Below are 72,089 nucleotides of genomic sequence, written 5' to 3'. Positions count from 1 at the left end.
TCCAGAAGCTCCAGTGCACGGCGGACGGCTAAAGCGTGTGGAGAATGTCAAGAGAGGGCGGGGTAGACCGAATTTGACATGGGAGGAGTCCGCTAAGAGAGACATGAAGGATTGGGGTATCACCAAAGAGATAGCTATGGACAGGGGTGCGTGGAAGCTTGCTATCCATGTGCCAGAGCCATGAGCTGGTTGCGAGATCTTATGGGTTTCACCTCTAGCCTACCCCAACTTGTTTGGGACTAAAGGCTTTGTTGTTATTGTTGTTGTTATTGTTGTTGTTGTTGTTGTTGTATATATGATTATTGGATCGCCACATATGCATTTCTTTATGCTTAGTTTTGTGCAATATTTGGTGACCATGGTTTCCAAATATTTCACACAACTGTGAATTAGCACAAGCTTTACCATTATTTTTTCTCAGCAAACACTCTTATACCAAATTTGTAGTACCTCCCTTATCAGGTCCCTTTTTCCATTAAGATGTGGGATTTATGTTGTATACCTTGACTGACTTTTTCAATTAACATATGCTGCTCACGTGCCTATTAAAATTGTTTTTCTACTCATACGTGAAAGACCCTGTGCGTACTAACTACCAACCTATTGCATCACGGTCAACAGTAAGAAGCTTCGTTGTATGATTGCTGACACAAGCATTCTGCTTGGCAAAGAAGCTTGTCCATATATGTATTAATTGAGTCTGTTTATTATTTATACTCTTATAGGTATGTATTATTATGCAGTCTACAAAAATATAATATCTACATCTGGATATTTTGTATGTTTGCGATATTATATTACTATACAAAGTTATACAATGGATCGTGAGACAATTGATCGATCATTTATACATGAGTTGGTGGCCCCACGCTCATAACCGATCAAAATTTGTATGCTGGATCAGTCTGGGAAATTAACTGAGCTCATGATATCTAAAAGTTTCAAAAGTACACCAGGCACATGAAATTAGACCACAAAGGGAGTAAAAGTTTGGATCGAAACCGCAAGATGTCTGCTTTGTCATGTGTACTGAGCCAATTGTTTCTTGCGGGTGATATCGGTAAGTGCATAAAGCAAAGCTCATACCATGGGCAGGCTGATTGTTTGTGCATTATGTTAAATCGGTATGCGATATGTTACACACCATGCATGTTCTTTATATATGTATAATATCACCACTGGAACAAGCGTTTAGATCAAGGGCCACCTGACCGTTCGACTTTACTAAGCCTGTGGATTGCTTAAACATGACATTAGACCATTGAACGAAATTGAAGTTTAGATCGTGGATCAACAATCAATTGTATGTAAATTAGATATGTTTAGAATTACGGTTCAAATACCCAATGATCATACTTCCTCCGTCCCAAAATAAGTGTCTCAACTTTGTACTAAGGTTGAGACACTTATTTTGAGACAGAGGGAGTATTTGTTAAATACCCCTAATTAAATCTGTGAGAAAGTTTATTTTTTAGCGAATACGCAAAGCTTGCGTATCTATTCATTGGTAGAAGAATAAAGAATGAGTATAAAGCGAGGGTACAACACATGCACAAACGCAAGATGGCGTGAACATGGTGTCCAGAACAGAGAGACAAGGGTTGCTTGGCCCGAACAAGCACACAACACAACTAAACTCCCTAACATGATAAGCAATTTGAACCAACATGACATCCCACATCCACAAGTCCATCACCGTGGATGCCACAAGCATAAAAGATGACGCCTTCAGAAAGGATAACAATGTTGTTGTGCCGTCATCGTCCGGTCTAAAGAATCAGACCTAGGGTTTTCCCTGGTGCTCGAAGAGGGGCGCAAAGAGGCTATAGAAACCCCTCCAAGAAGCGGATGACACTTGCTAATGTCGCTGCTGCCAGCACTAGCAAGCCAAGCAAGGATTTCCCCCTGGCTTATGTCTGTACAATCCCATAGCCACGGATCAGAAATCGGGAGTCGAAGCCCAACACACGAAGGGGAGTCACACCGGACATGCGAGCCTTGACATGACGGGAGGCGGGGCAACGAGGTTGCCGGGGTTTGGGGGGCGACGGGGGCCGATGCAGGGGACGCGACGGCGACCGACGACGCTGGCAAGGTAGTAACTGGATGGGACGCAACTCCGGACCACCGGTGCCGAGGCCGTCAGTGACCGGCAAGCCATAAAGGTTGGAGGAGACGTAGCCTCTAGAGCGTCATGGCTGGCGGGGCGCCGGAAGACACACCAACAACCATGGACCCGGAAAACGCAGGTCCAAGGTCGTCGGGTCTGGAGCCGCACCGGCAATAGTCCCACCACAAGGGCACAAGCGCCCGCCGAACGCCAGACCCGACGCGCGTAAGGGCTGGCCGCCGCTGGGGAGGCACCACCGGAGACACATCAAAAGCCACAACCTTTGGAGCCATGGCCATGGATCGGGGGAAGAACGGCTGATGCTGTAGCGCCACCAAGAGCGGGCAAACCGGCCGAGGAGCTCCGCCACCAACCACCCGGGATCCAGTGCCGGCAGGAGTAAGGAACACCGGCGAGTGGAAGGACTTTGCTGGGATCCTGCCGTCAGATCTGACGCGGGGCTTGGGGGAGGAAGGGCCTCGCCGGTAGGCGCAGGCAGCACTGGTGGCCAAGTGGAGCGGGCAAGGGGCAGTGAAGCAGATTGGCGGAGGAGGCACGCCGGTGCAGGGCATGACTGCCGGCGAGGGACGAGACCAGCAGTCGAGGCAAGGTGAGGCGCCCCGCCACCACCGTCCTAGGAGCCGGCGCGGGCTTCGCCGGCCACCCCTCTGGTGGCGGCGAGGTGGCAGGAGGGGATTGGGAAGGGGCTGTGGCGGCACGGTTGGGTTGGGTGGGGGTCGTTTCGACTGCAAACGCGCACGAATAACTTCCTTTATTTTTGCTCAGGTGTGAAAGTTTATATTATGCACTAGTTAAATGCCCGTGCGTTGCTACGGGCGATAGATGATTCAAATACAATGTCCATATTACATAATTATTATGTTATAAGCAATGTCATGAGCAAACAGTGAATAATTATTTTATATCTTAATTTTGTCGACTATCCAGTGATTGAAGCACAAATTTCACTTAGCAAACGTATTATCGTATGACAATCAAGTTAAGCAATTTCTATGAGCAATTATTGCACAATTATTTGAAATCGCAGTTGGTTCAGTTTCTCTCAGTAACACACAATACCAAGCTTTGTGTTAAACATGAATGACTCCCCATGACGGAGGTGACCTGCACAAAATAAACCTCTCATAATTAAAAATTTGGAAATATCTAGTTTAATTCAAAAATATATGTACACATAATTACTGAAAGTATAAGTGACAGATGTCTCACCTATGATGTAAGTACCTCCCTATAGACGATGTTCCTCGTGTAATTACCAACAGGACAGTTGGAGCTCTTGTTCTTGCGGTAATCTGAGCTATTCCTGCTGCTATCGTCGGAGATCTTTTTCTTATTGTTGGAGCTTTTGCTTTTGCTGTAATTTGAGCTATTTCTTCTACTATCGTCTGAGACATTTTTCTCATTGTCTGTAGCCGGGGCGGTAAGGATCTTGATGTTCTTTCTAGCAGTGGATCTAGATAGCGCGACATACAACTGCCCATGAGAGAACACTGGCTCGGGCAAGTATATACCCGCGTTCGGGATAGTCTGCCCCTGTGCCTTGTTGACCGTCATGGCAAAGCTGAGCCTAATAGGAAACTGCTTCCTCTTGAACTGGAAAGGGAACATCTCGTCATCACTGGGACAAAGGGGGAGCCTTGGCAAGAAGATCCTCTTTCCAGCATGTTGCCCTAGCACAATTTCTGCATCGATGACATTCCTCTGGAATCCTCGAACCACCAGCCTCGTGCCATTGCAAAGTCCATTCGCGGGGTCAATATTTCTGAGCAATATAATAGGGCAGTTTATCTTGAGCTTCAACACATGTGGAGGCAACCCATTAGGGGTCAAAGTGTTAAGGAACTTAGATGGATAATAGTTATGAGGGTCATCGACTGCTGAATCAAAGCTATGATACACCATCTCATCTTCGTGGAATCGGTTGATCATCTTTATATTTATCCTATCCACACAATCATTTCGCGTCGATAAGATTGCTCTGGAGGTGATGTAGTTTGGATCAGACATATTAGCACCGAGACTGGGAAAAACATTATCTATCAGTGTATCAAGATCAGTGCCCTTCCCAGTACAGGGCACACATATCTCGTCCAGAAGGCGGACACAACCATCATTATTGGTCTCCTCCTTGCCATCACCAATGCGCAACAAGTATTCAGCAAACCACGGGTCGCTATGTGCCCTCATATTGCGTACCAACTTTAGGTGGCGCATGCAATCCCAAAGGTAAGACCTACGCAGTGAAAAATCAATTATCTGAGCCCTTGACCCCTTACGGACAACAGGGAGGACTTGCCTGAAATCTCCACCGAATACAACTGTCTTTCCACCGAATGGTCGGTCTGGTCGGCTCATTATATCGCGCATACTATTGTCTAGCGCCTCCACTGCCTGCCTCTTTGTCATCGAAGCCTCATCCCATATAATGAGGGAAGCTGACTGTAAGAGCTTGGCAGTTCCACTCTGTTTAGTGAAGCTACAAAACCCACCATCGTCAATGCTTAGCGGTATCTTGAACTGTGAATGAGCTGTTCTCCCTCCGGGCATTATGGTAGCTGCAACGCCGGACGTAGCTGTTGCTACTGCAATCTTTTTTTGTCCACGGACTTTTGAAAGAAGTGCCCTATATAGATAAGTCTTCCCGGTGCCTCCAGGCCCATCCACAAAGAATATGCCACCCTCATCACTGTCAACAACATACATAATTTCATCGTAGGCTTTCCTCTGATCTGAATTAAGTGATCTGATAGATTTGTGTCCTCAACATTGAGCTCAATGGTGGATTCCTCGAAGATCTCCCTTGGCATGCCGGAAGCAGTGTCATATTCTTCATTGATACCAGGAAGAGGGAATGACTCTATGTCCTTTCCCATTGATTGTAGCATATTCCTGATATCTATCAGAACCATTTGCTCAACGCAACTTTGGATGGATTGTTGCGGCGATAGTCTTCTGACATTGCCTCCAGGTGCTTCTCCCAGAGTCCACGCACATTACTTGGCTCACAGAATATCAATATTGTTGCAAAGAGCCTTCGTAGAGATGATGGCATCTCGTATAACGTAGATTCAGTAAGGGACTCATCAAGTGTGTTGTCTCCTTTGATCAATCCCCTTCTCTCTGCAGCTTCACGAAATGTTGGTAGGATCTCACCATTAACTGTCCTTAGGTCCTCATAGGATGTGGCGCCAGTGACATGGTTTAAGAGGACCCGTAGGTAATAGCGTTCACCCTCCGCGGGATGAGCTGCCACAATTCTTCCAACTTGTCCACCCGTATCTCATTCCCTTCTTCTCCAGTATTTATTTTTCTTACTTTTCTGCCAGGTATACCACTCAGGGAAGTCCCTATACAAGATAGACCGAGCCTCCTCATGTAACCTATTTGCCTCAAAGTACTCTGTAAGCATTGACTTCTCAGCACCTTCCTGGTTAACCACTCGTTCGATATCTTGGCCCTTTCTGAATGACACCATGTGCATGTTGGGCAGATGGAGTTGCAACTGCACCACAGGTGGTGAGTTCTTGCTCAATTCAAAGCCATATATCCTCCATAATGCTTCCGGAGGAGTCACCCACCTAGCGTCCCTATACTGTTTGATCTCATATATACCTCCATTTTTGTTAGCCTTGTCAGACTCACTCAGAGAAATAGATGCTCGATCATGACCCTTGTATATGTACTTGAACAGGTATTTAATAGCCTTTATGCTTCCACATGCCTCAACATTGATGTGACAATTGAAGTAACGCAGGAGGTGCGGGTTGTATGGGACGACCCACCTATTATCCAGCCATTCCTTTCGGACCATCGCTTTAGAACCGTCATCACGTCGCCTGTATAACGGGTAGGAATCCTTGCCCTGCAACGTAGCCGCATTAAAAGGTCGAGGATAGTGATTCTTGCAAGCAGGACGGCCTTTTCTGCATGGGCAGTGACGATTCAAAGCACCACAAGGTCCATGCATCATATGCTTCACGACCATCTTGTACAATTCTGGGTACTTCTTCTTGTTTGGGAGCTCGGCTGAGATAAGACGGTCATATTGCTCGGGGCATGTGAGCTTGTACCGCCCCTCCATGATGAGAAGGAAGTGTGCATGAGGCAGACCCCTCTTCTGGAATTCCACCACATAAACATAAGCCCTCACCTTGCCCAGGATGTCCTTCTGAAGCAACTTATTCTTGAGTTCCTCCAACTTTGCCCTAAAAACACGAACAACGAGATCGGGACGATCCTGAGGTGTCTGACCGGGGTAGAGTTCCTGCCTAATCTCATCCCAGTTTGGGTTGCATGTCATTGTGAGGAAGACATCCGGCTTGCCATACTTTCGAACTAAGGCCATGGCATCCATGTAGCGACGCCTCTTGTCCCGTGGACCACCGATAAAAGATGTAGATAACACTTTTCCAATAGCATCTGCCCTACCCTCACCAACATGTAAGCTGTCCACCAAGCCCTTGTATAGGTCCGCCCTTATCGTATCTTGATGGCCCCATATATAGTCCAACCGGGAGTTCTCTATCTTGATGTATGTGTCTACCGCAAACTGTTGGAAAAGACGCTTACCATAGAGGATTGGGTTGAATATCCCAGGACACATCTGAAATTTGTAGCAGTAGTAGTCCTGCACAGACACACATAGTCTCCCTCCGGAACCTGCATAGAAAATTGAAAAAATATGGTGTTGTAAACTGGAGAGTATAGTGCGAACTATGAACTGCGCATGTAATAACTAAGCGCAACACTAACCTGAATTATCATCCTCGTCCTCATCATCTTTATCACCAGGATTAGAGGACTCATCACTATGACCACGAGCTAGACGGGCTGCACGAGCTGCCATCATAGTTTCATAGGACACACCTTCCTTCGGGATATCAGTATGCCACCCAAGTTCGCCTCTAGGGAAGAATAGAGGGTACGACAACGCATCATAGCATCCATGATAGGACTTAATTCCATATATATCTCTATTCTTCCCATGCAGGATGACACTATTACCGAACTGTCTTCGACGTTCACTGCCCTCCACCCACACAGCTGCTACTTCTGAAGTGGTCGGCACATTATATCTTCTCTGATCCATCCTTTGGTCAAGGTTAAGTGTTATGTGATAGTCATCCACATCATCAACATGCCCCATACTACGGAGGTGTTCAGAGTATGGGTTGCCACGAAGTATGTCGACCAGTTGTGTGATTACTTCTTTGTCTTTCTGGCACTGCTCTTTGCGACAACTGCGATACCTATGCTCTAAACTGGGATCATCATCATAGAAGTAGAGCTCCAGATGACTACGATCCAAACCATCTTGTTTGCCAAATGACCGTATGTTGTGGTACATTTGGCCATGGGAACGGAATGTGTAGATAGGATGCTTTACTGTGTTAGTGGTATCACTATCAAGGTGATAATATAGTGAGGTGAATGAGAAATGGCTATTGAAAAACCTGATGTTGTCACGAAAATGCCTAGCAGCAGGGTCGTCACTCGTCCATAGCTTCATGAGCTCAGGAGGCGTATCCGGGTTGGCTAGTTTGATCTTCCCCTTACGGCAGCAAAACCCCATGGTCTCATGCTCAAACTTCTTTGCATAGCAGTGCTTGCTGTCTTCCACTAGCTTCAGCTTGTGTGTGTCTGTTGGGATTTTGCTATACACCATGTCATAGGGATCTGGAATGCTTGCAACTGAGGCAGACTCGTTGTCAGACTCGTCCATTTCAACATCGTCATCGGTGTCATCCTCTGAAATGATAGTGAACATATGAGTACTAAAATCATGCACATGATGTGCACGCTACAACGTGGAACATGTCTAAAGTACCAATCCCAGCAAACATGTAGCCTTCCTCGTCTTCCTCGTCTTCCTCCAAGATGACGCCCTCTTCACCACCTATTTGTATAGTTATATATGAGCCCCATGCCTCAAATAGGTTGTGCAATGTTTTTTGTTCTAAAATTCTAAAAAAACTTACCATAATCATTGCCTTGTGAGTGTGTTGGGTGTTTTTGGGCAGTCTCGTGCGTTGGAGATGTGTTTTCTATTAATATACAACATAAAGTTATGGTCATTACAACTATCAATGAATTCCATTAGAGAATTATAATAACAAAGGAAGAACATTACCATTATTAACAATGATCGATTGGGTTTGGTGTTCTGAACCATTTACGCCTTCCAAATTCATCGACGAGGTTTCATCCATCGATGCAGTCTCATTCTTCTTAGTACTTTCATAGAATGCTTCGTTTCGACGACACATCAATGCGTGTCGTTCTCCATGTGTTATATGTTTTCTCCGTGATATTTCACTCACATCCATATCATGGGTCTCCCCATCTGACATCTGGTCCGAAGCAGACTGAATATAAACAGGGGTTCCGCTGACTTCAGGAATAGACCAATCACATGTGGGTATGGAGCCATCACGAACAATCTTAGGGATATACAATGGGTTCTCCATGGCTATGGAATCCTTGCTCAGAGTATTGCGCGCTGATGCACGCAATGCCATCTTTGTGTGCTTTTGATTGGGAGTCATATTGGCATAACGTGCCCTATCCTTCGCACATATTGATTCAAGTTTCTCTAATGAAATCACATGACAACGCTAAAGTAAGAGTTGTGGTTGACATGGAAATATGATGATCAATCTGTGTTAAATGATATTACTGACACATTCTCTAATGAAATCACATGATAACCTAAAGTAAGAGTTGTGGTTGACATGGAATTATGATGATTAATCTGTGTTAAATGATATTACTGACATATTTGTCCAGTGTTAGGCAACCTTTACCTGACGATGATTTCCTTGCTTCACGCTGTCTTTTTAGAAGTTCACCTTTTTTCTTGCTATCCATCAATGCATATCGTTCCCTATCCCGTAGCCTCTTCCGCTCTTTGGAATCTATGGGTTGTGGTTGAATCATCGATGATGTGGGCCCATCATTACTGCAATTGTTGATGGCAATAATATCTAGAAATGAAAAAAAGCACATATTTAGTACAATACAGAATGAATTATTAACAAAGTTGCTTCCATTTTAACCACTAATTAGTGGCCTTCATACCAGTCATGAGGTTTTTTTGCCCCTGGGATGGCAAATCAATTGATGCTCTTTGGTATGTGTCATTTCTATTTAACCACTCACTATCTTCATTAGGCACCACATTTTCCTTGTTCAATGCAATGTCCCCTTGTTAAACAAATTATCAGATGTATTAGCTAAAGTAGAGAACCAGCAAATGATATAACTGCGAATAATAAGCTGACACTCGATGGTGAAGCACACCTTGACCAATTGTCGTTATCTGCACTTGGGAGAGCACAGATGGACTTGCCCCCACTTTTGCCTCTTCAAAACCAACTAATGGTCGAGCTCTTTTTTGTTGATAGGCTTCACGGCGCTTCCGTAGTAATTCATCTTTTTTCTGTTTATCCATTTGCGCATATCGCTCCCTAGCACGTTGCCTCTTGCGTTCTTTCATATCTGTAGGTTGCCCTCCATTACTAATGTCGACAACACCTAAAAAGCACACAATTTAGCTAGTTGATGTGCATCAGATGGTACATTTACACATATCCAATCAATATTACTTGCGTTGACGGAGTTGGACAGGTCTTTAAAGGGAGTGCGTTCACTGGAACGTTTAGGAGACTCCATCTGCAAAGAAAATCTCTACTACTTAAAAAACGAGCAACGTTCCCATTTCGCTCGCTCCCTTCGTCTAACCTCCACATCCCCTCCCCACGTAATGACTCCCTCCCTCCAGGTTTTTTTTTCTTAGTACACATAATTAAAAGAGCCTTTATTAACATTAACTTGCCTCCCTAATCCCCTCCTTAATCTGTGTTCTTTCCATGATTGGTACAAGGAAACCGCCGCCTCCGTGCATGCTGCCCCGTGCTCGCCCTCGTCTCACCGTCCGTCGTCTGCGACCGCACCGCGCTGCCCACCTACAACAACACCGCACCGACGCCCTGCCATCCGCCGGGGGTGACTGCATCGCGCCTCTTCGCCTACAACAACGCCGCGCTCGGCATCGCCACGTCCTCCCGTCCGTCGCCGGCGGCTGCACCTCGCCTCATTGACTACGACAACGCCACGCCCGGCAGGCCTACACCTTGCCCCGGGAACGGCACGACGGATAAGCTCCGCCTGCACCAAGTATGTGTGTCGCCCAACTGTCTCCCACGGCCATGTCGGCGAGCTTCTCCATAGTCGCGCCTCCCCTGCTCGTACATCGCCCCGACCAGCACGTCCAGCCGCCTCTCCCTATCTAGCACGCGCTGCCCACTGCCGTCGGCTCCTCATGTCCAACCTGTGCTTGGGCTCGAGCACATACGCCCACGTATATCTCCATAGATCACGTGTGCCTAATTGCATCATGTTATTCTTATTTCTTGCAGTTTTATATTCTCGGATCTCGCATCACGAATAAATCTTCAGAAATTCATCGATCAACCTTTTGTTAATTTTGGTAATCTGCTACCAACAAGTGTTTTCATGTTGAGTGCATAGTGCCCCTGGGTTAAGGGATCCATGAACCTGTGCAACTTACTACTGATCTACGTGAATAAAAAAGATACAATAATTTGCCAAATGCAGTGGCTTGCAATTTCATTGATAAACCTGCACCACTTGTTGGACTTATTGGTCTCACGATCCATATACTCTATCCGTCCCATTTAACAAGATGGCTAAATGTATGAATGGATGCGCGGACGTAGTACAATGAAAGCTGCCAGTTCAAACTCCTAATAGTAGATTCTGTAGGCAGTGTTGCTGGTGTTTTGGTTCTATATAAGCCTAGAACCTCAAACGGCCATAAGTTTTGTGCTAATACTGAAGATATTGTTGCACATGCTAATACTGAAGATATTGTGTGTACTGAAGTTTTACCATAGCTCCTCGCCTGTGTTTTGTTACTGAAAAAAATCTCTGTACGCTTGAACTGTTGTTGCATGAGCCAGAAGTTTGATTATGAGCTGAAATCTACCATTTGTGGTGAGACTTGAGAGATGCTTATATGTTCCTAATTCACAGTAGTATCCTTCGAAAGTATTTGTTTGTTTGTTTGTTTGTTTTCTCGCATGTACAGAATTGCCTGCATGCTCTTTTTGCCAGAAAATGTGCTTCAGAATTATGTGTTTGCCCGGCTATGCAAAATTAGGCAGTGAACCATTTTATGTTCGGCATAGATGATTTACTTGCACATGAGTTAAACAGTTAGGGGCATCTCGGACTATGCAGAACACAGCTGCACAAGAGAGTGTTAGCGTAAAATCCTATGAATAATCCACCTTGTCCATACAACAGTTTATATTATAGCTGTTAGTGCGAAGATATTGTGATGAATTTTCTGAAACGTACAAGAGTTTCAGAAAATAGTTCTTGTACGTTTCAGAAACTCTTGTACGTTTCTGAAAATTCTGAAGCACATTCATCACAATATCTTCGCACTAACAGCTATAATATAAACTGTTGTATGGACAAGGTGGATTATTCATAGGATTTTACGCTAACACTCTCTTGTGCAGCTGTGTTCTGCATAGTCCGAGATGCCCCTAACTGTTTAACTCATGTGCAAGTAAATCATCTATGCCGAACATAAAATGGTTCACTGCCTAATTTTGCATAGCCGGGCAAACACATAATTCTGAAGCACATTTTCTGGCAAAAAGAGCATGCAGGCAATTCTGTACATGCAAGAAAACAAACAAACAAACAAACAAATACTTTCGAAGGATACTACTGTGAATTAGGAACATATAAGCATCTCTCAAGTCTCACCACAAATGGTAGATTTCAGCTCATAATCAAACTTCTGGCTCATGCAACAACAGTTCAAGCGTACAGAGATTTTTTTTCAGTAACAAAACACAGGCGAGGAGCTATGGTAAAACTTCAGTACACACAATATCTTCAGTATTAGCATGTGCAACAATATCTTCAGTATTAGCACAAAACTTATGGCCGTTTGAGGTTCTAGGCTTATATAGAACCAAAACACCAGCAACACTGCCTACAGAATCTACTATTAGGAGTTTGAACTGGCAGCTTTCATTGTACTACGTCCGCGCATCCATTCATACATTTAGCCATCTTGTTAAATGGGACGGATAGAGTATATGGATCGTGAGACCAATAAGTCCAACAAGTGGTGCAGGTTTATCAATGAAATTGCAAGCCACTGCATTTGGCAAATTATTGTATCTTTTTTATTCACGTAGATCAGTAGTAAGTTGCACAGGTTCATGGATCCCTTAACCCAGGGGCACTATGCACTCAACATGAAAACACTTGTTGGTAGCAGATTACCAAAATTAACAAAAGGTTGATCGATGAATTTCTGAAGATTTATTCGTGATGCGAGATCCGAGAATATAAAACTGCAAGAAATAAGAATAACATGATGTAATTAGGCACACGTGATCTATGGAGATATACGTGGGCGTATGTGCTCGAGCCTAAGCACAGGTTGGACATGAGGAGCCGACGGCAGTGGGCAGCGCGTGCTAGATAGGGAGAGGCGGCTGGACGTGCTGGTCGGGGCGATGTACGAGCAGGGGAGGCGCGACTATGGAGAAGCTCGCCGACATGGCCGTGGGAGACAGTTGGGCGACACACATACCTGGTGCAGGCGGAGCTTATCCGTCGTGCCGTTCCCGCGGCAAGGTGTAGGCCTGCCGGGCGTGGCGTTGTCGTAGTCAATGAGGCGAGGTGCAGCCGCCGGCGACGGATGGGAGGACGTGGCGATGCCGAGCGCGGCGTTGTTGTAGGCGAAGAGGCGCGATGCAGTCGCCCCCGGCGGACGGCAGGGCGTCGGTGCGGTGTTGTTGTAGGTGGGCAGCGCGGTGCGGTCGCAGACGACGGACGGTGAGACGAGGGCGAGCACGGGGCAACATGCACGGAGGCGGCGGTTTCCTTGTACCAATCATGGAAAGAACACAGATTAAGGAGGGGATTAGGGAGGCAAGTTAATGTTAATAAAGGCTCTTTTAATTATGTGTACTAAGAAAAAAAACCTGGAGGGAGGGAGTCATTACGTGGGGAGGGGATGTGGAGGTTAGACGAAGGGAGCGAGCGAAATGGGAACGTTGCTCGTTTTTTTAGTAGAGATAGAGATTTAAGTAGTAGAGATATACTCCCTCTGTCCCAAAATACACTAGTGTCAAAAACATTCTTATATTATGGGACCGAGGGATTATTTATGAGTATCGGTCATGTTGTTAGCTTGTAGCGCCCCGGGACTAGCACTATACAGATCTAGCCAAGTCTGCTAGCCTCCTCATAGAATTAATCCCAAGACCATTAAAACTACACATGATTAACACATCATAGCGTGCCCGTCATGGGGAAGATATGGTATCACAACACAGTTTACAAATATTCCACGTACAACAACAATAATACATATACAGTACCTCATACAACCAAAATCACACATACAAAGGAAATGAATAAGTAAGAATAAAGATTGCCTTAAGAAGGCCGAAATGAAAGGAAATGCATCCATAACTCTATCGAGACCGCTGTCTAAAGGGCAACCAAGCTAAAGTTGTCCATCATTGGGTACTCAACAAGTCTCATCACCAAAGGTACTAGAACTAACAATACTTATAGGTCTGGTAGTGGTAAGTGGCAAGGTTGCACCAAGCGATTAAGAAATATACTACATTAATGTCTATTAGATTCGGGATGACAAAGCATACATGAAAGGGGTCATAAACTAGTCATCTATTCACCTGCCTAAGCATTCATAACACTACCTTGTCCTCTCCTTTGGAAAGGATACCCTCGACGAAGAGACAATCAAGGCACTCACATGTTGGCAAGTTCTAGTTAAGTTAATTAAGGTTATCTATGGAGCAGCATCATGCTCCAACTCGTCTATAACCATGGACACGGATTTTCGAAAAGATTTAACTCTGCAAGGGTGCTCCAACTTCCTGTTATAGGTATCGCACACATGAGCCTACCCAACCGGCGAACCAAAAGGTTAGTCACAACAAGACCCTCTAACTAACCACAAACAAATCCAGGCGGCCACCCTGTGAGTCGACACCTGAATCGAGAGCTGGACGTGTCTCTGAATTGGACTCTACCATCAGATGAGGTCGGAAGTGATAGTGGTTGAGTCTCAGGTTGCCACCCCTATATCCCCAATTGCGGACCAATAAGGAGCTCCACCCCAGTGGCCCAAGTTATATAGAAAAATTCACGGGGCTCGGAACCCCGACAAAGAAAACGCAAGGATGTAAATGGAAAATCGGTTCAGGTCACCCAGATATGTTTAAAGCTAGTTGGGTAAGTCAATGGGAACCCCATAGAACCCCCACACATCGGTTGGCGTGTGTAGCGCCCCGAGACCGATGTGCCAGGTGTCCTCCAGTTATTCGCTGTTGTTGCCTTGTCATATTGCATTTTTGCTTGTGTCTGTTTGCATTCTCATAATCATCATGTGCATTGTCATATTCATGCATGTTGTGTTGTTGCATGCTCCATGTGTGGCTCTTGCACCATCACTCCTCTTTCCTTCCCTTTCTTCCATTTTTGTAAGTGCCATTTTCCCTTCTCTTTTGATGTTCATATCTTCTTCAATATTCTAACACCATGTACCTAGCCTCTCTGTCAAATTTCTTCTTAATTGGAATTGTTTTGGTTAAGGTTTAAAATGGTTCAAGTTTGAATTTAATTCAAACTTGAATTATTTTTACTTCCTTTAAAAATCTCCAAACCAATTTTATTAAATAGAGCACATTTTCAGGATAATGAGTATATTTTTATATTTCTCTAGCTCCTCTCCTTTTTCCCCTGCTCTTTCCTTTTTCTATTTCTATCTGAAGAAATAGAAAAGACAGAAAGCAGTAGTGAGTAGAGCAGCAGCCCACTAGTGCCAGTCCTTCCCTGGGCTTCCTCTCGCCGAACAGGCCCAACCTTGGCCTCTCTATAGCCTAAGACCGGTCGGCCCATCCATCACCGAGGCATAGCCTTTGTGCCCTCCTAACCCTAGCCGCCAGGGAGCCCGTTCCCTCGATCCCCTCTCTTTCCCTTGCGCCGCCAGAGCCCCGCTCGATCCCCTCGCGCACCCCATCTCCCTCGAACCCCTCCTCCTCTTTCTTTCCTCCCAGCGCCGCACAGGGAGAGCACCTCCCACTCCGCCGCCTCGCTCCCTTTCCCCGTGCCTCTCCCGTGCGCGCCGCCTACCCCGCCGGCGACCAAAGCCCCCGCTCGCCTGCCCGTCCCTCCAGTTCCCTCGTCGCCCCGCCTCTGTTCGGCTCCCTCGCCGGAGGCCGCTACCGCGACCCTGACGGACACCGGTTCCCGAGTGCCTCGCCCTCAAGGTCCCGACCTCCGCGCCGCCGTCCTCCATGGCCGCTGCCGGCTAAGCTCGAAGCTCCGCTGCTACACCTCGTCACCGGAGTGTCGCCCCTCTGCCTCCCCTGCAGCTGCTCTCCGGCAGCTCGTCCAACCTCCTCTGCTCCGCCCTGCGCATCCTCGCCGTCCAACCACGCCGCCGGACTGCTACCTTGCCTCCCCGACCCAAACTAGCTCAGCCCCGGCCATCTTCGGCGCCTCACCGGCCGGATCTGACTCCGGTGGCCCGTCCCCGTCAGGATGACCTCCACCGCAGGCCAACCACCAAGCCGCAGGGGCAACGCCACTGCTACCTTGTTTTTTTCCGCTTCATTCACCTCCGCGTTAGCCCTGCTCTACCGCTGATCACCACCATCGCCTCTTTGTTGCTGCTCAACCGAGGCCCTTGTGATGCTTCATTTCATAATAGCAAGACCATCAAGATCGAGACTGCCCGAACTATGTCATCTCGCTGGTTTGTCAAGCGCCGTTTCCAAGGATTACGCCAAGTACACAAGTAGGCGAGGACGCCAAGACCTCCGAGACCGACTTCATGGCGCCAAGTACCAATATGAACGCGAATGACTACAACCGAATTGTACAACTACACGACGTCCGCCAAGTTCGACGACGCTCGCCACCCGAACGACTACCGCCGACGCGTACCTCTCCGTCGCCGTGGGTTACGTCAAGTTCAATGGTGAACCCCGAAGTCTTCAAATCCGTCAAGTCCAACAACGATTGTGTACTACTATCGGCGACCTTGAACGACTATGAGACGAAACCCTCTACTTCCCCTCCAAAACGTGTACCACTACGCCGCCCTAACGTCTAGGGAACATGTACCACGACCATCGCTGAAGACCCCGTGGACGTCAAGTTCCATGTCGTGACCCCGAACATCTACGGACATGAAACACTACTTCCCTCGGCGTCCCGAGAACGTCTACTTCCCCTAAATCACATCGAACTCGAACCCCTCCGATAACGCACGCTTCGAAGGTATAACCCCGAGACGACCGCCCGTGAACGAATGCATGTGTGATGTATGATATGCTCGTGCTTGCTCCGTGCTCGAATTGTCGGTGCACGTTGCCCCCCTTTTGCCTTGCCACCGACATGTGGGAACCCGGTAATCGGGAGCACCCCACCATCTTTTTGCCCGCTCCCTCCACCCTTCCTTTACACTGGTATCTCCGTGATCTACCGAAACCGATATGTTGCCGTGGCATCATTTTCGGGTTCGTCGCCATGGCACCTTTCCTTTCCACCATGGTGACAAATGCTTCTCAATGCTCTTGTCAACTTTTAATAAACCTTGCATAAACTTGTTCATGTCATTCTCATCATGATAACAACAATTAAAATGTTTAAATTGTTGTTGCTAAATTACTAATGCATATGGGGATTTACCGGATTCGTTATTTGTTATATCTGGCCCCATTTAAATTGTTTAGATGGTGTAATTTTGTTTTGTTTCAACTCTTAACATGCTTAACAACATTTAATTTTGTTGGGTACATAACCGAGAGAGAACTAAATAATTGATGTGGTGTTTCGTCAATATGCAACGAAGTTGCATATTGAGCTCCACTTAATTTGTAGGATTGCTTGTGCATTTTGGCATGCCATGCTTCATTAAACCGGACATGCATCATACTTGGTTGTGCATGATGTCATGTTTATGTGATGGTTGTTTACTATGTTGTTTGCTTCTTTTCGGTGATGCTTCTTCGGCTTAGTTCCGTTAACGTCGCGTTTGTGAGGACCCGTTCGTCTACGTCCGTTTGTCTTCTTCATGGACTCGTTCTTCTTCCTTGCGGGATTTCAGGCAAGATGACCATACCCTCGAAATCACTTCTATCTTTGCTTGCTTAGTTGCTCGCTCTTTTGCTATGCCTATGCTGCGATACCTACCACTTGCTTATCATGCCTCCCATATTGTTAAACCAAGCCTCTAACCCACCTTATCCTAGCAAACCGTTGTTTGGCTATGTTACCGCTTTGCTCAGCCCCTCTTATAGCGTTGTTAGTTGCAGGTGAAGATTGAAGTTTGTTCCTTGTTGGAACATGGAGATGTTATTCCTTGTTGGAACATGTTTACTTTTTGGGATATCACAATATCTTTTATTTAATTAATGCATCTATATACTTGGTAAAGGGTGGAAGGCTCGGCCTTATGCCTGGTGTTTTGTTCCACTCTTGCCGCCCTAGTTTCCGTCATATCGGTGTTATGTTCCCGGATTTTGCGTTCCTTACGCGGTTGGGTTATAATGGGAACCCCTTGACAGTTCGCCTTGAATAAAACTCCTCCAGCAAGGCCCAACCTTGGTTTTACCATTTGCCACCTAGCCTTTTTTCCCTTGGGTTAGGCCAGCCCAAGGGTCATCTTTATTTTAACCCCCCCGGGCCAGTGCTTGTCTAAGTGTTGGTCCGAAACAAAGCCACTTGCGGCGCCACCTCGAGGAAACTTGAGGGCTGGTTTTAGCTGTACGTAGTGTTCATCCGGTGTTGCCCTGAGAACGAGATATGTGCAGCTCCCACCAGGATGTCGGCGCATCGGGCGGGCTTGCTGGACTTGTTTTACCATTATCGAGGATGTCTTGTAACCGGGATTCCGAGCCTGATCGGGCCTTCCCGCTAGAAGGAATATCCTTCGTTGACCGTGAGAGCTTGTGATGGGCTAAGTTGGGACACCCCTGCAGGGTTTTGAACTTTCGAAATTCGTGCCCGCGGTTATGGGCATATGGGAATTTGTTAATGTCCGGTTGTAGAAAACTTGAAGTTGATCTTAATTAAAATACATCAACCGGGTGTGTAACCGTGATGGTCTCTTCTCGGTGGAGTCCGGGAAGTGAACACGGTGTTGGAGTTATGCTTGACGTAGGTTGTTCTAGGATCACTTCTTGATCATAGTTTTATCGATCGTGCCTTGCCTTCTCTTCTCGCTCTCATTTGCGTATGTTTAGCCACCATATATGCTAGTCGCTTGCTGCAACTCCACCTCATACCTTTACCTTTACCCATAAGCTTAAATAGTCTTGATCGCGAGGGTGTGAGATTGCTGAGTTCCCGTGAATCACAGATACTTCCAAAACCAGCTTGCATGTGCCGTTGAACCGTGCAGATGACGCAACCAAGCTCAAGGAGGAGCTCAATGAAGATCTTGTCCTTCGTGTTGTTTCGTTTCTAGTTGATCAGTAGTGGAGCCCAGTCGGGATGATCGGGGATCTGTGTAGCATTTGGGGTAGTCTTCTTTTATTTTGGCTCCGTAGTCGGGCCTTGATTGTAACTGGTTGATGTAATGCTTTATTCATGTAATTTTGTGAAGTGGCGATTGTAAGCCAACTATGTATCTCTTGCCCTTATGTATTACATGGGTTGTGTGAAGATTACCTCACTTGCGACATTGCTTCCAATGTGGTTATGCCTCTAAGTCGTGCTTCGACACGTGGGAGATATAGCCGCATTGAGGGCGTTACATCGTGCTAAACATGGTACATAATAATCAGAGCTCGGTACTTAGGGCGACTAAAATGGAACAAAACAACAAGGCATAAGGCTCAACGTTCCACCCTTCGTCTGGTGCACTACCATATCATCATATCATATAAATCATATAACTTAACATAATAGCATGATATCCCATATAACAGTAACCAAGGTAACCACATGGCAGTAGACGGACTCTGCAAACCATGTGCATGATACTAAGAAAGGGCTGAGCAAGCGGTAACATAGCCATCACAAGGTTTGCTAGGAGGTGGAAGTCATGGTTGTATAGTGGCAACAACATAGGTTGAAGTATCTGGAAGGTAATGAGACAAAATGATAGCATCACAAATGTAGCAAGCAAAGCTAGTAATAGTATCAAGGGTGATGATCATCCTTGTCTGAATGCCCCTCGGCTTGGTGAGAAGGCGGATTCCCGAAGTGCCCTTGCTCGAAGCTCACATCATCTCTGAGCCCTATCCGCGGAAGTAAACTATCTATCTAATCAATTTTAACAGGGTACACAATTTATACATAGCATTTACTAAAATATCCCATGACAATTAATTAGTTACTTAAGGTTTTGCCCTGAACATCATTTTGAAGTGGTTTACAGGAGAAGAAAATGGCATGGTTGCATTCTACACATTTTATGGTCCAAAACCATATATAAAGTTTTGCGATTTGAGTTACGGCTAATTATTTATAGCATGGTCAAGTTTATGCATTTTTCTGTAATTTATTAATAGTGTAGAATATAATAAACAACACATGGGCCTAAACAGGCGCTACTGGGCCGCGAGACTAAGCGTGAGATAATATGCAGCGCTCTTGGGCGACAAAAAAGCAGCAGGTGCTATTGGGCCACAGCCCACAGGGAAGAGAGAGGGTGCTAGGGGAGGTGCTCACCTCGTGGGTTTTGCGGCCCATGTCGGTGATGCGGCCCAAGGGGCTCACACAACTACCGTCGGCCGGCACCGAAGCCAAACTGTGTATGGACACCACAATCACGCACCGAACAACTGCACTCACCTTTTAGAACAAATACCATTCCAACAACGACCCAACATGATATACGAATGAAAAAAAAACTGCCAAAACATAATTAAAACCCAAGCTAACATAGATAAAACCAAAATGAAACAACCGACCGTAGTAACCTACTAGAGAAAAAGTGTTAATTCTATTTAGTGAAGAACGGTGTGGAAAGCACATGTTAGCCTCTAGTGAACATGTATATTCTATGGGATTTTCTAAGCTATTTGCAATAGCTAGCCTTTTTGATAGGCTCGTAGAAAACGACGTACTCATTTCTTTCTTCATCAATCGTGGCGTGCAAATTAGATGTTAGGCTTGCTTTTAACACCTATCATGGAAAGATTGAATTAGCACCAATCATGTAACAAATTGTAATGGGCTTCAAATAGGGCCATGTTAGGCCTGCTTTTAACTTGACCTAAAAGCTTTAGGTACTGTAAATCTAAGTTGTCGGTGCAACAAACCTCTGTATGTTGCCCAGACTATACACAGGCACCAGGGAAAAATTACTACAGCAACAAGCATCCAGGACAAGACCAAGCCAGAGACATAGCTCTTTGAAGAATCAAAGGGTAGATCAAGAAGACCAAGACAAAGCCAAGGGAACAAGTGTAACGCCCTCGATGCGGCTATATCTCCTACGTGTCGAAGCACGACTTAGAGGCATAACCGCATTGAAAGCTATGTCGCAAGTAAGGTAATCTTCACAACAACCCATGTAAATAAATAAAGGGGAAAAAGATACATAGTTGGCTTACACTCGCCACGTCACACAAATACATGAATAACATTACATTCATCCAATACACTCATGGTCCGACTACGATACCAAAATAAAGATCAACCCCCACATGCGACAAAGTCCCCGATCGCCCCAACTAGGCACCACTACTGATCATCTGGGAAAGACACATAGTAACAGCGAGAGTCTTCATCGAACTCCCACTTGAGCTCGGTCATGTCATCTGGAACTGTATCATCGGTCCCTGCATCTGGTTTGGAAGTAATCTGTGAGTCACGGGGACTCAGCAATCTCACACCCTCGCGATCAAGACTATTTAAGCTTATAGGTAAGGTAAAAGTATGATGGTGGAGCTGCAACAAGCGACTAGCATATATGGTGGCTAACCTATTCGCACAAGAGAGCGAGAAGAGGAGGCAAAAGCACGGTCGAACATCTATGATCAAGAAGTGATCCTAGAACAACCTACGTCAAGCATTACTCCAACACCGTGTTCACTTCCCGGACTCCGCCGAGAAGAGACCATCACGGTTACACACGCGGTTGGTGCATTTTAAATTAAGTTAAGTTTCATGTTATCTACAACCGGACATTAACAAATTCCCATCTGCCCATAACCGCGGGCACGACTTTTGAAAGTTCAAATCCCTACAGGGGAGTCCCAACTTAGCCCATCACAAGCTCTCACGGTCAACGAAGGATATTCCTTCTCCCAAGACAATCCGATCAGACTCGGCATCCCGGTTACAAGACATCCTCGACAATGGTAAAACAAGTCCAGCAACACCGCCCGAATGTGCTGACAAATCCCGATAGGAGCTACACATATCTTGTTCTCAGGGCACACTCAGATGAGACATCCTACGAGTAAAACCAACCCTCAAGTTGCCCCGAGGTAGCCCCGCAGTCTACTCGGTTGGACCAACACTGAGAGGAGCACTGGCCCAGGGGGGTTTAATAAAGATGACCCTCGGGCTCCGGAAACCCAAGGGAAAAAGAGGCTAGGTGGCAAATGGTAAAACCAAGGTTGGGCATTGCTGGAGGAGTTTTATTCAAGGCGAACTGTCAAGGGGTTCCCATTATAACCCAACCGTGTAAGGAACGCAAAATCCGGGAACATAACACCGATATGACGGAAACTAGGGCGGCAAGAGTGGAACAAAACACTAGGCATAAGGCCGAACCTTCCACCCTTTACCAAGTATATAGGTGCATTAAGATAAACAAGATAATATTGTGATACCCCAATAATAAACATGTTCCAAAAAGGAACGATCTCCAATCTTCACCTGCAACTAGCAACGCTATAAGAGGGGCTGAGCAAAGCGGTAACATAGCCAAACAACGGTTTGCTAGGACATGGTGGGTTAGAGGTTGACATGGCAATTTGGGAGGCATGATAAGCAAGTGGTAGGTATCATAGCATAGGCATAGCAAAAGAGCGAGCATCTAGCAAGCAAAGATAGAAGTGATTTCGAGGGTATGGTCATCTTGCCTGCAAAGTACTCAGAGTTGCCTAGATCCTCATAAGCGAACTCAACGGGCTCCTCGTTCACGAACTCATCTCTCGGCTCTACCCAAGCAAGAACAACAAGCAAAAGAAACACAATCAACCACGTGCAATGCTCAAGCAACATGATGCAAACATGGTATGATATGCGGGATGTGATATGTGATGCATATGCATGATTTGCAAAGGAATGAAAGAACCTGGCCTCAACATGGAAATCCAAGAGTGCCACTGGAAAGGTGAGGTGATTCCGGTTGAAATCGATATAAAGATCACCGGAATCAGATGCACGGATTGGAAATGGCAAGCAAAACAAATATGACACCGGTCTGCGATAAACAACAAGTAACCATCTAAATGCATCAATAAAAACATTCTACAGCACTCAAACATGACAACAAAATACATGGCAGGGATCCACTCATGATGATTGAAAAAAGATGAACACTGAGCTACGGCTAATTCATCCATTAACAGGTTCAAACAAGCATGGCAAAAGTGCAAATGATAACAGGTTTCAGACTTAGCGAAATTAACACAAGTCTGGAATTTATCATCAGGAAGCAAACTTTAGAGCATGAAAACTACATTCTACAGGAACTTAACATGGCAAATCAAGGCATAACATGAAGCTATTCAAAGCACTTAACAAAAGTTCATTAGTGACCTTGAGCCAAAAGGGATCGGAAAATACAATTGCAAGCATGTGAACATGGCAAAAACATAAATAGATTCAGACTTGGTGAAAAACTGGAGCATGCAAAACAGTTAACGAGTAGGCATGTTTACGAGCTCGATGCACTCACTACGGAGCATGGCATGACAAACTAAGCATAGACCCGTCAATAAGACATGGCATAGGAGCTATACATGGCAAGAACAACATCATAGCATGCACGGATCAATAGCAACATCCTCGGAAAATCGCTAAACATGTCAACAATCTGCCAGGATCATTTTATAGCAAAAGTAGAGCTCGATTGACTCAAGCTAGGGTGCTCCATACATCCAAACAAAGACATGTATGGATAGAGCACCACAATGTTAACAAAACATCCTTACTGATCATCCTCAAAAGAGGCACGGATCACTAGGAAACAATATGAACATATGGCATAAAAATAAATACAGGACAAGGACTTAGAATAATCCTAAGTCCCTGAAATTAGTATCAACGATTACGCTACTTTGCAAGCTTGTGCTAGTCACCACAAATATCACACAAATAAATGGCAAGCACCTCTGTAAAGATAACATGACATGTAACAAAACACATGTAGAGCTCAGGATCATAGCATGCAGACATAAATCATGGCAAAAATGACAAAATGCCATTTGCTGAAACAGATCTGAAATATTCCTCACATAGCCCTCTTCCAACAGAATTTTGGGCATCAACATGAGCTCAAATGAAAATTATGCAATGAGATGAAATGATGTACTCGTCGAGGCGAACATTTTGATATGCTACACGCACGAATCGGAGCTACGGATGCAGAGTTATGGCATGCGGAAAAATGCTAAAAGTTCTAGGGTTTCGGGGCAAAAGTCAACCGAGGTAGTTCCCAGATCTGGATCCAGATCGTGGCTTAACGTGAACCGAGGATCACCGGCCAGAGTTCGTGCTCGCCGGAGTAACTGTAACCGGACTTGGAGTGGGGCGGCGCCGTGGAGGTCGGGGACGACCGGAGAAGATGAGGCGGTGAGGGCGCGGGCAGAGCCGCCAGAATGACGAGGTGGCCGCGGGCTCGGTCGCCGGTGGAGGGACTTGCCGGCGTGGGCGGAGGTCGGCGCCGGTGGCGGAGGCGTCACCCAGAGAGAGTAGAGGCGGTGGCGCTCGGCGGCTTCTAGGCGGAGCGGGCGACGAGGAGACGAAGGCGCGGGCGGCGCGGGCCGAGCGGGCCCTCGCGGTGCAGCGAAGTGGGCGCGGGGCGGCGGCCAACCGCGTTGCGACACATGGCGGCGGCGGGTCAGGTCGGATGTGTCCGGCCTGGCGGACTTCGTCGGGCGGCGCGAGGAGGGGGAAGGAGCTAGGGTTTGGGGGTGTAGGGATCCTGGATTTTTGTGGAGTGATCTATTTATAGAGGTAGAGGGAGCTAGGAAGCTCAGAATGAGGTGCGATTTGCGGCCATGAGATCGTGATCGAACACTCTAGATGATGGAGAGGGTTTAGGTGGGTTTTGGGCTAGTTTGGAAGGGTGTTGGGCTGCAACAAACACGAGGCCTTTTCGGTCCCTCGGTTAACCGTTGGAGTATCAAACGAAGTCCAAATGGCACGAAACTTGACAGGCGGTCTACCGGTAGTAAACCAAGGCTGCATGACAAGTCTGGTCCAATCCGGAAATGTTTAAAACCCGCACACGAAAAGAGGTAGAAAGGACCACCGGAGGACATAGGAGCGTCGGAATGCAAAACGGACAACGGGGAAAATGCTCGGATGCATGAGACGAACACGTATGCAAATGCAATGCACATGATGACATGATATGAGATGCATGACAAAGACAAAACACACGGAGACAAAAACCCGACAACGAAGAAAAAAAATAACTTAGTGCCGGAAACGGGAAGAGTTGGAGTATAGATAAGGTAAATTACATCCGGGGTGTTACAACAAGACTTCACCAAGGAAAAAACCTCCCCTGCCGGGCAGGCGAGCCCGGTCAGGTCGAAGCCCCATTAAGAGCGAGTCACAAGATTTCCTCGATAGGCCTGCCGAGGTCCCTAGGGGCGAATCTCCTCGCCAAGACTCCACCGCTCCACCACACCGCGATGCAAGTCACTTATCAGTGTGGTGTCGAGCCCCTAATTGATTAAGTGGCTGCCATTTGGCACGTGGCAGCCATTTGGAAAGAAGATTCACCCTGCATGACACCCGTCCAGAGGCATGTCATGCAGGCAGACAAGAGGGTGGTTGAGCAGCGTGGCAGCCTTGCTGGGCTACATCCTCAGCATGACACCTAGCAGTGCATTTAATGCACTTTGGCCTAACTGCCAGAGTTAGGTACGATAGCACTGTTGGCTATCTAATCAGTGGATAATGACTGATCTGCCACTGTGGTAACCCCTTAGCCTATAAATGGAGGGCCATGGCAACCTAAAATAGGATTCGGACCCCTGTACACTCTTACGCGCGCAGCTGCTCTCCCCGAGGCAACCTTGCCGAGCTTGAGCGTTGCGTGTTCGTCACGGTCCTCCATCCAATCCACTAAAGCAGGAGTAGGGTTTTATGCTTCGCAGCGGCCCAAACATGGGTAAAAATCTCCCCGCTTCACCGCTATCGTGCTGCTCCACGACCTCCGCTCTTTGTGCAACGTGCATTCCCCCTTGCCGAACCACAAGGGGCCGATGGACCCATAGGTGATCGTGTTCTGCCACAACATAAGTGATTAAAACTTGCACAATTAGATGTGCTCACATGATCGACGGTCAGATGCTTTGCCTTTTTGTGATATTTTAGTGTGTCTATCTTTTTTTCTGTGTAATCTGTCATATACTTTTAGTTTACAAAAGATGTATTGTGAAAACTATGGAGTGCTTCAATGAGTTAAGTCTAAAATATAACCTCTGTACAGTTTAGCAGCAGAAACTGCAGATATCTTTCCTTCTAAATGCTACAAATTAACATGAACTTGGTCTATGAAAACACTCAAGTAACTAATCTTACATAAATCTCATCGATTCATTCTGTAGTAAATGATAATCTAGAAACTGAGGCAACCAACTGGGTTTCTGAATCCTAGTGTAGATTTCACTCGATAAATACGAGCCACTGGCCTTCCTTTCACCATTTTTTAATATTTCTTATCTGTTTTACTGCATTGTAAGTAAATGGCCACCTTATGAGCATTCCCACAGGATACCGACATCAAGGCAAACTTGCAACCGCCGGTGCAAGTCGGCGATGAAGGGAAAACTGGGCAGCCAAAGACAACTGATGAACCTTTAGGAGATTCTTGTTCATTTTTAGTAGCAGATGATGATAGTAAAAAGGTCTCCCATGAAGACATTGAACTATTAAGATCCAAAGATGTCTAGATTCTCTATGATTTCTGTGGGGACAATGCTGGTAACTGGAGCTTCGGCTATTAGTAAATAACTAAACATTTTTTGTTGTTGCAGGTCCAGAATTTAATAGAATGATGCCTACAGTTTTATATGAATAGAGGAGAAGTTGTTAGGACTCTTTCTACTCGAGCAAGGATAGAAACTGGTTTTACTACATTAGGTTAGGTTTTCATGTTGAGTTTGTCCTGCAACTCATTTGGCAGCAATGCCCATTTCTCTATTACTTATCACACGGATAATAACAAAAAATAAAAGAGACAAAGAGACACGGATTTTTACGTGGAAACCCTTGCGGGAGAAAACCATAGACGCATGAAGGTGCAATCACTATGAGAAGGAGTATTACAAGCACGAGACGACAGACCGTCTGAGATGCGACTACATGGGGTATATATGAGGGCAATACATGAGAGTCCTTGGAGGACAAGTAAAAGATTTGTACTCGTACGCGTCGGTACAAACGCAAAGGCCCACACTATATGTACTACGTCTAGTCCAATACGGTAGAATTTGGATCACAATATAACAATCTCCACCTTGAGCCAAATTCCCTCCAGTAGTCGAAGAAAGTAGACAACTCCATCCAAATCAGCATAAACACCTTGTGCGTCAAAGTCCATAGGACTAGTGAGAAATACTAACTAAGCCTAAGCAAAGCTCAAACTTATTGGTCGGAACTGGCTTTGTCATCATATCAACAGGATTATCATGAGTACTTATCTTGCATACATTCAAATTGCCTTCAGCAACACCATCTCGAATATAATGAAATCTGACAACAATGTGCTTTGTCCTCTCATGATACATTGGATTCTTTGTAAGATATATGGCACTTTGACTGTCAGAAAATATGGTAGGGCAAGATGAATCTCCACAAAGCTCAGTGTACAAACCTCTCAACCAGATAGCTTCTTTGCATGCCTCAGAAATAGCCATATACTCGGCATCAGTAGTGGAACAAGCCACAATAGACTGCAAAGTTTCTCTCCAACTCACAGCACAACCAACAATGGTGAAAACATAACCTGTGAGCGATCTTCTCTTATCCAAATCACCAGAAAAATCAGAATCAACAAAACCAACAAGTCCATCTCTAGTTTTCCCAAACTGTAAATAAGCATTGGAGGTACCTCGTAGGTATCTGAAAATCCATTGAACTGCTTTCCAATGCTTATTTCCGGGATTAGCCATGTATCTACTGACAACGCTCAATGCATATGATAAATCAGGACGAGAGCAAACCATGGCATACATAAGTGAACCAACTACACTTGAATAGGGAACTCTAGACATGTACTCCATATTTGCATTTGACTTAGGACATAAAGCTGATGATAATTTGAAGTGTGCAGCTAACGGAGTACTCATCGGCTTGGCATTATGCATATTAAAACGACAAAGAACTTTATCAATATATCACTTCTGACTTAGATATACTTTTCCAGATGGTCTATCTCTGGATATTACCATGCCAAGTATTTTCTTTGATGGACCCAAATCCTTCATCTCAAATTCATTACTCAATTGCTTCTTTAGTTCATTAATCTCTGACATACACTTTGCAGCAATTAGCATATCATCAACATAAAGGAGCAAATAAATAGTTGAACCATTGACAGTTTTCAAATAAACACAACTATCATAATTAGACCTTTTGAAACCTTAAGAGAGCATAAAGGTGTCAAATCTCTTGTACCACTGTCTAGGGGGTGGCTTCAATCCATAAAGAGATTTCTTTAACTTACAGACAAGCTTTTCTTTTCCAGGAATAACAAAACCTTCAGGTTGTTCCATATAAATATCCTCTTCTAATTCTCCATGTAAGAATGCAGTTTTAACATCCAATTGCTCAAGCTCTAAATCATTCATGGCAACAATACTGAGTAAAGTGCGAATAGAGCCTGCTTTATATCTTGTCTCATCATTAGGAGAAACACCTTCTTTCTTCTTGAAAACCCACTTGCAACGAATAGGTTTCTTCTCTCTAGGTAATTTTACTAAATCCCAAGTGCCATTCTTTTCAAGTGATTCCATCTCATCATGCATAGCAGTTATCCACTTATTACTATCAGCAGAAATAATAGCCTCGGAATATGAAGAAGGCTCAACATTACCTTCAATTTCTTATGTAACAGATAAAGCAAAAGAAACAATATTGCACTCTTCAATTAACCTGCCAGGTTTATTAATACCCCGTCAAACTCTGTCACGTGCGAGATTCCAACTGGGTGGAACAATAGGCTGATTTGGAGTGGGGGTGACATTATCATCATTAACAACGGGTTCATCATGTGCATCAACAATTTCATTACCAGATGTATCACCTAAATCAATAACATGCTCCACCTGAACAGTAGGCTCCTGAACAATAGGCTGTTGTTCACTCTCAACGGGAACATTAGTAGATGAAACATCATGTAACATAGCAAATTCATTAAAGATAACATTTCCGCTAATAACGACCTTCTGGGTTTCAGGATTCCATAATTTAAAACCTTTAACACCAGACTTATAACCAAGGAAGATGCACTTAACATCCCTAGGCTCCAACTTTTCATTATCAACATGAGCATAAGCAGTGCAACCAAAAACTCTCAACTATGAATAATCAGCAGGTGAACTAAACCATACCTCAATTGGAGTTTTCTTATTAAGATCAATAGATGATGAACGATTAATGAGATAACAAGTAGTGGAAACAGCCTCAGCCCAAAAACACCTATGCAAACCTGCATTGGACAACATGCAACGGGCTCCGGAAATAATGGTCCTATTTGATGAAGCTATGTACCTAGGGTAGGGTCATGGATCTGTCCAACATACCCTCCCCAAGGACATCTCTACAAAGAATCAGAAGCAGTCGAAGAGAAACCATCATCCACTCGACCATGAAGATGTGCTCACTCGACCACCAGAAGATGAGAAACCCTCCACTCTGCAACGGTCAGGACTTGAACCATAGCTTTATGGGCATTTACAACACTTTACTACAGACGTTACCAGTAACGCCCCTCCTTTATGAGCATTGAACCTTGTGTAACGGAGGAGAGCTGGGGTCCTGGCGCACTCTATATAAGCCACCCCCCTCCTCTGGGACAAGGGTTCACACTTTCTGTAATTTGCACACATATATTCAGTCGACCGCCTCTGGGCTCCGAGATGTAGGGCTGTTACTTCCTCCGAGAAGGGCCTGAACTCGTAAACTCGTGTGTACAACTCCTCCATAGCTAGGATCTTGCCTCTACATTCCTACCCCCTATTCTACTGTCAGTCTTAGAACCACGACAGTTGGCGCCCACCGTGGGGCCGGTGTCTTAGCGACTTGTTGGAGAAGTTGCAATTTTTCCGTCCCCTTCATCATGTTCTAGGCGGAGGTTTGGCTGAGGGCCGCGAGATCCATCTCGGCGCGCTCGTGTTTGTCGCCGACGACTCCGCTTGGCTTCAGGAGACACCACTTGCGCCGACGCCCTCCCCGCCCACGGGGCGAAGCACTTCTGCGCGTGCGTCCGTGGCGTCCTCCTGCGGCAACCGTCGACCCAGTACCAGTCGACTCCAGCAGCTTTCCCCCTCCCTGCGACCCGCCGGAGCAAACGCACCGGTCGGTCCAGGCATCAGCAGTGGGTGAAGCATGCGGTGGCCCGCCAGTCGGCCACCCCTCAAGTCGCGGCGATCGAGCCCGGCGAAACTCTCTACGACCTGTTCGATCTATCGACTGGCTCCGTAGAGACCGCATCCGAGTGCGACAGTAGCGACCCGGCGGCGGAAGTTTTGATGTTCAATGGACCACGCAGCCCTCCTGGCTTCAACCGCAAAGACGGTGGCGACAGGAACGGCGATCCGTCGCGCGTTCACGAGGAGTACCGCCCCGAACCCCTTTCCTCGCAGCAGAGGGAGGAACTTCACCGCCGGAACATGGATGCATTGCATACTCCTATAGTTGGAGAAACCCCTGAGGCCTAGGCCTTGGAGCAGGCGCGCCTGGCCAACCTGGCTGAGCGCACTCGACTAGAGAACCTCCAGCGCGCACTCGACGATCGCGCTCGACAACGTGCTCCTGAGTCCAGTCGACGCCATCTTTTTCCACCTCCGACTCAGGTATACCGAACACCGATCCAGAATCTAGCAGCTACTGCCGGGATAGCAGAGTCTATCCAACCTTCCCAATCAGAAGCTGGCCGAGATCTGGTGCAGATCAGAGCCTTGCTCTGGGCAGCAGGAGAGCAGAATACGGCCGTGTCTCAGTCACGGAATAGGATCCATAGCTGATCCGTGGTCGCAGACACAGTTCAGTCGGCCCATAGCCCGAGATCACCCCCGAGGTGTGAGGGACGTGGGGATCGGCGTGGTCAGTACAGAAATCGAGAGCAGTATGATCGCCGTGCCGATCGCGATGATCGCCGTCGAGTGCCCACGCCTCCTCCAAGGAGTGGGTCATACGTGCCTCGGTCACATGAAGACAGACGCCCTCACAGTGTCGGAAGAGGTATTCCAGTCGACCCCAGGGAGCCAGGCTTTGATGCGAGATCTATTCTCGTGCAGGGCTTGGTCGACAGAAACAGAGCTCACCGAGAGGGCCATGACAGAGATCCGCAAACTAGCAACAGGGTGCATGTCTCTGGTCCAGAGTGCTTCAGCAGAGCTATTAGAGCTGCGGTGATTCCCCCCAACTTCAGGTTGGCATCTGGAGTTAGTAAGTTCACCGGAGAGTCCAAGCCTGGCACTTGGCTTGAAGACTACCGAGTGGCTGTCCAGATTGGTGGCGGCAATGATGAAGTGGCCATGAAACACCTTCCTCTGATGTTGGAGGGCTCGGCTAGAGCATGGCCGAATCAGTTAGCGCTTGGAGCATCTATACTTGGGAAGATCTCGCCCGAGTGTTTGTCAGAACATTCGAGGGCACTTGCAAACGGCCGGCAGGTTTGACAGAATTATAGTGTTGTGTTCAGAAACCGAATGAAAGTTTGAGGGATTATATCCAGAGATGGATCACCCTACACCACACGGTAGAAGATGTGTCAGATCATCAGGCAATTTGTGCCTTTAAGGAAGGCGTCAGGTATCGGGAGTTGAATATGAAATTCGCCCGGACAGGAAATATGACTCTGGCTCGGATGATGGAAATTGCCACCAAGTATGCCAATGGTGAAGAAGAAGAGCGACTCCGGAGTGGCAAGCACAAAGCAGTCGCCCACGAAGCCGGAGGAGGAAACTCTGGTCGGAAACAGAAGTGCAAGGCTGAGCCAGCTACTCCGGGTGAAGCCTTGGTTGTGGTTCAAGGAAAGTTCAAGGGGAAGCCCAAAGGGTCATGGAACCCCAAGAAAGTAAAATATCAAGATGGAAATGACGTGTTGGATCTACCGTGCCATATCCACACCAAAAAAGATGAAGAAGGTAATTTCATTTACCCGAAGCACACCACTCGGCAGTGTCGGCTCCTAATCCAGCAGTTCTGAGAGAAACAGCCCAAGGAAAAGGAGAAGGAAGCAGACAAGGCTGAGGATGAGGGAGAGGATGATGATGGTTATCCCCGCGTGAATTCCACTCTGATGATTTTTGCTGACGTTGAGAGCAAAATTCGATTGAAAGTCATCAACAGGGAAGTGAACATGGTCGCTCCAGTGACACCCAGCTACTTAAAGTGGTCGCAAACTGCCATTACATTTGACCAGTCTGATCATCCAGCGCACATTGCCACCCCCTGGGAGGCAAGCACTGGTGGTCGACCCGGTGGTCGAAGGCACTCGACTGATAAAGGTTTTGATGGACGGTGGTAGTGGCCTGAACATACTGTATGCAGAAACATTGAAAGAATGGGCATTCCGATGTCCAGATTCAGCGAAAGCCATATGAGTTTCCATGGGGTCATTCCAGGCAAGAAGGCTGCATCCCTCGGTCAGATTGCACTCGACGTGGTTTTCGGTGATTCCAAAACTTACCGCAAAGAAAAGTTGACGTTTGAAGTTGTGGATTTCCAGAGTGCTTATCATGCAATTCTAGGCAGGCCAGCTTATGCACGATTTATGGCTCGACCATGTTACATGTACCTCAAACTGAAGATGCTTGGTCCCAGAGGAGTGATCACTATCTTTGGTAACCGGAAGAAGGCGGAAGAATGCTTCCAGAAGGGCTCAAAGATCGCCGATGCCCAGATGGCCGTGGTAGAATTGCAAGAATACCAGAAAAACGCAGATCCGAGTGACTTGCTGCGAGCCAAGAAGCCAGCCACAGATTTAGCATTCCAGTCGTCTGGTGAAACGAAGTCGATTCACATTCACCCGACGGATCCCAATGCAGCTCCGACTCACATTTCAACCACACTCGACTCCAAATAGGAAGAAGAGCTCATCCAGTTCCTCCGTGAGAACTGGGACATCTTTGCATGGAAGCCTTCTGACATGCCGGGTGTTCCCAGGGGACTGGCTGAGCATCATTTGTGAGTCGACCCGAAGGTGAAACCAGTCAAAGAGCATCTTCGACGGTCCGCCGCCCAGAAAAGAAAGGCAATCGTTGAAGAGGTGGCTCGGCTTTTGGCAGCTGAGTTTATCCGAGAGATTTATCACTCCGAGTGGTTAGCCAATGTTGTCATGGTCCCAAAGAAAGACGACTCACTTCGCACGTGTATTGATTTCAAGCATATCAATTGGGCCTGCCTGAAAGATCACTTCCCTCTCCCTCGCATCGATCAGATAGTCGACTCGACTGCAGGGTGCGAGCGTTTGTCCTTTTTGGACACCTACTTTGGGTACCACAAGATCCGTCTGTACGGACCCGACGAAATAAAGACAGCTTTTATCACCCTGTTTGGGTTCTTCTGTTATGTCACAATGCCATTCGGTTTGAAGAACACCGGAGCCACATTCATGCGGATGATTCAGAAGTGCCTGCTCACTCAGATTAGTCGGAATGTGGAAGCATACATGGATGACATTGTGGTCAAGTCACGTAAAGGTTCCGACCTACTGACTGACCTTGCTAAAACCTTTGCCAACCTTAGAAGGTATGATATCAAGCTCAATTCATCAAAGTGCACGTTTAGAGTTCCAGGCGGAAAGTTACTCGGTTTTCTTGTTTCCGAACGAGGAATCGATGCTAACCCAGAGAAAGTAGGCGCTATACTCTGAATGAAACACCCTGTGCGTGTGCATGATGTCCAGAAGCTTACTGGTTGCTTGGCCGCCCTAAGTCGATTCATTGCTCGCCTCGGTGAAAAGGCGCTGCCTCTTTACCGACTGATGAAGAAATTAGACAAGTTCGAGTGGACCCGAGAAGCTGATGCAGCGTTTGCAGAGCTAAAAGCCCTGCTTTCCACCCAGCTGGTGCTTGATGCTCCAATCAGCAAAGAGCCTCTACTGCTTTATATAGCATCCACTGGACAAGTCGTCAGTACAATACTTACGGTCAAGCGGGAAGAAGAAGGAAAAGCTTATAAGGTTCAACGCCCAGTTTATTATATTTCTGAAGTCCTGACCCCGTCAAAGCAGAGATATCCTCATTATCAGAAGCTTGTCTATGGGATTTACATGACCACGAAGAAGGTTGCACACTATTTCTCGGATCACTCTGTTACAATCGTCAGCGACGCTCCATTGTCAGAGATTCTGCACAACAGAGATGCAACTGGTCGAGTGGCCAAATGGGCGATTGAACTCCTTCCCTTGGATATCAAGTTTGAGGCAAAGAAAGCTATCAAGTCCCAAGCAATAGCAGATTTCCTCGCCGAGTGGATCGAACAGCAATTGCCAACTCAAGTTCACTCTGAGCACTGGACCATGTTCTTTGATGGTTCCAAGATGTTGAACGGTTCTGGTGCTGGAGTAGTTCTGGTATCCCGCCGAGGAGACAGGCTCAGATATGTCCTCCAGATTCACTTTGATTCCACCAACAATGAAGCAGAATATGAAGCACTCCTGTATGGGTTGCGCATGGCCATCTCACTCGGCGTCTGTCGCCTCATGGTCTATGGCGACTCAGATTTGGTAGTTAATCAAGTGATGAAGGAGTGGGACGTCAGAAGCCCAGCCATGACTGGTTACTGCAACACGGTGAGAAAGCTTGAGAAGAAGTTTGAGGGGTTAGAACTCCACCACATACCCCGACTGAAAAATCAAGAAGCCGACGATTTGGCAAAGATAGGTTCCAAGAGAGAAGCCATTCCCGCAATGTGTTTTTGGAGCATATTCACTCGCCGACAATTCAGGAAGATCCTTTTACCGAAGAGCCCCCGCAACCTAAGAGCGCCACAGATCTGACTAAAGTCGAGGTCCCAGCCGTGGTCGACTTGATCATGGAGGTTCTGGCCATTACTCCCGACTGGACGGTGCCCTACATTGCATACATCCTCAGGAAAGAACTCCCAGAGGATGAAGAAGAGGCTCGACAGATCGTCCGTCGATCCAAGGCCTTTACTGTGATAAGAGGGCAGCTGTTGAGGGAAAGCGTGACTAGAGTCGGTCAGAAATGCATAACACCAGAAGAAGGTCGAATGATCCTCAATGACATCCACTCGGGGACCTGTGGCCATCATGCGTCCTCTCAGGCCATCGTGGCTAAAGCATACCGAGCTGGATTCTATTGGCCACGAGAAAATGAAAATGGCGAAAGATATAGTCGACAGATGTGAAGGCTGCCAGTTTTACTCCGACATGTCTCACAAGCCAGCATCAGCCCTGAAGACCATCCCCCTCATCTGGCCCTTTGCTGTTTGGGGACTGGATATGGTTGGACCACTGAGAACTGGCAGGAGCGGCTTCACTCATGTGCTCGTTGCAGTCGACAAGTTTACCAAATGGATCGAAGCTAAACCTATCAAGAACCTTGATGCTAGCACCGCTGTCAGTTTTATCAGAGAATTGACATTCAGATATGGAGTCCCACACAACATCATCACGGACAATGGATCGAACTTCGATTCCGATGAGTTCAGAGCTTTCTGCGCCTCTCAGGGCACTCGAGTCGACTATGCTTCTGTCGCTCACCCGAAGTCGAACGGAGAAGCAGAAAGAGCCAATGGCCTAATTCTCAAAGGACTGAAACCCTGACTGATGCGTCATCTCAAACACGCGGCACACGCTTGGGTTGATGAACTTCCGTCAGTTCTGTGGGGTTTAAGGACAACTCCTAATCGGTCGACCGGACGAACTCCTTTCTCCTTAGTCTATGGAGCCGAAGCTGTTCTGCCAAGTGACCTGCTCCACAATGCACCCCGAGTTGAGCTCTTCTCCGAAGAGGAAGCAGAGCAGGCCCGGAAAGATTCAGTCGATCTCTTAGAGGAGGAAAGAGAGATGTCCTTGATCCGCTTGACCATTTATCAGCAAGACTTACGTCGATTCCACGCCAGAAATGTGAGGGGTCGAGCCTTTCAAGAAGGAGACCTGGTTCTTTGAGTGGATCAACAGAAACCACACAAGCTTGCCCTGACTTGGGAGGGCCCCTTCATCATCACCAAAGCTCTCCACAACGGAGCATACCATCTTCACAGTATTGAGCATCAGAAAGACGAGCCACGGGCTTGGAACGCGGAGCTGCCCCGCCCCTTTTATACTTAAGCACTCGTTTGAATAAAATGTAATAAGAAACACCTTTGTAATTTGTTTATCAAACACAAGAGCTTATGGTCCTATCATTCGATTGTTGTGTTCTTATTTACTTCTGAAATCCCCCAGTGGGTGGGCTTAGTCGCGAATCCGTTTCGCCTAAGTTCGAAAGAAAATCCTACCGAGTGGAGAGCAATCCTCCCACTCGGGGGCTTAGCTGCTGTCCAGTACTCGCCTAAGTTCTCTCACTAGGAGACTTAGCTGCAGTCCAGTACTCGCCTAAGTTTGAAAAAATCCTACCGAGTGGAGAGCAATCCTCCCACTCGGGGGCTTAGCTGCAGTCCAGTACTCGCCTAAGTTCTCTCACTAGGAGGCTTAGCTGCAGTCCAGTACTCGCCTAAGTTTGAAAAAATCCTACCGAGTGGAGAGCAATCCTCCCACTCGGGGGCTTAGCTGCAGTCCAGTACTCGCCTAAGTTCTCTCACTAGGAGGCTTAGCTGCAGTCCAGTACTCGCCTAAGTTTGAAAAAATCCTACCGAGTGGAGAGCAATCCTCCCACTCGGATTGCTCTCCACTCGGGGGCTTAGCTGCAGTCCAGTACTCGCCTAAGTTCTCTCACTAGGAGACTTAGCTGCAGTCCAGTACTCGCCTAAGTTTGAAAAAATCCTACCGAGTGGAGAGCAACCCTCCCACTCGGAGACTTAGCTGCATTCCAGTACTCGCCTAAGTTCCCTCACTAGGAGACTTAGCTGCAATCCAGTACTCGCCTAAGTTTGAAAAAATCCTACCGAGTGGAGAGCAATCCTCCCACTCGGAGGCTTAGCTGATGTCCATTACTCGCCTAAGTTCTCTCACTAAGAGACTTAGCTGCAGTGCAGTACTCGCCTAAGTTTGAAAAAATGCTATCGAGTGGAGAGCAATCCTCCCACTCGGGGGCTTAGCTGCAGTCCAGTACTCGCCTAAGTTCTCTCACTAGGGGGCTTAGCTGTAGTCCAGTACTCGCCTAGGTTTGAAAAAATCCTACCGAGTGGAGAGCAGTCCTCCCACTCGGGAGTCTTAGCTGCAGTCCAGTGCTCGCCTAAGTCCGAAACATACCCCTATCCGCAAGGACGACGAGGTGCAAGTCGACTGCAACCTTTTCCTTCGGAGCTACGGCACAAGTACAACATCCGCTCCATCCCTATCCGCGAGGACAACGAGGTGCAGGTCGACTACAACCTTCTCCTTCAGAGTTACGGCACAAGTACAACGTCCGCTCCATCCCTATCCGCAAGGACGACGAGGTGCAGGTCGACTGCAACCTTCTCCTTCGGAGCTATGACACAAGTACAATGTCCGCTCCATCCCTATCCACAAGGACGACGAAGCGCAGGTCGACTGGAGCCACCACCTCAGAGCTGCGTCTCCAGCACAAAGACTATTCCAAGTAGTGAGCAAAGTCCATTCGAAGGCAAATGCAAGCACATTCAGAAATAAACCAAATTCAGATAAATCCTAAAAATTCCAAGCAGCAAATCAAAAGTACTCGGGCATCAAGCCCGAAGGAGCTCAACGGTTACGACAATCACTCGTCATTCCGAGGCAAATTTAAAGCAGATTCAAGTTTCATAAGTTTGTTCACTCGGCCGGAGGAGGGCTGGCAGGCTCCACGAATGAGTCCAGGTCGATCCCATCAGTGATCCGAGTGGCGGCAGCAATGAAAGTCTCCATGAAGGACTGGAAGTCATGCTTTTTAGTGTTAGCGACTTTGATCGCAGCCAGCTTGTCTTCACGAGCCTCCATGTAATGGACTCGCACCAAGGACAGCACCACGTCAGCACCACACCGGGCGAAGGATTTCTTCCATTCTTGCACTCGGTCAGGGATCTCGTTCAGTCGAGTCATTAGGGATTCCAGGTCATTCTGAAGCGTCGCCCCCGACCAAAGCGATGAGTCGATTCGAGAGACTACCTCCTTCAGGCGCACGAGGTAGCTTGTGGCGCTGGCGATACGGGACTCCAGTCGGAGCACGTTCATCGCAGTTTCATCGCAGACTGGAGAAGCGATAGGGTCCAGACCCGTCTCGACCCTTCCAGTTTCCTCGTCGAAGTCTTGGCAGAATTCTGTAGCCAAAAATTAGTCAATCGACCGAGCAAGATCCGATCGCAAGCATCAACACAGTCGGATTAATAGAAATACCTTCTAGTGTGAGATAAAGCTTCTTGACAAGAGTCCTCAGATAAGCTTCCATGTCATTCCTCTTGCGGATCCCAGACTCCAACTTTTCATTCAGGACGACCTTGTCCTTCTTCAGACTGGTCACTTCACGGTTAGCTTCATTAAGACAAGATTTCAGTTTGTTCACCTCTCCTTCCAGCGTTCCGATTGAAGCAAGCTTCTGGTCTGCGAGAGCAGTTTTATCTTGGGCTGCTTTTTGCGCGGTGGCGAGGTCCGAGTCCTTCTTCTCCAGAGCCAACTTCATTTTCTCTACAAAAGAAACAATCGAATCAAAGAAGAGATCAAAGAAATATATTGAAAGTCAGTCGACAGTCAGTTACCTTCCATACCAACGGCTTTGTCTTGAGCTTTCTTCAGATTCTGCTGGGCTAATTCCAAGTCGAGGTTGAGATGCCTCTGCTTCTCCTCAAGTTCAGAAAACTTAGAAATAAGAGTACAAGACTTCTGCAGAAGGCAAAAGCCGGATCAGTCGATAAGATCAAAGGTTGTTTACTTCCGAGTGAATAAAACCTAAAGAAGTTCGCTTCGACCCCAACCGACTGCACACAGTCGACTGCGGTCTCAGGGGCTACACCCAGCGGGTGCACTTGGCGTGCCCCCGCTAACTAAGACTCAACTCGACCGGTCCGCACGGACCAGAAAAAAAGCTGTTCAGACCCCAGTCGACTGCCAGCAGTCGACTGCGGTCTCGGGGACTACACCCAGTGGGTGAACTTGGCGTGCCCCCATCGGTTTGGATCCTACTCGACCGGCCCGCCTGAGTCGAGTGTAAGGAGTAAAAAAGAAAAGAAAGAAGAACTCAGACCCCAGTCGACTGCCAGCAGTCAACCGCGGTCTCGGGGACTACACCGAGTGGGTGCACTTAGCGTGCCCCCACCGGTTCAGATCCCACTCGCCCAGACCGAGTGGATGATCAAAACTACCAAAAACAACAAAACACCCAGTGGGTGCTCTAATTCGACGCAAACAACAGCAGATTATGCAGAAGAAGATTTTTTCGAGTAACACTTCCTCACAGAGCAAAAACAGTCAGAAAGTCTACTCACCTGGACATTGGCCCGAAGGGCAGCACTCGCGTCGTAGGCAGCCTGGCTGTTCTCATGCACCGTCTTCACCCGCTCCATCATCATGTCAGCCTGTCGGATGGCTTCCGTAGCCGCTTCCGACTGGTTGTCCGGGACGGGAAAGCTGGTGAAAAAGTGAGCAGTCGACCCAGGTGCGGCGGCTTGGAGCTTCGTGGTGTGGAGTTGGACGACTGAAGGAATCACAGGCGCATTCAGCGGTGTGGGGTGCTCACTCGACAAGGGTGCAGCGAAGGTCACAGAGGCCTTGCCCGCGTCTTCAGGTTGACGGACGGGAGGTGTTGTAGTGGGTTCTTGCCGAGACATCCTACCAGCTGCTACCTTCTTGCTCTTCCTGGGCTTAAGAGCCACATCTTCATCGTCATCTGGAAGATCGATGACGTTGGGTGGAGCTGCAAGGCAGATCATTCAACCCCAAGTGAACTACTCGAATGCAATCGACCAAAGAATCAAGAAGAAAATCGCAAGAGTTTATACCTGGGTTGGAGCTTACTGCATCTTCCATTTCCTCGTCCCGGTACTGGAAAGAAGAGGTTCCTGACGTAGCAGCATTGCAAAGACCCGCATTCAATCGGTTACGTCCGGTTAATCGAGTCGATGAAAAGGACAAGTCAGATGGTTACCCGGAGATGGTAGGAACAGTCACTTTGATCCTGGGCAAAGCCTTTGGCAGTTTGGAGGAGGTGGCTTTCGGTGCTTTCGGCGCTTGAGGCGGCGCAACTTTGGACTGTTTTGGAGCCTTCTCAGTCGGTGCTGGGGAAGACGTCTTGGGACGCTTCGAAGACTGACCAATCGGCGTGCCACCAAGTCCGGAGCGCTCACCCGGTCGTGAGCGTGTTTGGATCTCCTCTCCCTGCGAGGAGGCGAGTCGACTTCTTCGTCATCAGTCGATTCATCGCTCTCCTCGTCCTCCTCGGCATCCGAATGCTCCTCGCCACTCTCGCCCCCGCTTGCTTCTTCCTCGGCATCTTGGTCTTGCACTCCATTGGGCATTGAGTACATGTCAATGAGGGCCTGAAAGGACAACGGTCAAAGGGAATTTAGTCGACCATAAACAAGATATCACACGGTGAATCGGAAAGATACTTGATAAAACAGAATTATACCTGCTCCAGCTGGTTGAGTTGTCGAATGGAATCACCCTCCTAGACCCCCGAGGGTTGTCTTTGTTGCTGGTGATCCCCATCAACCACTTCTCCAGGGTATCCTTGCTGACATCCTCCGGGTGGATCCGAGTGGAATCAGTGAGCCCAGAGTACATCCACATCGGATGATCACACGCCTGAAGCGGTTGGATGCGTCGACCGAGAAAGACCTCCAGCAGGTCCATCCCGGTCACCCCGTCGCAGACAAGCTGGATGACCCGCTCGACCAGCACCTTGACATGTGCCTTCTCTTCTGGAACTACCTTCAGGGGGGCGGGCTTCTTCACTCGAGCCAAGGAAAAGGGAGGAAGTCCAGTCGACTGACCCGGGGTCGGCTGATCCTTGCAGTAGAACCAAGTCGACTGCCAGCCCCGGACCGAGTCGGGGAGGATCATGGCTGGGAAGGTACTCTTGCTCCTCATCTGGATCCCCAGACCCCCGCACATCTGGATCACTTGTGTCTTCTCGTCACTCGATTTGGCCTTTTTGACCGACTGGGAGCGGCGGGTGAAGATGTGTTTGAAAAGTCCCCAGTGCGGTCAACAGCCCAAGAAATTTTCACACATCGACACGAAAGCAGCCAGATAGACTATGGTGTTTGGAGTGAAATGGTGAAGTTGAGCCCCAAAGAAGTTCAAAAAACCCCGGAAGAAAGGATGGGGAGGCAGTGAGAATTCGCGATCTATGTGGGTGGCAAGGAGAACACACTCACCCTCCCTTGGTTGCGGCTCGGTTTCATTCCCCGGGAGCCGTGCCGACTTATGGGGGATCAGTCCCCCCTCCACCAGGTCATCGTGGTCGTCCTGGGTGATTGTCGAGCGGATCCAGCCACCCTGGATCCAGCCCGGCGGCAGGCCGGATCTCGACGAGGATCCGCCCCGGCTGGTCCGCTTGCCCTTCGCCTTCGCGGTCGCCTTCTTCGCGCGCTCCAGCGCCACCGTCTTCTCTTTCCCCATGGCAACAGGTCGAGCGAGAGCGAGAGTCCGGCGACGAGAGTGGAAGCGAGCGTGATGGAGAGATCGGGAGAAGAAGAAGAGAGGATGGGAGCGCACGGGGCAGAGGCTTGGTCCGGGGCCTTTTATAAGGTCGTCACCCGAGTGACTGGCTGGTGGACCCAGACAATGTAAACAAATCCCGCAATAGTCGCACGCGCAGTACGTGGCGAAAAAGGTGGCATGGGGATCGAGGAGACTTGCCTAATCCGTCCCAATAACCTCGGTTCCGTCCGTCTGGCACGCTTCCCAAAATTCGAATCCCGCGAAATCCGCGGAGAGCAGAGCGACCTGTCAGACTGAAGATAAACATCCTCTACATCATCATTCGGAATTCTACCGTGAAAATTCACTCGACAAAAACCAAGAATGGACCAAGGCGACTGAGAAAGGAGTCAACGTCTTCACCTCAACTCATTGTTCCAGAACAAGATATACTCATAGCACAAAGAATGGGTCGGAAGTGTTCCCATCTCCTTCCTCACTCAAACCCTGATCCATTCAGGGGCTAATGATGAAGCTATGTACCTAGGGTAGGGTCATGGATCTGTCCAACATACCCTCCCCAAGGACATCTCTACAAAGAATCAGAAGCAGTCGAAGAGAAACCATCATCCACTCGACCATGAAGATGTGCTCACTCAACCACCTTGAAGACACTCGACCACCAGAAGATGAGAAACCCTCCACTCTGCAATGGTCATGACTTGAACCATAGCTTTATGGGCATTTACAACACTTTACTGCAGACGTTACCAGTAACGCCCCTCCTTTATGAGCATCGAACCTTGTGTAACGGAGGAGAGCTGGGGTCTTGGCGCACTCTATATAAGCCACCCCCTCCTCTGGGACAAGGGTTCGCACTTTCTGTAATTCGCACACATATATTCAGTCGACCGCCTCTGGGCTCCGAAACGTAGGGCTGTTACTTCCTCCGAGAAGGGCCTGAACTCGTAAACTCGTGTGTACAACTCCTCCATAGCTAGGATCTTGCCTCTACATTCCTACCCCCTATTCTACTGTCAGCCTTAGAACCACGACACTATTCATATGCTCAGCAACACCATTTTGTTGAGGAGTATAAGGAATGGTGTAATGTCTAACAATGCCTTCAGACTTGCAATAATTCTTAAATTGCTTAGAACAGAATTCCATACCATTATCAGTGCGAAGTATTTTTACCTTCTTTTCAGTTTGTCTCTCAATCATAATCTTCCACTCCTTAAATGCTGAGAATGCTTCATATTTATGCTTCAAGAAATAAGGCCATACTTTTCTCGAATAATCATCAATAATAGTCAGCATGTAACTAGCACCACCTAGTGACTTCTTGCGAGATGGTCCCCATAAATCAGAATGGACATAATCAAGAACTACCTTCAGTTGTATGAGTCGAAGTGTTGAACTTCACCCTCTTGTGTTTGCCGAAGATACAATGCTCACAAAATTTCAATTTACCAGGTTCATATCCATCAAGAAGACCTCTCTTATTTAACTCTGCTAAACCAAGTTCACTCATATGTCCAAGATGCATATGCCAAAGGTTAGCAGCATCACAATCAGAATTCTTTGAAATAACTGGAGTAGTGTTACCTGAAATGGTAGAACCCTGAAGGTAGTAAAGACCATTTGTCGAACTTAAGTCACCTTTCATCACAACAAGGGAGCCTTTGGTGACCTTCAAAACACTATCTCCACTTGAATACTCATACCCCTTTGCATCAAGGGCACTAATAGAGATAAGATTTCTCTTCATCTTCGAAATATACCGAACATCTGTCAAAGTTCTAATTGTGCCGTTAAACGTCTTGATTCGAACGGAACCTATCTTTAATCTTGCATGGTGAATTTTCAAAACCCAAAACGGAACCAGCAGAAGTAATGAAATCAAAAGTATTAAACCAATCTCTATGTGGACACATATGAAAAGTGCATGCGGTGTCAAGTACCCACTCATCATTGGTCTCAGCACATCCAGCAATAACGACAAGAGCATCATCGTAACTATCATCATGAGCAACGTTAGCAGAATTTTCACCTTGTTTGTTACCTTTCCTCTTTTCCTTGTTCTGCAACTTGAAACACTCTAAGATGTCATGCCCGTCTCTCTTGCAATATCTGCAATATTTTTTGTCTCTGGATTGCGACCGGCCCTTGTGGCCGTTCTTACTTTTGCCTTTGTTTCCATTATTGGAGTTCTTCTCCTTTGTCCTGCCACGAACAGATAATCCCTCGGCTTGATATGAACTCGAACCATCATGAGGCACCATTAATTTCATCTTCTCCTTAGAGTTCAAAGCTTCATAAACTTCATTAAGTGTGAGAGTATCAGGACTGTATAATATGGTGTCTCTAAAATTGGTATAAGAACTTGGCAGTGAACAAAGTAACATTAAAGAAGTATCTTCCTCTTCATACTTAACCTCCATTGCAACTAGATCAGATATAATCTCCTTAAATTCAGAAATATGGTTCAAAACATTACCTCCCTCGGGTAACCTGTGCAGGAATAATTTTTGCTCCAGATGCATCTTGCTGGTGAGATCTTTAGTCATGCAAATCCCTTCCAGCTTTAACCATAGAGCGGCGGCAGTTTTCTCGCTTAAAACTTCCTGCAAAATATTGTTATGCAAATGGAGTTGAATTTGTGACAAAGCCTTGCAATCAATTATGTTCTCCTCATTAGTCCAGTCCTGAATTCTGTTCTTCCCAAAACTATCCAATGCTTCATCATAGTCGGACTGTGCCAACAACGCCCGCATCTTGACTTGCCATAGGGTAAACCTTGTGTCACGGTCCAGCAGCGGAAGATCGTACTTCATGGATGCTATGAGTAGATTAATCTGTGTGCACAAAGTAGTACAAGCCGGTAGAAAAAATTCTTGATAGAATTAGTACACGGGTTAAAGAAATAGAGTAACTAGCACCTGGATATCGTTTGGATGTGGATGTAGCAATTTGAGAAGAAAAAGTAACCCTGTAGCCTTCACGTGTAGGACAGGAGTACTAGTTGAGGTACTTGATGATTGCTATGGTTCTCCGGTGTTCGCGTGAGGACGTGACGACTGGCCAGATCCTTTGCTCCCGAAGCCTCGGGCGTGATGCGCTAGTGCAGCAGATTAGGCCAACTCCACCGTGCGACCCCATCCTGTCCGCGCCCGTCCGTTTGGGGTAAAACGGATGAACCAGACGGCCCAGCGCGCGGGCGCAAACGGACTTTTGTCCATTTTCTGTCCGCTTTTGACCCATCCCCGGCCCAAGTTTGCACCGCTTTTGGGGTGAAACGGACAACACACAGACGCGCGGGCCGTCTACGCGTGTCCTCCCCTGGCCCGCCCGTCAGTGGCACAGGGACAACCTTTTTCTATCCACCCCCCTCCCTCCCTCCGGCCGCACGCCGTCCATTCTTCTCCACTCTTCCCCACTCTTCCCTCGCCGCCGCCGTCGCTGCCATTGTAGCTGTGCAGTTCGGACGTGCGCTCACCCAGCCCCTTCCCCTCCGTGCCCTCGAGCTACCCAACCACGGCCACCTGTTTTGCGCACCCGCCGGCCGGATTTGAGGCGGATCCGGCCGGTCTTGAGCTCGCCCGGCTGTGGTAGGCCGCGCCATGCCATGGACTAGCCGGGCACTGGCCCGGAAGGCCATGGCAGGGCCGCAAGGCCACATGCAAGCAGTGGCTCCTCCTCTAGCCACTCGGATCTACATCGTCGGTGGTCCGTCGGCAGATACACGAATGGCGGTCAACCGGGCTCGGTGCTAGCCCAAAAGCTCGTCGGTGCACCATTGCCGCTCATTAAGTGCGACCACTACCTAAAGAAGGTCGTGCGCCGCGTGTCTACAACGCCGGAACATCCCGGATGGGTGTTCATCAAGTGCTTAAACAATGAGGTATGTGCTCTTTTTAGCTTCGGTTTGTGCTCTAGATTTGACTAGTTGTGCTAATTTAAATTTTGTTGTCTAGAATGGATGCATGTTTTGGTATTGGGAAGAAGAGTGTAGATTGATATATTGATAGAGCGCAATTTAGTAGATGTTCGTGCACTTTTAGCTAGCATAGAGGCTGTAGATGAGACAAGTGCACTTGTTGCTAGATTAGAGGCTAGACACGAGACTAGATGCGAGGAAGCAACGCCTTCTTCTTTAGACTCGAAGAAGAAAGAAACACGCAAGATGGAGGCGACTCCTCCGCAGATCAACAATGAATGCATCGAGAAGGCACTAATCCAACTTACAGGAGCAGTTATGGAAGTTGGATACCTTCTAAAATGTATTCTTGTGGTTCTTGTTTTCTTTGGTCTTGCTTTTCTAGTCAAAATTTGGTGATGTATTTCCATGTACCAAAAATGAATGATGAAAAAAAGTTAAGGGCTTGCAAGGAAAGAAGTACGCGGACAGGATGCGGCCGGGATGTGTCTGCGCATTGGGCGCACGGCCACCGCATCCCAGGACACGCTCGGACACATCCCCATCTCCCTACCCAAACGGACAAAATCAGGGCAAAACAGACATCCGTTTGGGGTCGCGCGGTGGAGTTGGCCTTATCGCGTGCACAGGAGACAGCCGACACGACGACTTGATATTTGACAACGGTGGGTAGTGGAAGCCTCGATGGACTGCTCGATTTGTAAACTGATCAGCAACGAAAAATCCTGTCGGTCTCGGCTGCAGCGGCTCGTATAGCAGCTCACACCGGAAACTGTCTCCGATCCAAAGATAGCAGGATGGCGGCGGCGCGCACAGCCGAACCCTAATATCTCGTCTCAAATCTCGTATATGAAACTTGGCTCTGTATACCACTTGTTAGATAATAACGAGAAATAAACAAGATAAAGAGACACGGATTTGTACGTGGAAACCCTTGCGGGAGAAAACCACGGATGCACGAAGGCGCAATCACTATGAGAAGGAGTATTACAAGCACGAGACGACGGACCGTCTAAGATGCGACTACATGGGGTATATATGAGGGCAATACATGAGAGTCCTTGGAGGAAAAGTAAACGAGTTGTACTCGTACGCGTCGGTACCAACGCAAAGGCCCACATTGTATGTACTACGTCTAGTCCAATATGGTAGAATTTGGATCACAATTTAACAATCACACAGAAGTACTTGTTATCAGATAATCTTCTTGCAGAATTTTAGATGTTCACTTTTAGTTGCCTAGGAACATGAAGGTTTCTAAGATGAGAGCCCTGTCCTGGATACATTATAGTTGTTTGTACATCAGCCATTACTATTTTGATGTAGTGACTAAATTGAGTACTAATATTATTCAAAATACGTCTCAATAGAACATTCACTGCTAGACGTGTACTTAAGTTAACATAAAACCTATTATGATCTTGTAGTTATGTACTGTACATCTGTATGGTATTGAAATGAATACTAATCTGTTTTATTCAACATTCTTTCTAGAAAATTTTAGAGCATTTGTTTTGGGGATTTCATAACTCCATCACGCCAACTGGAATTTGAAGGAAAACTGTTATCTCATATGTTTAGTATATGATGCATATTTTGATTTTTAAAATGCCTTATCTTTCGAGATATTTTGATAGCTAAGCATTTAGATGCATCTGTTATAGCACTAAAGCCTTCCTCCACTTCTGTCCTTCAGTATGGAAGAAGCTTGAAGAAGAGAATTCTGAGTTTTTTCAAGGTTATTACATAAGGTTGAAATTAAAAAAAATAGATCAACTTGTTTAATCATTTATTGGAACACCAATCCAATTTGATGAAGTGCCCAATACCCCAGCAGGTTCCACTGGCTCCAACACAAAATGGAATGAGTCCTATGCCTGGTAATGTCTATCCTCATATTGTACCCTAACTAAATTAGGTAATGAGGTGTGTTATCTGCCAAAGCTGTGATGTAATATGCAGGATTTACTTTTGTCAGTTATTATTAAAATCCCTATATAATTGATTTGAACCTCATTTGTAAATATGCAATTACAAACTTATATATACGATAATAGAGCATCTCCATCAGATCACCAACACCCCCTTTCCCCCACCCTATAAGTGGTTATAGGGGCTCTACCAATAAACTCGTCTCCAGTATACCCCCGATGTGTGGGGCCGACATGTCTGTGAGCCAATTTTTTTCTTCCTCCTTCCTGATCTCTCTCATGGAGCGACGCAGGGAGGCGCGCACCGGCCATTGGGGCGGTGACAACGGCAGCGGCATGGTGGGCGGTAGAGGAGAGGCGCGTGCCGGTGGTGGCGGTGGGATTTAATGGTTACCCGATGAAGTGGCGCTTTTAGGGTGGGGGCCTACTCCTCTATATAGGGTGTGTTGGGGTGTTTCTTTGGTGATCACCAAAAAATGTTTGGGGAAAGGGGATCTGCTGGAGCACGTTTTTTGGTTCAACTCACCCTATACCAGGAATTTTTTTTGGGGGGGAGGGGATCTGCTGGAGATGCTCTAACACATTTTTTTAGATTTTATTCATGGTTTTGTTATTAATAAATCCTTTGATTCAGTGTTCGCGTTGTTTATAATAATAATGTAATGTCGCATGTTAGTTGACCTGTTGATGGTCCATGTCACTCGCACAAGAACTCGATGGTTGCTATATCCTGTGTTAGGTTGTTACCTGAAAGACCAATACCTCCCTTAAGCTTATCTTCTTACTATCCATGGCAGTCAGCCAATAAAGGACACAAACAAATACTCCCTCCGTAAACAAATATAAGACGTTTTAGTGATCTAAAACGACTTATATTTGTTTACAGCGGGAGTATATGTTTCTGGCAAACCACTATTTACTGATAAGTTTTCGTAACTATAAGTTAAGTCCAGTCGTCATCTTTAAATACAACACATACGACTGGTCCATTGTTTCCCTCGAAGTTTCTAGTTGTAGATGCTAATAAACAATTTTATATACCTTACCTAATAATAAAGGACAGTGGGTTTGCCCGATTTTTTGGTCCACTCTAAAGTTGATAGTAATTACCCACCATGCCACCCGTAAGTCACAAAATACCCCTTTGTTTTTTCATAGGTCGTTTCGTTGCACGCAGCGTTTTGCCTTAAAATAGAAATGACTGAACAAGGACTCAAACCATGGTCACGTTGAAGGAGCCTGCATGCGCGAATCAAGTCATCTAAGCCAACCTTGCTAGAGAAATAAAGGAAGATGTCATTTTATTGGTTAAGCGAGTTTTCTCAAAAAAACGCACATGGCTGATTGGCTCTAACTTAAGCGGGATTTGAAAAATATATATTCCAGAAATAGGCTGGGCAAACTTGATCTTAAAGAAGAGAACCTGACCATTGATGACCTGCAGGGTATTCAATCAAATAATGCTTCGATTCGTGCGGCAACGCCTGCCCATTTAGTATTGGGCAATTCAATCAAATAATGTTTCGATTCGTGTGGCAACGCCTGCCCATTTAGTATTGGGCCATCGTCCCATTGAGGACGTGAATGAGGTGTGTGTGGGGCACAGCTTGCCCTCACGTCTTCAATAACAATCATGTCAAGCAGTTGGCACCCGTCACCAACATGCTCTAATCCTAGGCGCCGCCTCACAAATGCCCACCCTGCTCGACCAGTTGTCGTCCATCACCAACGCACAAGGGGGACTCTATCGGAATCAAAATCGAAATGTAAAGTCCCTGTAGTGTCCGACATAAATTGGTTTTCAGATTTTTGAGGACTTATTTTTTTCTTGTTGCAACGCATGAGCTCTTTTGCTAGTATGACTTAAACCAGTTGAAGGGGCTACCTTGAATCCTTGATTCTAATAGCACTTCTTTTTGTTTGGTGTTGCTTTCCTCCATACATGTGCTAATGATGCTCCTGGCAGTAATGCTAATACGTGAGTCTTCTGCCCTGGATTAAAAGATGTCATTACTGTGGCATGTCTGAGTTTCTTATTATCTCATGGCAGACAATTTTTAAGTTTTCTCTTTTGACAATGAAATGTCATTCTATCTCTGGTATTTTGTGAGTTGATACTTAGCTTTGTTTCATTTTTTATTGGTCTGCTTCTTTTGTGAAGTTCTTTTCGTTTTTTCTTAGGCGACTCTTCCTGTCATCAGCGCAGTTAACAATTTGCCTATAGGATATCCAGTACTTCAGAAACCTGGAATACCTGCTTCTGGTCAGCCTCATGTTAATGCAATGGCTTGTGGTCCACCAGGCTACCATATAGCAAATGGAATGCCCTATCACCCAATTCGTATGAGCTCAGCAAATGGGTAAGCATCTTCATTGCCTGGTTTCCATTTGCTTATCTATCTTTTTTGCAGTTTATTTCCAGCGAACCACATTATGATACTTTGGAAAGTGAAACTAATGCTTTTGTCCTGTACATATCATTATCTTGTCCATTTTTAGACTTACATGGGATTATGTGCTTAATAGGTTAATCCATCTAGTAATTATTGTTTCTCTTTTTATTTACTGGTTAATCCTCCAATACAGGGTTCCATACAAAGCATAAAAAAGTCTAGAACAACTTGCCGAATACTATTTTAGCTTTTCCCAAGAAAATGTGAACTTTAACATAACCAAATGATTTTTTCCTTCTTTTGGTCCATTTTCATTTGAGTTGTACAACCATGATTGTTCTTAGGATGGTGTACAAATCTACCATCCTACTATAATTAGATTTCTTTTCTCAGCACATTCATTATTCATTTAACGTTTGCCTTGTCTTGCTAAAGCATAATGGACAATGAATTACCTGAAGCTGCACATGCTGCAACAGTCTTTGGTACTGTGTCATCTGAGATTGCTATGAGTTCATCATCCGCAATGTCGAGCAACCATCTCACTTTCACTCCATCTGAGTTATCAGAGATGGATGTGGATGCAGCAGCAGTAGATACCACCATTGGAGCTGATGTGGAAAATGGAGGGCCTCTGGAAATAGGACTAGATAGCGGTGATGGTTCTTCCTTAGGGCATCAGATCTGGGATTTCAGCCTTTCTGATTTATCTGCAGATTTGACAAATTTGGGAGGTAATGTTCTATCTTGGTAGATCTTACCATTTGTTGTCACGCATATTGATGCCGCAAGTTAGAAACATTGCTTCATTAGATTGGAAATCATGGTATATATGGTGATATATTCGTTTTATAGCCTATCTCTTGTTTAATTGAGGAAATTAGTATGCTAATTTATAGTGGATAGAGATAATTGTGGAATATATGTTCAAATCCTACTAGCAGCAAAGCAAGAATCAGAAATATAGCTGTTATTATTTTATTGCAAAAGAAAAGAGATAAGGGCAACATGCCATACAGTTATAGTAAAAGTGTGCTATTATCCTTAACTTTTCTTCTTGGAATTGACTTCAATAACATGTTGGTCTTTGCACTTTTTGGGTGATCAGAGTACAGACTAAAATAGCAAGCACGTTTCCTGGTGTAACTATGTTCCATTCTAAATTTTAGCTAACTCATCTGCCTCAGATCATGAATTTGGTCCAGTTTTTTTATCATTTAGTAAAGGCTGTTCTATTGACTTTCAGACCTGGCAGCTCTTGAGAACTATGCAGGCAACCCATTCATGCCTTCGGATTCTGATATCTTACTTGATTCCACGGAGCATGATGACATAGGTGATTTTGAGTGCTTCTTTATAATGTCAACTGGGACTTTAATTTTGAAAATTTGTATCCATTCATATGCATGTTGATTTGCTTGCAGTTGAGTACTTTGTCGACGCGGTTGATGGACCTTCTCAATCAGATGAAGAGAAATAATGGTAGATGCGCAGGCAAAGACTGAATACTTGAACTGGGGCAGGCTGATAAGGTCTTATAGTGTTTTTGAAGCTATGATCGTGTATGAAATCCAACTTTATATTGGCTTAAATGTTCCAAGCTGTCTTGACGAGGTCTATAGAATTTTGTAGTTACTGACCTCAATTTTTCAGTAAACAGTGAGGCACCATTTTTTTTGCACACCGATCTTTTAAGGTCTTGAAGTAATGGAACGTACACCTCTGTTGCTAAAAAAAATCCGAATCCACTTTATAGTACATGATTTATTTTTATTTGTTCTCATGCCTGCTGCAAAATATCTAAATTACACTTTTTTAATCAAGAAAACGCAATAAGCTTTGCACCCTGATTTTTGTGAGTGTGTGTGGTGCTGGGGTGGGGCTGATCTTTAAGCCCTAGTAAAGCTACGTACAAGCCTGTAAATGGGCCAGACGCCACGCCCGTGGGAGCAAGTCCCCAACGGTTACCCCTTGAAGGCTCCCGCAAGTGCCTTTTTTTGCCTGGAAGGGTGGCAAGTAGTCATCGCCATGTCGCGTGCTGGCTGCACGACGGACGTGGCCTCTCACTGCCTTCATCATTGAAGCGGCGTGTCGGCTGAGGGCACCGCCTACTACATGCCTGACTGAACACGCCTCCTCGCCACATTCAAACACCTCCATTAAAACTCGCGCGTAAGCTAAGAAACCTACTCCGACTGCACGTCCGTTCATGAGCAGGGCGACATTAAACACAACGTCGGGTAAGCTCCTCCCATCCGCTCTCTATTTAACGGAGGCCAGGCGTCGTGCAAGAATAGCACCACTCCACTGCTCCCCATCTCCTCCTTCCACCATTTTTTCACCCTTTCGATGGCATCTGACAAGCAGGAAGAGCAATTCTCCGGCATAAAAGTCGGCTGGGTGGTCCACTGAGCCCGCCGGATACGAGCGAGGCAACTCGCTGCTCTACCTCCCTCGCCTAGCTTGACGGAGCAAGTTGCCGCCCAAGCCGGCGTGTGGTTCAGCAACTCGCTGCTCCAAGTCAGCTTGCCGAGGAGTGGCGAGTTGCTCCAAGCCGCCACGGTGGGAAGCACGGCGGCATGGGCATCGTCACTGCCGTGGACTACGCCATGTCGTACAGCGCCTCCTGTGCCTGTGACCGCCCCATCCATCATCAACGCGCGCATAACCATGCCCTACTGGCAAAGAAAGAAGCTGCCTGCACAGATATCGACGAGTCAGTGGCCGACACATCAGTCTCTGTTGCCAGCATCGAGGGAAAGTAGAACATGGGAGGCCGCCACCGCTTGGGTAGAAGGCCACCGCTGGTGTGTTGCTAGCTTGCACAGCCGATGACTTGCCCGGTCCTTCTGCGCAGACCATCATCGACCCCTGCCTAGGCTCCATGGAAGCAGAGCTGCCCCTCTTCCCCTCCGGCTAAAGCACCCTCTTTGCCACTCCGATGAGCATCAGCCAGACATTGGAAGATATGGTGGAAGAATATACCTCTGGGCTCCCGGCAGTCCGGTGCGCGGGCTGTCGGACATGAGGAAGACAAAGGGATCCGCCGCGGCTGGACGTAGACTACTGTAGTGTATCCATGTCATGGGAGTGGAGCTCCGTGCAACCGTATGTGCACATAGTTTTATCCTTTAATTAAAAATATGTCCAAAATGTAACATTTTTGTCCAGTTCGTATGAAATCTGGCATGTTTATATGAAATCCGGTCATATCTTCATGAATTTCATCCGGTTTGTTGAAAAGGTGTTTGAAATGTATGGGGGCAACCCTTGAATTTCCTCTGTCATCTGTTCGCGGATAGGGGGCTAGTCCGTGCGCACGGATGTGGGAGGCCGCCATCCAGTGCTGCCCGCATACATCCGTCCTCCCTCATTTATTTAAGTCCACACGATCAAATAGTCGCATACATAGAGTACTGACGTTCAAATAGCCGCATGCAAGACTAGTTCGAATTTTAAAAAGTTCAAATACTACACCCCAACATTGTTGTCCCCTTTAACCGCCCACTGATGCTCAATCAGATCTTGCTTTAGCTTCTCGTTAGTTGTTCGATGTCGAATTTGTTGATGCATTTGAATAAACTCTTCAAATGTGGCTGGATTCTGGTCTAGAAGTTCGATTGAATCACTCATGTTCTCAAATTATAGAGCCGCGACAGCATCCTCACCCTCATCCTCGATGATCATGTTGTGCATGATCACACAACATGTCATCACCTCCCACAAGGTCTCAGAATCCCATTGTTTAGCAGGTCCACGAACAACTGCAAAATGGACCTGCAGAAATCCAAATGCCCTCTCAACACCCTTTCTAGTTGTTTCTTGTCTTTGGGCAAAGTGAGCTTTTCTCTGGTCAACTGGGTTAGAGATGGTGCTGACAAAGGTAGCCCAGGGAGGATAGATACCATCAAGCAGATACTAGCCCATGTTGTACTCATCAAAATCCTTTTGCAAGGTGGCTGATGGGGAGCTGGAGCTCAAGCTTGCAAAGAAGCAGAAGAACAAACAGTCATTGATGGAAGCTGGCAAGATGTGCTTGGCCATGGAGGAAGAAAATGTTGCACATCTTCCCAAATGATTAGTTCACCAACTAGTTCTACTGATGGGGAACTATATCCCCCTATAATACCTAACAATGATGTTGCTATGATCAGAACTTTTATGATGTTTTGGGTTATGCATGAAATTTGTCTATCCTGCTGTAAGACTGCACCTTTAATATGCATTGTCAAGCTATGGAGCACTATGTTAATCAGTTTCTGTGAGTTGTATGATTTTGCTTTGCTGAAGTGGTTTGATTTTAGTCTAATAAGCACAGACTCTGATATCTTTAATCATGAGTAACAACAGAACATGGAACATTTTGAACTGGAATATTAGAGGATTAAATGTTGAGGCCAAGTGGCTAGCTTTGAAGCAGAAAATTGAGGAAAGTGCTTGCTCTATAGTTTGTCTATAGGAAACTAAAAAGAGAGACTTTTGATCTGGCTTATATCAGGAACATCTGCCCCACTAGATTCAACAAATTTGAATATCTGCCTTCCATTGGAGCTTCAGGTGGCTTGCTAGTTGTTTGGAACGGGGCCCTTTTCTCTGGGGAACAAATATTCCAAAATAGATTATCTCTGTCCATTCAATTTAGCAGTCACTTATCTCAACAAAGCTGGATTTTGACAAACATCTATGGCCTTTGTGAACATAATGGCAAAGCTGAGTTCATTGATTGGTTCTCAAATATTCATATGCCTCCAGATGTGGACTGGATTGTTATGGGTGATTTCAATTTCATCAGAGATCCACAAGATAGAAATAGGCCAGTAGGAGATGTTAATGATATGTTGATTTTCAATGAGGACATCAACAACCTTAGTTTAATTGAGTTGCCTATGAAAGGCAGAAAATATAGCTGGACTAATATGCAGGATAACCCTCTCTTAGATAAATTGGATTCGTTTTTCACCTCTACCTCTTGGATGACATCTTTCCCAGATACTTTGGCTCTTCCTCTAGCCAGGCCAATCTCTGATCAAGTGCCTTGCATGATTAAAATTGGTACCATGATTCCAAAATCTAAGATTTTCAGGTTTGGAAACCATTGGTTACAGCATAGTGATTTTAAAAACATTGTTTCATCTGCTTGGAGCATCCCAGTAGGATATACTGATGCAGCTAAAAGTATCAATGCAAAGTTGAAGAATTTGAGAAGAGCACTTAAGAACTGGTCCAAAAGTCTTTCTTGCTTGAGAAGAAAAATTGAGGACATCAATGCTAGAATTTTCCTTTGAGATTTGTTTGAAGAATACAAAGCATTATCTGATCTTGAATGGAACTGTAGAGAGATACTCAAAGGAGAACTGCTGATTCTACTGAAAAATAGAAAATTTACTGGAAGCGAAAGAGGGAAGATTAAAGGAGTAAGGTTTGGTGATGAAAATACCAAATTCTTTCATACAAAAGCAACAATCAACCGCAAACACAATTACATTGCTGTTCTACAAAATGAGAGCAGGTGGAGTTTACTGATCATGAGAATAAAGCAGCAATCCTATGGGAAGCTTTTAAAAAGAGGATGGGAACAGCTCACAACACACCAATGCACTTTGATCTTAGCTCACTATATGGCAATGTTGAGGACCCAAGTATGTTTGCCAAGCTAGAAGAACCTTTCACTGATGACGAAATTAACCAGGTTGTTAAAGAGCTACCATCAGACAAATCACCAGGGCCAAATGGGTTTAACAATGAATTCTTTAAGGCATGTTGGGATATTATTGTGCCTGATGTGAGGAGATTGATACATGAATTTTATAAAGGTGATATTAATTTGGAGAGCATCAATACATCCTTCATCACTCTGATACCTAAAATGGCCAACCCTGCAACTACAAATGACTTCAGGCCAATTTCCCTCCTCAACAGCTGCCTCAAGATCATCACAAAATTGCTTGCCAACAGGTTACAAAATATTATTTTGAAGTTGATACACATCAACCAGTATGGGTTCTTGCAAAACAAATCAATACATGATTGTCTTGGGTGTGCATATGAATATATACACCAATGTCACAAATTAAGAGGAGAATGTGTGGTTCTAAAACTTGACTTTGAGAAGGCCTTTTACACCATTGACTTCAAGGCTTTAATAAGCATTCTACAAGCCAAGGGCTTTGTAAGTAGATGGATCATGTGGATGAAACCACTATTCCAGAGTGCCTCTTCTGCCATACTATTAAATGGAGTCCCAGGAAAGAAGTTCTATTGCAAGCAAGGTGTCAGACAAGGTGACCCACTTTCACCACTTCTTTTTGTCATAGCAGCAGATCTTTTGCAGACAATTCTCAATAAAGCAATGAGGCAAGGCCTAATTTCCCCACCTTTGACATTTAACTCAGCTCCAGAATTTCCAGTGGTTCAATATGTAGATGTCACCCTGGTGATGATGCAAGCAAATGCAAGGCAGTTATTCTGTCTGAAAGCTCTTCTAAACATATTTGTAGATGCTACTGGTCTGAAAGTGAATTACAACAAGTAAAATCGTGTTCCAATTAACTTGTCTGACGAAAGGACAGAGCTCATGATACACACTCTAAATTACAAGAGAGGAAGCTTCCCAATCACATACCTTGGCATGCCACTCGGTCTGCAAAAACCCATTGTGGAACAATGTATGCCCCTGGTGAGAAAGATAGCTAACAAACTCATGGGGCTTGCTACTTTCATGACTCAGGCAGGTAGACTGCTTCTTGTGAAATCAATCCTCTCTTCTCTGCCAATATTCTTCATGTGCTTCCTGGATATTCCTGAAACAATCAAGGAAAAAATAATTAAATATCTCAGGTACTGCCTTTGGAGAGGTTCTGATATGGAAGATCATAGGCCCGCTATGGTTAAATGGCAGACTGTCTGCAGACCAAAGAACCAGGGAGGGTTGGGGGTCAAAGACCTGAATATTCAGAACAAGGCACTTATTGCCGAAAAATCTGCATAAATTTTATAATAGGCAAGATGTCCCCTGGGTTAATATAATTTGGGAAGCATATTACAATAATGGTTAGCTCCCAGGTGATCAAATGAAGGGCTCTTTTTGGTGTAAGCAAATCTAAAGTTGGGGCATCTTTACAAAACTATGGCTAAATGCAACTTGGGTGATGGTAAATCAACTGCATTCTGGTATGACCTATGGTCCTCTAATTGTCTGCACCACAAGTTCCCACAGTTACTGTCTTTTGCAAAAGACACACACATCACTGTCCACACTGCCCTACAAGCTGAGTTCATGGAGGATCTATTTCACTTAACATTGACAACACATGCATATCAACAGTTCCTACAACTTGGAGACATATGTGATGACATTAAAACCTCAGAGCACATTGATTCTACAGACACCCAGTCTTACATTTGGGGATCACAATAGTTCTCCACTGAGAAAGCCTATAGGGTTATGATTGGCATAACTGCTGTGCCACCACACTTCCAATGGATCTGGAAAAGTTCATGTCAGCCAAGGCACAAAATGTTCTTCTGTATGGTGTTGAATGATAGGGTCAATACAAGGAACCTTCTCAGGAGGAAAACTTTTCACATGGAAACATACAATTGTGCACTCATGGGATGTCAGCACGAAGAAACATTATTCCACCTATTCTGGGAATGCCCATTTGCTGCCAGGTGCTGGGATTTCATATGCCCAAACAGGGACACACCAACATCCATATGGGAGGCTATCCAAGAGTTAATCCAGAAACCAAGAGTACCATTTGCAATGGAAATTGTTATACTGGGATCATGGGCTATCTGGATATCCAGGAATAATCTGATCTTTGAAAACATACAACCTTCTTTTAATAGCTGGAAGACAATCTTCATCATGGAGCTCAGATGGCTCAAATACAGGATCAAGGATAAGCATGAGGCTTCATTCACCACATGGCTAGAACACATGGCATGAGAGTTTCTTCTCATTGTAATATAGTTGTAATCTTTTGTTTTGTTTAGCTTACCCTTACCCTTAGCCTTAGCCTTTTCTTTTTTTGCTTCTCGGGCTCCCCTCCAGCCATGTTCTTTTCTTTTCTGCATTCTGTTATACTTCATACCCTTGGGCTTTTATTGATATAAAAATTGCAGTGGGGCTTTGCCCTACTGTGTACAGTCAAAAAAAGGAGGAGCTTTTCCTCCAGTCAACCTTGAAAACAATGGTGATCGCTGCAGCACAATGATGTCATTGTGAGACCCGAGCATGCCAAAAATGCGTGCAAAATCCAAAGATCATGTGATGCAACTCCTTCAAGAATGATGGTGGGCTTCTTAACATGACCTTGATATTTCCCTTGTAAAGCTTTCGGGCACTTCTTTCATTTTCAATGCATGCAGTCAAGAGATCCAAGTAAAACCGGCCACCCTCTTGCTTCTGAGATTGCTAGGAGCCTCTCGATGTGTGCTACAGTTGATTCTCTCAGGTACTAAGGTCCGAACACCTCGACCATGGTAGTTGCAAACCTGACCATGTCATCTCCACATGTGCTCTCAAACACCCGTGGGTACTCATCCCATGAATCAGCGGACGTGCCATATGCAAGAATTCATAGTGTGGTCATGCACTTCTAATAACCAAAGAAGCCAATCATTCCCATGGCGCCCTTCTTTAAGACAATGTAGTCATCATAGGATCGGACGCCATGCTACAAATGATCGAAGACAATTTGAGCATCCGAAAACACCGGCGAAAATGGTTAGCGAAGAGTGCCTTGGGGCGAAGTAGTCGACCATCAGTATCAAATGGTTTCGCGCACTATTGTGGTTGAGAACTAGATGACCCTCGATCAAGCCCTTGAAATTGAGAACATGCTCCTCTACACGCTCCGCGTCTTCAAGGACCGCCTACATCATCACCATCTCATCCGAGTACCCCTCCTCCTCAGGCGACTCAACATAGTGCTCATATATGTACTCCAAATTAGAATCCATTACTGGAAAGAAGGGAAAACTTTTTTAGCTTCGGCAATTCATCAAATAATTGCCGAGAATGGTGAGTATAGCAGTAGCGGATGGTACCTAGCATGGCGGTCGGAGGAGAGGGGTTGAACGATGATGAAGGAGAAGCGGGATGGAGCCCGACTGGAATGCTGGAGGTAATGGATACGTAGAGTTCCAACAGGGGTGTGGGTGGCGGCCGGATTGGTGGAGCGACGGCGAAGGCAAGAGAGAAAGAAGGAAGAAGAGGAAATAGGGAGGACGGAGGCGCAAGGTCTGGGAAGGGTTTTGGGTAGGCCAGGGGAGTCGAATTCCTACATGTCTGTTGTTTCATTTTGGCATGTCTGGGTTGTTGAACTATGATTTTCTTTGCTTTGTTTCGAACTGTTGAATTCAGACAATTTGTATCGTATGATCTACGTGCATGGATTGCATGGACTTGAGGCTCCGCATTTGAGGTGTCTGGATGTGCGGCAGCCCATATGAGGGGTTGCCGGACGCTGTCCGTGGATGCGCCCGCGGGAGTATAGGTGGCCGGATTTGCCAAGTTGGGCTGTAGATGCTCTAAGTTAGGCAAAGTTTTTATCTTCCAACCAACTAGTTTAGGGGTGGATCCTTGGAGAAGGGGTGGTTAAAAGGGAAACCAATTTGATTATGAACTCAACATAATGGTCAGCGGACAACCAGGTGATACTTCTGATAAGATTTTGGCTCACGGTGGTGCGAGTGGATGGCCATGTTGGTTATGTTGTCATCATCGAGAGTGTTGGTCAATGGAGTGCCAGGCCAACTCATAATTCACTGGTGCGGATTGCGACAAGGCGACCCACTATCGCCTTTTATGTTCATCCTCGCTATGGAGCCCCTCCAGCAGCTCCTTGACGTGGTTGTCAACGAGGGTGTGCTCTCTAAGCTGTGTGGCTGCATGCCTTCGCTCTGCACATCTCTATACGCGTATGACGTTGCCCTATTCATCAATCCTGGTGAAGACGGAGGTGGCAGCCCTACGCTCGATCCTCACGGCATTTGGGTTGGCCTCAGGGCTCAAGGTCAACTTCCAAAAAAGTGTCATGCTTCCCATCCGTTGCGAGCACCTTGATGTACCCAACGTTGTCTCGTCGCTAGAGGCAGGGGTAGCTAGCTTCCCTTGCAAGTTCCTAGGCCTGTCACTCTCACTGCGTTCGCTACGCAAGGTTGAGCTGTAGCCGCTTCTGGACAAGCTGCATGCCCAGCTTGCCTGTTGGAAGGCTAGGCTGTCGGCCCTTGCATGTGGGCTGGTGCTCCTCAACTCGGTTCTGCCGGTGTCCACGGTCTACTGGATGGCTATTTTTGCCTTGCCACCTTGGGCATGCGAGGAGATTGACTAGTTGCATCGCCCATGGCTCTGGCGCGGGGAGGAAACCTACCATGGGGGGCACTGCAAAGTGGCATGGGGGCACGTCTGTCAACCACCGGATCTAGGTGCTTTGGGCATCATCGAATTGGGCCGGTTTGGGGTGGCCCTTCGTTTGTGCTGGCTCTGGGCAGAACGGACTGCGGCCGCGCCCTAGCTGGGACTACCCACCCCGGTGACACTGCCGGAGCACCGCATGTTTGCAGCGACATGCGTGGTTACGACCGGTGGTGGTGAAAGTGCAACTAATCCCCGGGTGTTTTTGGTAATTCATAACGACATATAGCTCATTGAACTAACATCCTTTCAAGATGATTATTTCAGAAAGTTCAATGATTGGCATGGCATGGCATAGAGATATGGACCCCTCAAAATGCTAAGGACAAATATTGGCAACAACTCAAGACTCTTCATTTCTATTTTAGTGATCCAAGATCACATTGAGTCCATAGGAAAGCCAATACTATTAAAAGGGGATGAAGTGTTTCTTAATGGTCTACTTGCTCAAAATGCTTAGTGATATGCTCCAAAGCCCTCAACCATTTTCTCAAATCCAAATATGTCCTAAACCTAAAGTCAAACTCGGCCCACCATTTGATTCATCCGGCATCACCGAGTTCACTTGACATAGCCATAGCCAGAAACCCTAATCAGTCTGGTCTCACCCACAGGGATCTCGGTCTCACTGAGATGGGACTGCAAACTCTCTGTTTCCCTTCGTAACGTTTAGGTCTCACCAAAATGAGCAATCGGTCCCACTGAGTTCGCAGTGTTAACTCTCTATTTCTCTTTTGTAAATTTTCGGTATTACCGAAAGGAGCGATCGATCCCACCGAGTTTGCCTGACCAACTCTCTGTTTGCTTATTACTAAAATCGGTCTCACCGAGTTGAAGTAATCGGTCAAACTGAGATCAAGTTTTGCCCTAACCCTAGCTCATCGGTCCCACTGAGTTGATCATGTCTGTCCCATCGAACAACCTAACGTTCACATTTTGAACTGAATCGGTCTCACCGAGTTCATCTATTCGGTCTGACCGATTGGCTCTTTTGTGTGTAACGGTTATATTTTGTGTGGAGGCTATATATACCCCTCCACCCTCCTCTCCATTAGTGAGAGAGCCATCATAACGTGCCTACACTTCCAGCCTTCATTTTCTGAGAGAGAACCACCTACTCATGTGTTGAGATCAAGACATTCCAATCCAACCACAACAATCTTGATCTCTAGCCTTCCCCAAGTTGCTTTCCTCTCAAATCATCTTCCCCAAGTTGCTTTCCTATGTGAGAGAGAGTTGAGTGTTGGCGAGACTATCATTTTAAGCACAAGAGCAAGGAGTTCATCATCAACACACCATCTATTACCTTTTGGAGAGTGGTGTCTCCTAGATTGGTTAGGTGTCACTTGGGAGCCTCCATCAAGATTGTGGAGCTAAACCAAGGAGTTTGTAAGGGCAAGGAGATCGCCTACTTCATGAAGATCTACCCAAGTGAGGCAAAAGTCCTTCGTGGGCGATGGCCATGGTGGGATAGACATGGTTGCTTCTTCGTGGACCCTTCGTGGGTGGAGCCCTCCGTTGACTCGCCCAGCCATTACCCTTCATGGTTGAAGTCTTCATCAACGTGGATGCACGATAGCACCACCTATCGGATCCACGCCAAAAATCTCCGTGTCTACATTGCGTTTTCCTTTCCAAACCCCTCCCTTTACCTTCCTATGCCATGTTTTACATTACACTGCTATACTCTTAGAATTGCACGTGTAGGTTGATTGCTTGACTTGTGCTAAGTTGTTAAAATCTGCCAAGACTTAAAATTGGGAAAAGGCTAGGTTTTTATTTGGTCAAGTAGTCTAATCACCCCCCTCTAGACCTACTTTCGATCTACAAGTGGTATAATAGATTTGGTCTCCATTTGCCATGATTTCCATAGCTTCGTGATCATAATCCTTGGTTTCACAACCTAGGAGAGTATGGCGTCTAGTGAGGGAAATTACCACCATAGAGGTCCTTACTTTGATGGCACTAATTTTGCTAGTTGGAAGCATAAGATGAAGATGCATATTCTTGGACATAACCCTGTCGTTTGGGCAATTGTGTGTATTGGCTCGCAAGGTGAATTCTTCAATGGAAGAGAGCCAGATTGTGAAACAACTTCATAAGAATTGAAGATGTTGCAATACAATGCTCAAGCTTGCGTTATCCTCTTCAACGGATTGTGCCCCGAAGAATTCAACAAAATTAGCCGCCTTGAGAATGCAAAGGAAATTTGGGATACTTTGATTGATATGCATGAAGGTACCGAGTCCGTCAAGGAATCCAAATTGGATGTGCTTCAAAGTCACCTTGACAAGTTCAAAATGAAGGATGGTGAAGGTGTCGCTGACATGTACTCTAGGCTTGCTCTCATCACAAATGAGATTGCCAGCTTAGGAAGTGAAGAGATGACTGACAGATTCATCATCAAGAAGATCCTAAGAGCCTTGGATGGAAAGTATGATATTGTGTGCACATTAATCCAAATGATGCCCAATTACAAAGATCTCAAGCCAACGAAAGTCATTGGAAGAATTGTTGCTCATGAGAAGTCACTCAAGGATAAGGAAGAGCTTCACAATAAGTCTAGTGGTGCATACAAAGCTTCATGTGATGCTCCTACATCATCAAGTGAGAAACAAGTCTTCAATGAAGAATTGAGCCTAATGGTGAAGAACTTCAACAAGCTCTACAAAAGTTGAAGCAAAGAAAGGAGTTCCAAGTCAAGGTCCCACAATGACAAAAGATCTTCTAGTCATGATCGCAATTGCTACAATTATGGAAGACCCGGACACTACTCTAGTGAGTGTACGGCTCCCTACAAAAGAAGAGAAGACTCACGTAAAAGGAGAAGCAAAAGAGAAGAATCACCACCAAGAGAGAGGAGTAGAGATGATCGTTATGAACGAAGATCCTCTCGCAGAAGCAAGGATTCGGGAAGGAAGGACAAATCATCAAAGAGCTACACAAGACAAAGACATCAAGGTCATGTTGGTGAATGGGCATCAGGCTCCGACTCCGACAACTACACTGAGAGAAGCTATCACTCCGACTCCGAATATACTCAAGATGAAGGTGTTGCCGGTCTCGCACTTGTGTCATCCAACTCCTACGACATATTTGATTCACCAAATGAAGGGATTGTAAGATGCTTCATGGCTAAAGGCCCCAAGGTATCACACCCCGAGTATGTTGATTTCAATAGTGATGAAGATGATTTGCTAGGTGATGATGATTTACTTGTTGATAACTCTAGTGATGAAAACTATGATAAAATTGCTATTAATCATGCTAATCAAGATAAAATGAATGACGATGATAATAAGGAGATTGAGCATCTAACTAAAGAACTAAACACTCTTAAGTTAGCTCATGAAACTACCTTAGAAGATCATCGGGAGCTTTTAAAGACTCATGAGAAGCTACGCTCTGAAAGGCTCAATCTAGAGCAAGAGCATGGGTTCTTAAAAGCAATCAATGATGATCTTCGTAAGAAAAGTTCTACTTACATTGCCAAGCGTTTACTCTTGTCTACTTACATGCCACAAGTAAAATTTAGCAACAAGAGTAAGAAAGATACTTCTTCTAGTAGTAACAATAATCATGCTAAATCCAATGTTGTTACTTCTAGTAGTTCTTTTGATTCCACTAATGATTCTCTTAGCCAATTTACACTTGAGCAATAAAATAGCTTATTGAAGGAAATTATAGAGAAAGCTGTTTACAAGAGCCTTGCAAGGAGTAAGCAATTTGAGGAAATTGTACTCAAGCAAGGAAGGCACCGGAAGAATCAAGGTGTTGGTTTTGAATGCAAGTTCAATGCCAATGGAGTTGAGTAGAAAGAAGATCAATACCCCAAGACGAAGTTTATTCCTCAACAAGAGAAGTATGATCCCATAGCTTTCAAGGGAACACAAGCTCAAGATGATCTTCCACCACAACACCACAAGCTAAAAGGCAAGGATAAGCTTCAAGAGGAGATTGATGCATTTGAAGATGCTCCTAAGGCCTTGGCCAAGTGGGTTCCCAAGACTACATCAAGTTCTACTTCATCAAGTATGACTACAACTCCAAGGATTCCCATCAAGATGATGTGGATCCCGAAGAAGAAGAACTAGATAGTTCTTGAGGGTGACTCTGCCAACATACTTCACTCATATTCATTTGGCAAGGACAAGTGCAATCAACTTTCACATCTTGCACTAGTTCATGGAGTCCCAAACCCTCTTGTTGGTAAGACAAGGGACAAGGTAACTGTTGGGGAGCGTAGTAATTTCAAAAAAATTCCTACGCACACACAGGATCATGGTGATGCATAGCAACGAGAGGGGAGAGTGTAGTCCACGTACCCTTGTAGACCGAAAGCGAAGCGTTAGAACAACACGGATGATGTAGTCGTACGTCTTCACGATCCGACCGATCCAAGTACCGAACGCACGGCACCTCCGAGTTTAGCACACGTTCAGCTCGATGACGTCCCGCGAACTCCGATCCAGCAGAGCTTCATGGGAGAGTTCCGTCAGTACGATGGCGTGGTGACGGTGATGATGTTGCTACCGACGCAGGGCTTCGCCTAAGCACCGCTACGATATGATCGAGGTGGAATATGGTGGAGGGGGGCACCGCACACGGCTAAGAGATCAAGAGATCAATTGTTGTGTCTATGGGGTGCCCCCTGGCCACGTATATAAAGGAGTGGAGGAGGGGGAGAGGGCCGGCCCCTATGGCGTGACTTGGGGGAGTCCTACTCCCACCGGGAGTAGGATTCCTCCCCTTCCAAGTAGTAGGAGTAGGAGACAAGGAAGGGGAAGAGGGAAGAGGAAAGAGAAGGAAGGAGGGGGTGCCGCCCCTCCCCCTAGTCCAATTTAGACTAGTCATTGGGGGGGGGGCGCGGCCTGCCTCTCTCTCTCTCTCTCCCCCCTAAAGCCCAATAAGGCCCATATACTTCTTCCCCTGTATTCTCGTAACTCCCCAGTACTCCGAAAAATACCCGAACCACTCGGAACCTTTCCGATGTCCGAATATAGTCGTCCAATATATTGATCTTTACGTCTCGACCATTTCGAGACTCCTCGTCATGTCCCTGATCTCATCCGGGACTGCGAACTACCTTTGGTACATCAAAACACATAAACTCATAATACAAATCGTCACCGAACGTTAAGCGTGCGGACCCTACGGGTTCAAGAACTATGTAGACATGACCGAAACATGTCTCCGGTCAATAACCAATAGCGGAACCTGGATGCTCATATTGGCTCCCACATATTTTATGAAGATCTTTATCGATCAAACCGCATAACAACATACGTTGTTCCCTTTGTCATCGGTATGTTACTTGCCCGAGATTTGATCGTCGGTATCTCAATACCTAGTTCAATCTCGTTACCGGCAAGTCTCTTTACTCGTTCCGTAATACATCATCCCGCAACTAACTCATTAGTTACAATGCTTGCAAGGCTTATAGTGATGTGCATTACCGAGTGGGCCCAGAGATACCTCTCCGACAATTGGAGTGACAAATCCAAATCTCGAAATACGCCAACCCAACAAGTACCTTCGGAGACACCTATAGAGCACCTTTATAATCACCCAGTTACGTTGTGACGTTTGGTAGCACACAAAGTGTTCCTCCGGTAAACGGGATGGGTCAAGTCGATCACATCATTCTCCTAATGATGTGATCCCGTTAATCAAATGACAACTCATGTCTATGGTTAGGAAACATAACCATCTTTGATCAACGAGCTAGTCAAGTGGAGGCATACTAGTGACATTCTATTTGTCTATGTATTCATACATGTACCATGTTTCCGGTTAATACAATTCTAGCATGAGTAATAAACATTTATCATGATATAAGGAAATATAAATAACAACTATATTATTGCCTCTAGGGCATATTTCCTTCAGTCTCCCACTTGCACTAGAGTCAATAATCTAGTTCACATATTTATGTGATTAGTTCACATCTCCGTGTGACTAATACCCAAAGGGTTTACTAGAGGTAATAATCTAGTTCACATCGCTATGTGATTAAAACCCAAAGAGTGATCATGTTTTGCTTGTGAGAGAAGTTCAGCCTACGGGTCTGCAACATTCAGATCCGTATGTATTTCGCAAATTTCTATGTCTACAATGCTCTGCATGGAGCTACTCTAGCTAATTGCTCCCACTTTCAATTTGTATCCAGATCGACACTTAGAGTCATCTAGATGGATGTAAATTTTTTGCATCGACGTAACTCTTTATGACGAACTCTTTTATCACCTCCATAAACAATAAATATCTCCTTAGTCCTCTAAGGATAATTTTGACCGTTGTCCAGTGATCTACTCCTAGACCACTATTGTACTCCCTTGCCAGAAAGATACTAAGGTATACAATAGGACTGGTAAACAGCATAGCATACTTTATAGAACCTATGACTGAGGCATAGGGAATGACTTTTCATTCTCTTTCTATTTTCTTCCGTGGTTGGGTTTTGAGTCTTTACTCAACTTCACACCTTGCAACACAGGCAAGAACTTCTTCTTTGACTGTTCCATTTTGAACTATTTCAAAATCTTGTCAAGGTATGTACCCATTGAAAAAACTTATCAAGCGTCTTGATCTATCTCTATAGATCTTGATGCTCAATGTGTAAGCAGCTTCATTGAGGTCTTTCTTTGAGAAACTCTTTTCAAACACTCCTTTATGATTTCCAGAAAATTCTACATTATTTTCGATCAACAATATGTCATTCACATATACTTATCAGAAATGATGTAGTGCTCCCATTCACTTTCCTGTAAATACAAGCTTCACCGCAAGTCTGTATAAAACCATATGCTTTGATCACTTTATGAAAGCATATATTCCAACTCTGAGATGCTTGCACTAGTCCATAGATGGATCGCGGGAGCTTGCTCACTTTGTTAGCACCTTTAGGATCGACAAAACCTTCTGGTTGCATCATATACAACTCTTCTTTTAAGAAATCCATGAAGGAATACAGTTTTGACATCCATTTGCTAGATTTCATAAAATACGGCAACTGCTAACATGATTTGGACAGACTTTTAAGCATCGATATGAGTGAGAAAATCTCATCGTAGTCAACACCTTGAACTTGTCGAAAACATTTTGCAAAAATTCGAGCTTTGTAGATAGTAACACTACTATCAGCATCCGTCTTCCTCTTGAAGATCCATTTATTCTTAATGACTCGCTGATCATCGGGCAAGTCAATCAAAGTCCATACTTTGTTCTCATACATGGATCCCATCTCAAATTTCATGGCCTCAACCCATTTCGCGGAATCTGGGCTCATCATCGCTTCATCATAGTTCGTAGGTTCGTCATGGTCAAGTAACATGACATCCAGAACAGGATTGCCGTACCACTCTGGTGCGGATCTCACTCTGGTTGACCTACGAGGTTCGGTAGTAACTTGATCTAAAGTTACATGATCATCATCATTAGCTTCCTCACTAATTGGTGTAGGAGTCACAGAAACAGATTTCTATGATGAACTACTTTCCAATAAGGGAGCAGGTACAGTTACCTCATCAAGTTCTACTTTCCTCCCACTAACTTCTTTCAAGAGAAACTCCTTCTCTAGAAAGGATCCATTCTCAGCAACAAGTATCTTGCCTTCGGATCTATGATAGAAGGTGTACCCAATAGTTAATTTTAGGTATCCTATGAAGACGCACTTCTCCGACTTGGGTTTGAGCTTATCAAGATGAAACTTTTTCACATAAACATCACAGCCCCAAACTTTAAGAAACAACGGTTTAGGTTTCTTGCTAAACCACAGTTCATACGGTGTCGTCTCAACGGATTTAGATGGTGCCCTTTTTAATGTGAATGCAGCTGTCTCAAATGCATAACCCCAAAACGATAGTGGTAAATCGATGAGAGACATCATAGATTGCACTATATCAAATAAAGTACGGTTATGACGTTCGGACACACCATTACGCTGTGGTGTTCCAGGTGGCATGAGTTTGTGAAATTATTCCACATTGTTTTAATTGAAGGACAAACTCGTAACTCAAATATTCGCCTCTGCGATCAGATCGTAGAAACTTTATTTTCTTGTTACGATGATTTTCCACTTCACTCTGAAATTCTTTGAACTTTTCAAATGTTTTAGACTTATGTTTCTTCAAGTAGATATACCCATATCTTCTCAAATCACCTGTGAAGGTCAGAAAAATAATGATACCCGCCACGAGCCTCAACACTCATTGCACTGCATACATCAGTATGTATTATTTCCAACAAGTCCGTTGCTCGCTCCATTGTTCCGGAGAACGGAGTCTTAGTCATCTTACCCATGAGGCATGGTTCGCAAGCATCAACTGATTCTTAATCAAGTGATTCCAAAAGCCCATCATCATGGATTTTCTTCATGCGCTTTACACCGATATGACCTAAATGGCAGTGCCACAAATAAGTTGCACTATCATTATCAACTTTGCATATTTTGGCATCAATATTATGAATATGTGTATCAGTACGATCGAGATCCAACAAACTATTTTCATTGGGTGTATGACCATCGAAGGTTTTATTCATGTAAACAGAACAACAATTATTCTCTGATTTTAATTGAATAACCGTATTGCAATAAACATGATCAAATCATATTCATGCTCAACGCAAACGCCAAATAACATTTATTTAGGTTTAACACTAATCCTAAAAGTATAGGGAGTGTGCGATGATGATCATATCATTTTTGGATCTACTTCCAACACACATCGTTACTTCACCCTTAACTAGTCTCTGTTCATTCTGCAACTCCCGTTTCAAGTTAATTACTACTCTTAGCAACTGAACTAGTATCAAATACCGAGGGGTTGCTAAAAACACTAGTAAAGTACACATCAATAACATGTATATCCAATATACCTTTGTTCACTTTGCCATCCTTCTTATCCGCCAAATACTTGGGGCAGTTCCGCTTCCAGTGACTAGTCCCTTTGCAGTAAAAGCACTTAGTCTCAGGCTTAGGTACAAACTTGGGCTTCTTCACTTGAGCAGCAACTTGCTTGCCGTTCTTCTTGAAGTTCCCCTTCTTCCCTTTTCCCTTTTCTTGAAACTAGTGGTCTTGTTAACCATCAACACTTGATGCTTTTCTTGATTTCTACCTTCGTCGATTTCAGCATCACGAAGAGCTTGGGAATCATTTCTGTTATCCCTTGCATATTATAGTTCATCACGAAGTTCTAGCAACTTGGTGATAGTGACTAGAGAACTCTGTCAATCACTATCTTATCTGGAAGATTAACTCCGACTTGATTCAAGTGACTGTAGTACTCAGACAATCTGAGCACATGCTTACTGGTTGAGCTATTCTCCTCCATATTGTAGGCAAAGTAATGTCAGAGGTCTCATACCTCTCGACACGGGCATGAGTATGAAATACCAATTTCAACTCTTGGAACATCTTATATGCTCCGTGGTGTTCAAAACATTTTTGAAGTCCCAGCTCTAAGCCGTAAAGCATGGTGCACTAGACTATCAAGTAGTTATCATACCGAGCTTTTGTCAAAACATTCAAAATGTCTGCATATGCTCCTGCAATAGTTTTGTCACCGAGCGGTGCATGAAGGACATAATACTTCTGTGCAGCAATGAGGATAATCCTCAGATCACGGAGCTAGTCCGCATCTTTGCTACTAACATCTTTCAACTTATTTTTCTCTAGGAACATATCAAAAATAAAACAGGGGAGCTAAACGCGAGCTATTGATCTACAACATAGATATGCTAATACTACCAGGACTAAGTTCATGATAAATTAAAGTTCAACTAATCATATTACTTAAGAACTCCCACTTAGGTAGACACCCCTCTAATCATCTAAGTGATCATGTGATCCAAATCAACTAAACCATGTCCGATCATCACGTAAGATGGAGTAGTTTTCAATGGTGAACATCACTATGTTGATCATATCTACTATATGATTAACGCTCGACCTTTCGGTCTCCAGTGTTCCGAGGCCATATCTGCATATGCTAGGCTCGTCAAGTTTAACCTGAGTATTCCGCATGTGTAACTGTTTTGCACCCGTTGTATGTGAACATAGATCTTATCACACCCGATCATCACATGGTGTCTCAGCACGAAGAACTTTCGCAACGGTGCATACTCAGGGAGAACACTTTTACCTTGAAATTTAGTGAGAGATCATCTTATAAAGCTATCGCTGAACTAAGGAAAATAAGATGTATAAAATATAAACATCACATGCAATCAAAAATATGTGACATGATATGGCCATCATCATCTTGTGCCTTTGATCTCCATCTCCAAAGCATTGTCATGATCTTCATCGTCACCGGCATGACACCATGATCTCCATCATCTTGATCTATATCGATGTGTCGTCACATGGTCGTCTCGCCAACTATTGCTCTTGCAACTATTGCTATCGCATAGAGATAAAGTAAAGCAATTATTTGGCACTTGCATCTTATGCAATAAAGAGACAACCATAAGGCTTCTGCCAGTTGCCGATAACTTCAACAAAACATGATTATCTCATACAACAACTTATATCTCATCACGTCTTGACCATATCACATCACAACATGCCCTGCAAAAACAAGTTAGACGTCCTCTACTTTGTTGTTGCAAGTTTTACGTGGCTGCTATGGGTTGAGCAAGAAGCGTTCTTACCTACGCATCAAAACCACAACGATAGTTCGTCAAGTTAGTGTTGTTTTAACCTTCTCAAGGACAGCCACACTCGGTTCAACTAAAGTTGGAGAAACCGACACCCGCCAGCCACCTGTGTGCAAATCACGTTGGTAGAACCATTCTCGCGTAAGCGTACGCGTAATTTTGCTCTGGGCCGCTTCATCCAACAATACCGCCAAATCAAAGTGTGACATGCTGGTAAGAAGTATGACTTGTATTGCCCACAACTCAGTTGTGTTCTACTCGTGCATATAACATCTACGCATAAAACCTGGCTCTGATACCACTGTTGGGGAACGTAGTAATTTCAAAAAAATTCCTACACACACATAGGATCATGGTGATGCATAGCAACAAGAGGGGAGAGTGTAGTCCACGTACCCTCATAGACTGAAAGCGGAAGCGTTAGCACAATGCGGATGATGTAGTCGTACGTCTTCACGATCCGACCGATCCAAGTACCGAATGCACGACACCTTCGAGTTCAGCACACATTCAACTCGATGACGTCCCGCGAGCTCCGATCCAACAGAGCTTCACGGGAGAGTTCTGTCAGCACGACGGCGTGGTGACGGTGATGATGTTGCTACGACGCAGGGCTTCTCCTAAGCACCGCTATGATATGATCAAGGTGGAATATGGTGGAGGGGGGCACCGCACATGGCTAAGAGATCAAGAGATCAATTGTTGTGTCTATGGGGTGCCCCTGGCCACGTATATAAAGGAGTGGAGGAGGTGGAGAGGGCCGGCCCCTATGGCGCGCCCTGGAGGAGTCCTACTCCCACCGGGAGTAGGTTTCCTCCCCTTCCAAGTAGTAGGAGTAGGAGACAAGGAAGGGAAAGAGGGAAGAGAAGGAAGGAAGGGGCGCCGCCCCTCCCCCTAGTCCAATTCAGACTAGTCATTGGGGGGCCGCGCGGCCTGCCTCTCTCTCCCCTAAAGCACAATAAGGCCCATATACTTCTTCCCCCGTATTCCCGTAACTCCCCGGTACTCCGAAAAATACCCGAACCACTCGGAACCTTTCCGATGTCCGAATATACTCATCCAATATATCGATCTTTACATCTCGACCATTTCGAGACTCCTCGTCATGTCCCAGGTCTCATCCGGGACTCCGAACTACCTTTCGTACATCAAAACACATAAACTCATAATACAAATCGTCACCGAACGTTAAGCGTGCGGACCCTACGGGTTCGAGAACTATGTAGACATGACCGAGACACGTCTCCGGTCAATAACCAATAGCGGAACCTGGATGCTCATATTGTCTCCCACATATTCTATGAAGATCTTTGTCAGTCAAACCGCATAACAACATACTTTGTTCCCTTTGTCATCAGTTACGTTGTGACATTTAGGCGCACACAAAGTGTTCCTTCGATAAACGGGAGTTGCATAATCTCATAATCATAGGAGCATGTA

General features: G+C 45.8%; 2 protein-coding genes and 1 pseudogene across 2 annotated transcripts; 1 reads left to right on the top strand and 2 right to left on the bottom strand.

The window, feature by feature from the left end:
* Positions 1-3,340: 3,340 nt before the first annotated feature.
* On the bottom strand, positions 3,341-4,345 carry LOC147990450 (uncharacterized). Its single transcript, XM_087528405.1, has 2 exons — positions 3,511-4,345; positions 3,341-3,423 (listed from the first exon to the last, which is right to left on the bottom strand). The coding sequence occupies exons 1-2, from the start codon at positions 4,343-4,345 to the stop codon at positions 3,341-3,343; spliced, it is 918 nt and encodes a 305-aa protein (XP_087384531.1).
* Positions 4,346-5,411: 1,066 nt separating this feature from the next.
* Positions 5,412-8,676, bottom strand: LOC147990449 (uncharacterized). Its single transcript, XM_087538227.1, has 5 exons — positions 8,262-8,676; positions 8,110-8,175; positions 7,959-8,027; positions 6,884-7,879; positions 5,412-6,790 (listed from the first exon to the last, which is right to left on the bottom strand). The coding sequence occupies exons 1-5, from the start codon at positions 8,674-8,676 to the stop codon at positions 5,412-5,414; spliced, it is 2,925 nt and encodes a 974-aa protein (XP_087394353.1).
* A 17,466-nt stretch (positions 8,677-26,142) lies between these two features.
* Positions 26,143-51,047, top strand: LOC125552782 (uncharacterized; annotated as a pseudogene).
* Positions 51,048-72,089: the final 21,042 nt, after the last annotated feature.

Source organism: Triticum urartu, chromosome 1A (assembly GCF_056163025.1).
Source record: "Triticum urartu cultivar PI428250 chromosome 1A, HENAU_Tu73, whole genome shotgun sequence".
Lineage (NCBI taxonomy): Eukaryota > Viridiplantae > Streptophyta > Magnoliopsida > Poales > Poaceae > Triticum > Triticum urartu.
Note: the sequence above shows the minus strand (reverse complement) of the source record. Positions and strands in the feature narration are given on the sequence as shown.

Bases quoted from the DNA above. Each gene is read 5' to 3' on its own strand.
- LOC147990450 (XM_087528405.1), bottom strand. From the start codon at position 4,345: ATGCGCCACCTAAAGTTGGTACGCAATATGAGGGCACATAGCGACCCG. The intron at 3,424-3,510 runs GTAGAAGAAATA...GGAATAGCTCAG, and splicing joins GAAAAATGTCTCAGACGATA to ATTACCGCAAGAACAAGAGC.
- LOC147990449 (XM_087538227.1), bottom strand. From the start codon at position 8,676: ATGACTCCCAATCAAAAGCACACAAAGATGGCATTGCGTGCATCAGCG. The intron at 8,028-8,109 runs GTAAGTTTTTTT...CTATACAAATAG, and splicing joins CTCACAAGGCAATGATTATG to GTGGTGAAGAGGGCGTCATC. The intron at 6,791-6,883 runs GTTAGTGTTGCG...TTTTCTATGCAG, and splicing joins GGACGAGGATGATAATTCAG to GTTCCGGAGGGAGACTATGT.